The sequence below is a fragment of the Gopherus evgoodei genome, chromosome 23 (assembly GCF_007399415.2).
Source record: "Gopherus evgoodei ecotype Sinaloan lineage chromosome 23, rGopEvg1_v1.p, whole genome shotgun sequence".
In the NCBI taxonomy this organism is placed as follows: domain Eukaryota; kingdom Metazoa; phylum Chordata; order Testudines; family Testudinidae; genus Gopherus; species Gopherus evgoodei.
The window spans coordinates 2,538,283-2,609,932 of NC_044344.1; the positions used below are offsets into that span (position 1 = coordinate 2,538,283).

The window sequence follows — 71,650 nt, forward strand, 5'->3', positions numbered from 1 at the left end:
CCATTTACTTAGGAAGAATAATTAAGATGTTGATCTTCCAAACTCTAATTGAAGTTCATGGGAGCTGCAAGCATTCAGTATCTCTGAAATGCATTCAATATCTCTGTTTTCTGCTGTTTCATGTTAGCATGTCAAAATTTTATTAAGGTGTCAGCAATTGCCCTGTAACTTATGGCATGCAAAACAGATACTGGCACTGCAAATTTCATCAGTATTTAGTTAACTGCTTCTAAACTGTATTAATGTAAAAAACAATGCATTTATATTGTAGGCCATTGTTCTATATCTACTGTACTAAGCAAACTAATTAACATTAACCTTGACAGTCAAATATTGATCTAGTGTTGTTAATACTTGAGTACTTGGCATCCTGAATGTAATAGCCTGTTCTAGTAATTCCACTATGCAGCTTTTTTGAGTTTATAATATATATCTTTTACAATACTTGAATTTAAACTACGTTAAAACTGCTTTAAGACACTTTAAACAGGGATATGAATTTACCGAAGTAAATGATACCACTGCTATAAAGAATAATAAAATTGAACCTGAAACTGCATATTATGTGATTTTGACATGCACTTACATTTAAAAGGTGTGTGTGTGTCGGGGCAGGGACACACACACACACACACAAGAGAGAGAGAGAGAGAATTACCTAACTCTAAAATGAATGCAGTGGACTACAGGTGCTCCAGCATTGCAACCCATGTCTGCTATAGATCTTCTCTATAAATATTATGATCCATTTTTCCTATGGATCTTCTCATGTCACATGGGGGGCGGTGGGGTACATTGCCAGGTATATCATCATTTATTTATTATTGACTGTTACTATTTGGGTATGCCAGTGACACTGACCAGGACTGGAGCCCCACTGGGCCAGGCACTGTACAAATACAGAATAGAAAACAGAAGAGTTTACAATCTAAAAGACAACACAGACAAACAGAATACACAAACAGCAAGTAAGTAATTATTGGAAGTCTAGACTGACATATATGACAGAAAAACTATTTAGGCACGTGGATACTCACAAAAAAAGTTTGCACAGGAACACAGGAATTGCCATACCAGATCAGAGCAATCATCCAGAATCTTGTATCTGACAACGGTCTGTACCAGATGCATCATAGGAAGGTACTAGAATCCCTGCAATGGGCAATTATGGAATGACCTCGCCCATAAGGAAAATTTCATTTTAACCATCCATCATTTAGCATATGCCATGAAACATGATATTCTCTATTATCAGAGGGCTAGCCGTGTTAGTCTGGATCTGTAAAAGCAGCAAAGAGTCCTTTGGCACCTTATAGACTAACAGACGTTTTGGAGCATGAGCTTTCGTGGGTGAATACCCACTAACGTCTGTTAGTCTATAAGGCGCCACAGGACTCTTTGCTGCTTTTACAGATCCAGACTAACAAAATCATGTTATTGCTAGGATTGGAGAGAAAAGTGTGGTGTAATGGTAGGAGCCCAAGACTAAAAGCCAGGATTCATGGATGTTAGTCCTGCCTCTAACACTAACTGCTACCTGCACTTTTCTGCATGAATTTCTTTACCAACAGCAGGCAAAACCTGAGTACAATTATATTTTTCACATTTTAAAAGATATTTTCTCATCTTTTTCTCACACATTTTCTGCTGATGTAAACATGGTGGTTTAAAAAGAAACTCATACAGCTGATTATAAAATACATATTTTGGTTCCTTTTGTCATTTAGTAGCCAAATGCAAGTCACGGATTTATCCCTTGTACTTGAGCAAGTCTTGACTGTAGCCACAGACTGCGAACCAATGAGGCCAGGGACCTTGCTGTTGTATTCCTTTGCAAAAGTGACATTTCTTCAGTGACCAACATCTGATTTAGACAAACTGTGAATGCCCAGGAGAAAACTCTGGGTCTTATTTCCGCCAGCACCAAGCCCCACGCCTAGCCTCAGACACTGTATCAATTCTCACAAGTAATGACTAGTAACCATGTCCAGCACTGCCTCACCAGGGGCATCTCCTTAGAGTAATAGCTGAGAGGGTGGCCTATAAAACAACCATAGGATAGGCCCACCCGCTGTAGCCTCTCATACCAATACCCTGTGTGTGGCCCAGGGACCCCGGCATTAGAACCATACCCCCGTGTGGTGACACAGTGACAGAGGCCTGCACGGCAGAGCTGCAGTGCCTGCAGGCGCTGTGTCCTGAGAGCGAAGGGGGAGCTGACAGGACATTAAGAAAGGTGACACCGAGCAGGCGGAGAAAGGCGCCCAGCCCAATTCGCTGCCTTCCCCTCAAGCGACGGTTGCCGGCCTGCGAGGCGCGAGACTAACCGCCGCGAGAAAGAAAAAGGCGCCAAACCAGCTGCTCCTCCCCCACCCCTGCCTCGCGCTGTGCCCGAGGCACGAGACGAACGTCAAAGTCGAGAGGGACCAATTCCCATCAAACTGCCGCGCACCACGTGACTTCTGCTCCTTGACCGCCGCCTGACACGTCACTAGGCTCGCCTTACGTCACTCCGTTCGCTTTGCGAGTGCCGAACGTCACGTCACGTGGCATGCGTTCCGGCGTTCCCCTCTTGGCTTTCTTTACCCGCTGGGCTCTTCAGATTCGCCACAGAATGACCGTCTTTCCTCCGCCCTTATTGTAGACGATAAAAATCCCGGGTGATGTACGAAGGTGTCTGGCTCGGGATAAACCTGGGCAGGGAACAGAAGCGCGGGGGCGCTGGGACGCCGTGTGGAATGTGCTGAGGCGGAAGGGTAGGCGGCTTCCCGCGAGTCGCTGCTGCCCGGACACCCAGGAGCTCGGTGTTGGTTGGGACAAAGGGGCCGAGGCCGGTGCTGGAGCGGGTGAGGCTCTGAGGGGCGGCGGGAGGCAGGGCGGGCGTGTGAGTGGGTGGGGCCTGCAGCACGGCTCGGGCGTCGGCCCCGGGAATCCCGGAGCCTACGCGGCCTCGGGGGCAGCCTGAGGTTACGAAGGGGGATGGGGAAGGGCTGAGGGAGAGAGACGGAGACGATCCCCCCACACCCCTCCATGGGGGAGGGCGGAGCTGCCCCCCATTCCCCCCCCGACATACACCTCCATGGGGGAGGGGGGAGGTACCCCCCAGACATACACCTCCAGGGGGAGCTGCCCCCCATTTCCCCCCCCGACATACACCTCCATGGGGGAGGGGGGAGGTACCCCCCAGACATACACCTCCAGGGGGAGCTGCCCCCCATTTCCCCCCCAGACATACACCTCCATGGGGGAGGGGGGAGGTACCCCCCAGACATACACCTCCAGGGGGGAGCTGCCCCCCTTTTCCCCCCCAGACATACACCTCCAGGGGGGAGCTGTCCCCCTTTTCCCCCCCAGACATACACCTCCAGGGGGGAGGGGGGAGGTACCCCCCAGACATACACCTCCAGGGGGGAGGTACCCCCATCCCCCCACAGACATACACCTCCATGGGGGAGGGGGAGGTACCCCCCAGACATACACCTCCAGGGGGAGCTGCCCCCCATTTCCCCCCCAGACATACACCTCCATGGGGGAGGGGGGAGGTACCCCCCAGACATACACCTCCAGGGGGGAGCTGCCCCCCTTTCCCCCCCCAGACATACACCTCCAGGGGAGAAGGGGGAGGTACCCCCAGACATACACCTCCAGCGGGGAGCTCCCCCCATTTCCCCCCCCAGACATACACCTCCAGGGGGGAGCTCCCCCCATTTCCCCCCCTAGACATACACCTCCACGGGGGAGGGGGGAGGTACCCCCCAGACATACACCTCCAGGGGGGAGGTACCCCCATCCCCCCACAGAAATACTCCTCCATGGGGGGGTAATCTCTCACACAGACACACAACCCATGGGGGAGGGGGAAGGTTACCCCCCTGCACACACCCTTTCGTTGGGGAGGGGAGAGCTATCCCCTACACACATCTCCATGGGGGAGGGAGGAAAGGCAGTCCAAAACATTTCTTGCCCCATCACCATAATGCATCCCAAAAAGTGGTAGAAGAGACGGCAAGTACTAGCCTCCTCTAAGCAAGTTCTCTTGCTGTAGTTAGGCGTTTTTTGAAGTGGGTCTTATTTTCTAAGGTACCATGTTCCTGATTGGAGTAAAACTATCAAGGTCTGAACCCTGTGTTTAGAAGTGACATGCTTGTGTTTTTATCACTTGAGTGCTTAGCATCTGCTGCCTCTTAAAAAAAAAAAGGGGGGGGGAGGTGGAGTGAAATTTGCATATTAAATATATTTGTATATTTAGCACATTCCCTCCCAGTCTTCCCCAAATTGCATGAGTAATGAGATCTTTCTGTTGCTCTGGAGCAGGGTCTCCATTTAAAATTGATCTGTGTAAGCATTCTTTTCATTGGACTTTGTGTGGGAATGACGAGTATCAGAGGGTAGCCGTGTTAGTCTGGATCTGTAAAAGCAGCAAAGAATCCTGTGGCACCTTATAGACTAACAGACGTTTTGGAGCATGAGCTTTCGTGGGTGAATACCCACTTCCTCAGATGCATGTAATGGAAATATCCAGGGGCAGGTATATATATGTGTGCTAGCAAGCAAGCTAGAGATAACGAGGTCAGTTCAATCAGGGAGGATGAGGCCCTGTTCTAGCAGTTGAGGTGTGAAAACCAAGAGAGGAGAAACTGCTTCTGTAATTGGCAAGCCATTCACAGTCTTTGTTCAATCCTGAGCTGATGGTGTCAAATTTGCAGATGAACTGAAGCTCAGCAGTTTCTCTTTGAAGTCTGGTCCTGAAGTTTTTTTGCTGCAGGATGGCCACCTTAAGGTCTGCTATAGTGTGGCCAGGGAGGTTGAAGTGCTCTCCTACAGGTTTTTGTATATTGCCATTCCTAATGTCTGATTTGTGTCCATTTATCCTTTTCCGTAGAGACTGTCCAGTTTGGCCGATGTACATAGCAGAGGGGCATTGCTGGCATATGATGGCGTATATTACATTGGTGGATGTGCAGGTGAATGAACCAGTGATGGTGTGGCTGATCTGGTTAGGTCCTGTGATGGTGTCGCTGGTGTAGATATGTGGGCAGAGTTGGCATCGAGGTTTGTTGCATGGATTGGTTCCTGAGCTAGAGTTATTATGGTGTGGTGTGCAGTTACTGGTGAGAATATGTTTCAGGTTGGCAGGTTGTCTGTGGGCAAGGATTGGCCTGCCACCCAAGGCCTGTGAAAGTGTGGGATCATTGTCCAGGATGGGTTGTAGATCCTTGATGAAGTCGATGCCAACTCTGCCCACATATCTACACCAGCGACACCATCACAGGACCTAACCAGATCAGCCACACCATCACTGGTTCATTCACCTGCACATCCACCAATGTAATATACGCCATCATATGCCAGCAATGCCCCTCTGCTATGTACATCGGCCAAACTGGACAGTCTCTACGGAAAAGGATAAATGGACACAAATCAGACATTAGGAATGGCAATATACAAAAACCTGTAGGAGAGCACTTCAACCTCCCTGGCCACACTATAGCAGACCTTAAGGTGGCCATCCTGCAGCAAAAAAACTTCAGGACCAGACTTCAAAGAGAAACTACTGAGCTTCAGTTCATCTGCAAATTTGAACACCAAGGATCTACAAGGATCTACAACCCATCCTGGACAATGATCCCACACTTTCACAGGCCTTGGGTGGCAGGCCAATCCTTGCCCACAGACAACCTGCCAACCTGAAACATATTCTCACCAGTAACTGCACACCCACCATAATAACTCTAGCTCAGGAACCAATCCATGCAACAAACCTCGATGCCAACTCTGCCCACATATCTACACCAGCGACACCATCACAGGACCTAACCAGATCAGCCACACCATCACCGGTTCATTCACCTGCACATCCACCAATGTAATATACGCCATCATATGCCAGCAATGCCCCTCTGCTATGTACATCGGCCAAACTGGACAGTCTCTACGGAAAAGGATAAATGGACACAAATCAGACATTAGGAATGGCAATATACAAAAACCTGTAGGAGAGCACTTCAACCTCCCTGGCCACACTATAGCAGACCTTAAGGTGGCCATCCTGCAGCAAAAAAAACTTCAGGACCAGACTTCAAAGAGAAACTGCTGAGCTTCAGTTCATCTGCAAATTTGACACCATCAGCTCAGGATTGAACAAAGACTGTGAATGGCTTGCCAATTACAGAAGCAGTTTCTCCTCTCTTGGTTTTCACACCTCAACTGCTAGAACAAGGCCTCATCCTCCCTGATTGAACTGACCTCGTTATCTCTAGCTTGCTTGCTAGCACACATATATATACCTGCCCCTGGATATTTCCATTACATGCATCTGAGGAAGTGGGTATTCACCCACGAAAGCTCATGCTCCAAAACGTCTGTTAGTCTATAAGGTGCCACAGGATTCTGTGGGAATGACAACTTCTTTAGAAAGGGTTGTCTAGTGTTGTCAACAGTGCAGTCCATCTGTAGGCCTTGGGCATAAAAATACTCAAACATACATGGAAATTTGTGCATAAGTAGTCCATTATGTGTGGAATAATCACAAGTTCAAAATTGAAGCATGTGTATAGCAGTTTTAGTATTTGATGTGATAAACATTATTAATGTCAGATGCTGAGTGTTTACAGGACTAGGCCCAAATCTTGCTCTCTTAAGTCTTCAAAGGATTTAATTTATATGAGAGGCTAGCGGGATATTGCTGTTATTTTACAGAGCATTTTACATATGTGGGTTCACTCCTGCAACAGGTTGCACATGCCCAGCTTTCACTGACTATGACATTAGTAGCTGTAATAGGAACATTTGCTTTTTCTGTTACTCTGAGGGGCAGTTTAGCTGTGTGACAATGTATTACTATGAACTTGTTTATATTTTATGATGTTATTTAGGATACCATATGTGCACACTCCTGCATTCATATCCAGTCTTTGAAGCCAGCCATATAAGACAAGTGATTGAAATCCAATATATAGTACTGTAATTTTTATTAAAAGCGATGCACAAGTAAAATCTTTACAAGGAAGATCAGACGAACTTTGGATTTCAGTTTCAGAGCTGTTTATTTCATCCTAGTAGTTCATCCTTAAGGGTCAAACTAGTTCACAGAAAGTTTGTCAGTCACTGCAAGAAAATGTAGACCTAGTTTCTGGAAAGTTCTTTATTTTCTTTCACTGCAAAGCTGACAAATTTGTGACTTTACCTGCAATACATGGTTATAATTAGGGCTCCTTAAATTAGGTTTTAACCAATAAACAACAGCTTTAATACAAACAGGAGGAAATACTTTTTCACACAGTGCACAATTGACCTGTGGAAATGATTCCCAGGGTATGTTGTGATGGCCAGCATATAACTGGCTTAGAAAAAAATGACTAGGTAAATTCATGGAGGATAATTCCATCAATGGCTATTATCCAAGATTGTCAGAGCTGTAATGCCATGTTCGGGGCAGCTCTAAAGCTTTGATTTCCAGAAGGCAGGAAAGGAAGACAGGGTGGATCAGTCCAAATGCCATGTTCTATATAGGGCCTGCACAACTCGTAAAGTGGCGAGGGCCATATTACTCCAAAGAAAACAGCTGAGGGCCAAAACCCCTTGGCAACACACACACCCAGTGCAGCCCAGCCCTCCCGAAACACCCCCACAGCGCCGCTCAGCCCTCCCCTGCCCCCCCCCCGAAACACACATCCCACCCCAGCACTGCCCAGCCCTGTGGAAACACCCCCTCCCCCCCGCACACGCCATCCGCACCATGTAAACAAACCCTCCTTCCCCAGTGCCACCCTGCCGAAACCCCAAAATTGCTAAAAAATAACCACACACAGCCAAATGAAATTAATAAACGCTGAAAAGCAGATGCTCTGGTTATAATGCTCTTAGTTTTAATGAAAACAAAAATTGTTCTATTTAACAGTCTAACGTTGTGTTCTCTTTTTTGTCTTTCAGAATTTGAGATATAATGTTAGCAGGCTGAAAATTTATCTACCAAAATGTCAAGTAAGTTTTTTTGTTTTGTTTTTAATTTAACAAGTACGGGTCTGTTTCATTAACCTTTACTTATATGAATAATCCTATTGCTGTCACATGAGAAAAGGCTACTGGACCAGGCTCATTTTAAGAGGAATGTTATCTTATACAGTAATTGTAAGTGAACTACCCATCAGTTGGTACTAGATACTGCCACAGCTCAGAGCGAGGGCTGTGCACTGAGGAATTATTTGTGCCCAAAAGATAAAAGAAACACACAAGCATACTACCTGACAAGCTGCAGAATTGCTCTGTAGCCATTTCTCCAGTCTTAAGGCTGGAATAGTCTCTGCCATCTGGGTACGTCCTCCATAGTGGCAGAAGACCCATCCCATCATGCCTACCTCAGTGGAATGCATTGATCACCAATAGAGTTAGGCTTGGGGATTCATACTCCCTTACCATTTGTCCCCACAGTTTTCCCCTCCAATGGGCAGGACCTTCCACACCAAGGGACAATAAAAGCATAGAGAGGGAGCAAATCTTTTCCTACTTCATTTAGAAGTTGCACAAGAGTAACTGAGTGCAGAATTTAGCTCTAATTGCTTACAATTTTACATAAATTCTGCACTCAGTTACTCTTGTGCAACTTCTAAATGAAGTAGGAAAAGATTTGCTCCCTCTCTATGCTTTTATTTAATGCCGACTAGATGCTACTGAAAGCCATGAATGAAACCACTCGGGGAAGGGGTTAGCTGCACAATTGAATGTAAAATTTAGCCTACAATTGTTTCATCTTAAAACATACTGTTACATGTCACACTCTACATTTCAAATCCATTTTCTTGCCTCAGAAGAAAATCTAGTGTGCTTTAATTTCCCTGGTGGCTAGCACAGTTTTTTTCGAATTCTCTTCCTACAATTCTCCCCACCCCAGTACATCTAAATAAAAAGTTAGTAATCTGACACTAGCGTCACCTTTTTTTAAAACGCATCCCTTCTTCTTTCATCCTCTTTTTTTATTTCATCAATGTAGATTGTAAACTCTTTGGGACAGGGATCTGTCTTGTTATCATAAGTTTCTTACCAAATTATTGTTGTGTGCCTAGTACACTTTTGGATACTGTATGCATAATATATCTGAGTTGTCAGGAAGTTATGTATTTGCTTTTGTCTTTTAAACAGAAAGGCCATCCTATGCTCCACCTCCCACCCCTGCTCCCACAACCGTAAGTATAATGAATTTCTCATTAACACAAATCTAGTAGTCTGGCTTTTAAGGCAATAACTTGGTAGTCACAGCTATCAGTATTAAAATATTATGAATATAAAACTATTTGCACTGAACTGTTGAAATGACATTCGGTATTTAAATTAAATTGACCTCAGAATTTTAAAAAGGTGTGGGGAAACTGGGATAAGACTCACTCAATACTTAGGGCCAGATCCTTCAAACACTTAAATTTGTGTTTAACTTTACATTGAAGCCAATGGGACTACCTGCATGAGTAAAGTTAAATACAGGGGTGAATGTTTCTAGGCTTTGGGCCTGATATCCATGTACCCATTGTAAATATTCCAATTCGATATAACAGTAAACTAAGAGCTAAGTAGCATACTTAATTCGAAACACAGTTATGTAGAATTATGCAAACTTCCATTTATATTGGGTCAGAATAATGGAACTCTCATGATGAAAATCTTACTACTCAAATGTATTGAAATCCATGCATTTTGTAATGTGAGCATTGTGTGAATAAAGTTTCCTACATAGTGTAAGGTAAGTGTCTCTGTTTGCAAAGGAACCAATCTGTTGAGGACTTACCTGGAAAATTTTATTATATAATATCCAATCTTTCTTGACATCATGTGGCCGGGAAAGCATCTGAAAATATGTTTATACTTCTATAACAACTTGCATCCAATGACTGGAACACTCTACAAATTTAAACATCATAATGCTTTGTGTTGGGGGGAAGTATTATCTGCATTTTATAGAAGAGTAAACAGGCACAAGTGAAATGGCTTGCAAAAGAAAATGTCGACAGAGTTTTTAATTATATTAATGCACCTAGGATCTACTTTTTCCCCCAGTCCTGTAGACGGTGACTACGAAATAGGAAATATGTAATTTTTTTTATTATTAAACCAAAGGCCACATTTAAAGAGGTTGGGGAGCAGGAAATATATATTTGATGTCAAAGAAATTTGTAAATTTCCCATATAAATTTGCGGGGGGGATGACGATGACGACAGACTATTTTTGCATTAGTATGCCAGTTTGGGTAACAGTTTGAGTACAAAGTTTTATTTAATTTTTCTTTTGCTCTACAAATACCTTCCTTGGTTTTATATTAATATTCAGATTGATGTGACAGGCCCTGATCCTCAATCAGATCTGAGCATGCAGATCCCTGCATATGTGTGGAACACCATTGATTTCAGTGGGGCTCTCCATGAATACAGTATTTGTTTATTCATGTTCATTTTTAGTTGTGCTACTTTCTTTAGTCAAGTAAGCAGCACAAGTCTTTTAAAGAGTGAGCTCAGATGTGCAGTTAGCAATGTGTGTTGCCTATCTTATGTACATCATCTATCTGTACTACTCACTGTACTTCATGTACAGTACTTGAGAATCTAATCTACACTCTATGAACGCAGATGATAAAACAGACACAGATCTCTTGCCTTTTTCCTCCACTAACAAATCTTATTGTGCTTAGTACTGAAAATGGCAGTAATCCACCTTACTTGAGACCGTGTGCATGAAATAAACATTTCAGTGATGCTTCTCTTTTTGTAATATTGGATTTGTCTGTTTTGCAACCACAAAGATTTAGTGTCTGTACATTATACTGTCCAGTTATTTTGGAGGAGAGATCTAATATAATATTCTTAAACAAATTCTATTGTATTTCAAATACTGCTGATCTTGTAGTGAAGTGGCTGCTTATTGAAAAGTGAATTTACATACATTAGTTACATGTGACAAATTTGAATAAGTGACTGTTTTGTTTGTGTTTGAGGCTTAACAGTAAAACACATTAATGTTTAAAGATTGGCAAGTAAGGTGTAACTTTACTACTGTGTTTTCTGTGTCAAATTGACTGCTATGTGTCAATCTGTTCTTGCACTGAAGCGTTTATAAAGTGAATGTGCACTTCAGATTATAAGACTCTTCCCTTTGATATGTAGCCTCTGTCTTGGGTCTTATAAACACTAAACTCCATTTTAACTGTGTTTATTGCAGTAGTCTCTAATACGTACCACTGGCAAAGTATACTTTGAGACCCATGAAATCATTATTCCAGCATGTGTTGTAATTTAAGGCCACAACTCTGCTGAAGAATGTGGCTAGACACTGCATGAATGAGGTTTAAAACCATCAAGGAACAGAGTAGGGTAAGATACAAAGGTTTGAAAGGGAAGAATTATAGTGGTGGTAGCACCAGTATGGTTGAGGGTGAGACTAGCTCACTGTTAGACAGCTGGGGTTTTGGCTAACGAAAAAACTAAACAAAAACTAGGGAACATGGAGACGGGGCAAGACAGAAATTAATTGGAAGAGAGAAATACAGAGAATGAGACAGTAATGATTGAAGGTTTAACAAGTAGGATGACTCCCCAAGAAACCAAATTTAGTGACCTACAATATTAGAGACGTACACAAACTGACCCACTGAATTTAATTTCTGGAATAGATATGGACATGTTAATTAAAGTATGTAATTGTTTTAGAAGCAATTTTAAATAGTGATGTGATGAAATAACTACAAAAAATGTATCTAACATGTATATTCCAATGCAGTGGTTCTCCAGTTCTTTAATTCTGCAGATTACTTCATAAGGGAAAGATACCTCTATGGATCACCACCTCTTCCAGCCTTCTCATCAAATCCCCTGGCACGCCCTGGTGCATAGTTCCTAAAACCTTTAATTTGCAGGAAAGTCTTCATACGCCACTGTTGGTCCACAGATTGTACTTTGAGAACCACTGTCCTACCACGATCAGTATCTTCGGGGTTTTTTGATCAATAGCCTCTGCTTCCATTGGTGCATATAATGAATGATGGTATTGGTAATTTCCACATAATCATATGCACTGTATTGCTTTGTATGTTAAATTCTTTTGTTTCGTTGGATACTAGATTCTTCCTGAATTGTTTGGCCACTTATGCAAAGTTTGCAGACGTTAATAGCCATCAGCTGAAAATCCTGTTTCCTGAACAGGTTTCTATTGGAATACTTCACATGTTGAGAGGAAACCAACTGCTACACCTCATTTGCTTGTTTAAATTCTAGTTGTTTTTGCATGCCATATTGCAGATCATTTTCATTTCTGTGTTTTCCTCGTTTGAACTCATTTCTCATTCGTGTTTTTGTCTCATTTGTTTCCATCAGCAAATGCCCAGCACACCAGGGTTTGTGGGATACAATCCATACAGCCATCTGGCCTACAACAACTACAGGCTGGGAGGGAACCCGGGCACCAACAGCCGGGTCACGGTAGGAGAATCAACTATTACATCATCCGGCAAACAACAGGAATTGACCAGAAATGGCTTTAGAGTTAGGTTCTTCTGAATCTTGGCTGTTGCCACTTTTATAAAGAGAGAAAATTTAACTCTGATTTTTTTTTTTCCCCCATCTTCTCCCCTCTCCTACCTCCCCCCTTTCATTGTAAAGCCTTGTACTGGAAAATAATCTTCTGTGTAATAGATCGAGAGGGATCTATTATTCCCATCTGAGATGTGGAAAGTCTTTCTTTTTGGAATTCCATGGCTTGAAGCCTCAGTGATCACTGCATGTTTAAGGAAAGAACCTTAAGTATGAGTGTGGATTATATTTTCCTCTTGGAGGGAGGGAATTATAAATTTTATTGAGATTGTAGGCATGAAATGAAAGGCAAGATCCAAACTAGAAATTGTAACTGGTGAATACATCGCACTGTTGTGCCATGTAAGGAACCCATGTTTCTATTTTCCATCCCAGTCTTACTTTGTATGGTTAGTATCAGGTCTCCAGATTCAACAGTGACTTCTCCAACCAAGTGAGTGGTGTCGATAAAATATGAGGGAGCCTGCTCTCTGTCCTCCATGGCTGGATGAAATGTGGATGCTTTGTAGACCCTTTAAGGAATACTTGGCATAAAGTGGGAGGAAATGTACTGATATGGGGTACCTCTGAGCTTGAGTGAAGATGCAGAACACGATTCACATACAGGCAAGAAAGAAAATAAAACTTCTAAATGCACACTTTTTTCACCTAATATTTAATGTAAAAACTGTACACATACAGTATTCTTTTAAATTATTAATATAAAAATGATCATTTTTATTTTTATGTAATTTCTTTCTGAAGGTATAAAATTTATCTACACAACTCTAGCCTCTTCAGAGTATAATACAAATAAGAATTTGTCAGTTAATCCATAGATGTTGCTGTTTAATGCAGTATACCTTTTAAAACTCCCGTAAATTCAGCTTGTTTAATAAGGTGCCTAAAGAAAAGACCCCCTGCTCTGTAGTGAAGGTATGAGCTGGCGTTTGATTGAATGTAATGTCTGAACTTACATTTATGTTACTGAATACATGAATAGGTTAGATTTGTCAGAATTTTCATTGTTTCTGTATGTCATAAGCATATACAGCTTTCTCTGCCATGCATATATCAATGTGTATGGTATCTTTAAATTCCTGTTAATTTAAAAGCATTAAACAGTTTCAGTTAATGTTTTTCAAATCCATCTGTGTGTGTATATGTATACATTTGGTAATGCATACACCTCATGTACATTATAACTCTATGCAAGTATGTATGCATTGTTTCATAGAACTTCATAAATGTAGTAAAACGTAAAAATATCCAAATTAAAAATACTAAAAGCAAAAACACCGAACGTTAACCTTCTTGGCCATTTTCAAGTGTCGAACCGCAGTCCCCAATCTTGCTAATACTTATTTGAGTCTGATTAATTTTAGACATGAAAATAATCCCATGGACCTGCTCACGGGTGTTTGCAGGATTGGGGCCTTTAGAATCTACAGCTGTTACAAACTATATGATGTCAGTACACTATTCCAGGAGGAACAAACCTTGTCCTGTTATAAATGCACTATTTTTAACTGAGATGGTGTGTAGATGGAAGAGAACAGAAGAATAAGTGGATGCTGCAGCTTTCAATCAATAACACTTACTGTTTAGTGTCTTTTTTTTTTTTTTTTTTTAAGTGCAGGCAACGTGCTTGGCATTGTACAAACCTAAAGGAAGACAAGGTCTCTCAAGGAGCTCACAATCTAATTTGGACAAGAACAATGCAATTCGGACACAAATGATGCACAGGTTGAGAGATCAGTCTCATAGGGATTTTTTTAATATTTGGATTGACTCCCAAGTTCCCACTGTAAGATTTCATGGAAGAAGTGTATTTCTAAGACGGATTGAATGAAAGAATGTCTAGATAATTTCCTGCTCTTTCACACTTTCTCCTTATCCTTTTCCCAGTAGTAATTTCTTTAGTTGTCAGAGCAGGTACCATAACAGTGATTCTCATCAAAATTGAGGAAAACAAACTATTGGGACCGGTGAGCAGAAGCAAATATTTAGACTCTCTTTTTGTTTTAAGAAAACTGTCCCCTTTTGGACTTTTATTGAGTAACCTTTTTCAAATTAATACTTGGACAAATACATTTGGGGCTGGGGGAGGGGGAATTTTGCAAACTGTTATGAGGGCCAGTTATAGTACCTGTACATGTATTTAATATACAAGAGTATTTATATTCCCAGACTACTTTGTATTGAAATTGCCTAGTTTTCATCTTAAGAAATGGATTTATCTGTTTTGTTTTTGTTTTTTATAGGCTTCCTCTGGTATTACAATTCCCAAACCCCCAAAGCCACCAGACAAGCCTCTGATGCCCTACATGAGGTACAGCAGGAAGGTGGGTACACAGTGTTTTGGATCTAGGTTGAATAAGTAGCATTAAAGGTTAAGTTTATGCCAAATGTTGATTAGTTATTTTAGTTCCAACTTCTAAACTCTATTGAATTCTCACAACCTGCAGAGCTTACTTATTCATAAAGGGAATTTTAAAACGCAGTTGCTTTCCCCATCAGAATAATGGCAACAATGGTCTAACCATATGGTAGCCACCTTCTAGGAAAACAAAAATTATCCCTCAGACAAAAGGTCAGCACCTTCAATTTTCCTGTGTTACATATTTTATCTACAGGGTTGGGGAAGGGAAATTAAGATTTTTTTTTTTGTAATGGTTATGAACTACCATTGCCCCTGCTGTCAAGGATCCACATATTGTTAGCACTTCCTCTGTATAGAAAGTGCTCATTGTGGCAAGGTGCAATGCTGTAGCTAGACTTGAAGAGTAGCAATGGGAGGAATGTGTGTTCACCTACCTAACTTGTAGCACTACTTCATTTATTCTGTGAACTGTTTGAGAGGCAATAGGAAATTAAGTATTGTGAAGAGTCTGGAATCTGATTCTGCATGGGAAGGGTGTATGATCCAGTTTCAAGGAGTGGGTGAGCCAGAAGGAAATATACATGCCTTCCTGTTTCTGGTAAAGTGTCTTTACCAGCAGCCTGAATTAAGCCAACAGCCCTCCCATCCCTCATATCAAGTCAAATGGTATTTCTAATCACACATGGCAAGTAATAACACAGCTTTCTTTTTTATATAAAGTTTGAAACTGTTTTTTGATGGAATCGGAGCCTGTTGGAATTGAAATTGATCAATGTGACTGAAAACTTGTTGAATACACGAAGGTCCAAGTTCTGATCTTAAAAGTTCAATGCACATTGTCATGTATCTGAACATAAATGCTGCTTGACGTGTTTGCATGGTAATACGTTGAATTTTTTCCCAGAGATACAGTGATGTGCATTTTAGACTAGAATTCACAGGTTTCAGGGCAAGATTCACAACTGAAGCTGGTGTCAATAAATCAGGCTGTTGCCAGTTTCAGTAGATGACTGTACTACTGTCTTCCTGCCCAAAAAAGTAATCACTGGAAGTAGCCAGACTTTCTTAATATAGCTTTGTTTTATAGTGTTCTTTTCTGAAAGAATACTAAGATGATACCATAAAACATTTAATTTGGAAGTGTTTACATATCAGTAGTAAAGCTCCAGCTGTTTCTGTTAAGGTCTGGGATCAAGTGAAGGCATCCAACCCTGACTTGAAGTTATGGGAAATTGGCAAGATCATTGGAGGGATGTGGCGAGATCTCACTGATGAGGAGAAACAAGAGTACTTGAATGAATATGAAGCAGAAAAGGTAAAAGGATGAAATCTTTTGTTGTTAATGCTGATTCTCTCACCTTATGCCCCTGGCACCACTGTCATAGAAGAGTTAAGCTTATTCCCCAGTGCAGCAAGAGAGTTAAGCATGTGCCCAACTTTAAGCACATGAGTAGTCTCATTGAAGTTAATAGAGGGTTCTCATGCTCAAAGTTAAGCATATGCTTAAGTGCCTTGCTGAATTAGGGCCTTGTAACATTTCATAGTACATATAAATAGAAAATAACTTCTTAGGTCAGCTAGTCCTTTCTAGGATTGTTCCCCACAATATGTCCTCCATCCTGTAGTGTTGGATGTTTTTATTCTAGAAACTACTCTGAGAATCAAATTTCATCTTTCCTATATGGTGGCTTGTGTGTGTCGTTTACTAAGTCCTGTGTATACTGATAAGCCTCTTGATCATCATCGTGTGTCAACAGGGACTTCAGTTTTTAGACCCTACTCAAAATGAAATGTTTATATTTAATAGGAATTTTAACTGAGTGTACTTGATTTTTTCCGCACCAAAATCATCTTTCAAAACTGATTCTCTGTAGCTTCAGCTGGTCAGTTATGAATATGTGTGTAAGAATTAATTTCGATGGTACAGCCTTGCAAAATTTTACTCTGCTAGAATGTTTTTTTGGTTGTTTTTGAAGAGCAAGTAAAATATCACTCGTTTTTCATTATTGATCATCATGGCAAAGAGCAATAATTTTCTGTCCATGTTGATAGTTTTAAAGAGTTCTGCAAGGCTGCTTCAGTAATAGATATCCAAAGCTATGTAGGACAATTACAAGCTGGTTGTTTGACATCTCTTGTGTTGTGTTAAAATTGCAGCATCTGAGGTCATAGGTAACCTGGTCAAATAAATACTTAGAACTGTTTTCATCCAAAATACCACTTACTATTTTTAACAAAGAGAAAAATTATTTTAAATTAGGGTTTTGCCATTTGAAGCAAAATCAAGGATTCCTACTTTTTAACTCAATAAAAAGACTAATTTCGTAAAAGTTAAAGGCACCTTCGCGTCCATACAGCAGTATCATACAGTGTAACTGACCTTTAATACAGAGCATCTCAAATCAAGTGAAAGACTGTACTCAAAAAAGTAGTTATCAATGATTTGCTGTCAGACTGGGAGGGTGTATCTATAGCGGGTCAGTCCTGGGTCCGGAACTATTCAGTATTTTCATTAATGACTTGAATAATGGAGTAGAGTGGAAAGTATACTTAAGTATTTTCAGATGTCACCCAGCTGGGAAGGGTTGCAAGTTCCTGTCCTGGGAGGACAGGAAAAGAATTCAAAACAACTTTGACAAATTGGAGAACTGAATTCGACCAAGATAAGTGCAAAGTACTACACATAGGAAAGAAAAATCAAATGCACAACTACAAAATGGGAATAAATAGCTAGGCGGTAGTACTGCAGAATATTATGTAGGGATTATAGTGGTTCACAAATTGCATACGAGTCAACAATGTGATGCAATTGCAAAAAAGGATATCATTCTGGGGTGTATGGAGAGGAGTGTTGTATGTAAAACCTGGGAGGCGATTGTCCCACACTACTTGGGACTGGTGTGGCCTCAGCTGGAGTACTGTGTTGAATTCTAGACACCGCTCTTTAGGAAAGATGTGCACAAATAGGAGAGAGTCCAAAGAAGAGCAACAAAAGGAAAACCTGATCTGAGAAGTTAAATGGGCTGGACATGTTTAGTCTTGAGAACAGATGACTGGGGAGGGGAGAGGCTTATAAGTTTTCAAATATATTAAGGGTAGTTAGAGGACTGTGATCAGTTGTTCTCCCATGTCCACTGAATGTAGGACAAGTAGTAATGGGCTTAATCTGCAGCAAGAGAGTCTTAGAAAGTTTTTTTCTTGATATCTAGCCAAACTGTAAGCTCTGGAATAAGTTTGCAAGGAAAATTGTGGAATCCCCATCGTTGGAGATTAAGAACAAACACCTGTCAGGGGTAACCTAGATTTACTTGATCCTGCCTCAGTGCAGGGGGCTGGACTTAATGACTTCCCTTCCAGCCCTACATTTCTGTGGTTCTGTGAAAATGTTTATTTTGAGTTTTTAAAGCAAGGTGTAAAAGTGGGATTTAAGGAAGTGGTTGAAATGGTCAGTAGATCAATGCAGGCAGGTAGAGTGATACAATTCTGCTACCTGAAGTGAGAAAATAGACTGGCTGGGTCACCCCTAGCCACTTGTAGGGAGGGACTGAAGAACACAATAAAAGAATGGAAAGTGGAAATTTCAATACATGATGAATTCAATACATGATGATGGAATTGACAAAAATAAAAAATGGTTCTGGCCTGTCCTGGAGGAGATGATAGGCAGACTCTGAGATATGAGGTGTTGGGGTGAGGGAGGAGAGGACATCAGGATCAAGGTTAACTCTCAGGATTTCTGGATGTGTAAAGTAGTCGGAAGTGATAGAATTGGAAACCTGGAATGACTCTACAGTAGTTATAGACAAAATAAAGAATTGCTTGCAAGATTTAATCTTTAATCATTGCAGTGAGGATAGCATTAGACTTCCCAGAATTAAATTGTTCTTGACTCTTGTGTGTTGGTGTCCCACCACCACTCAAATTAGCAGTGCACCCTAAATCAAGAGCAGTATGAAAGAGGTTTGTGTAATTCTTTCCTCTACAGAGAATTCTTTCTCAGGAATTTGGCTGGTGGTTCTTGCCCACATACTGAGAGTCTAAGTGATCACTGTATTTGGGAATGAATTTTCCTCTAGGTCAGATTGTCAGAGACTCTGGGACTTTTTGCCTTCCTCTGCAGCATGGGGCATGGGTTGCTTGCTGATTTAAATTAGATTAAATGATGCATTCTCTCTAATTTGAAGTCTTTGAATCAAGATCTGGGGACTTCAGTACCTCAGCCAGAGGCTATGAGTCTATTGCAGGAGTGTACGGGGGAGGTTCCGTGTCCTGTGATGTGCAGGAGAACAACTAGATGATTACAATGGTCCCTTTTGGCCTTAGTCTCTGAGTGTGTGTACCTAAAAGAGAAGTGCGGAGAAAGGGAGGCAAATTGTCTATGCCAAATTGTCCTTTTGGATATTTGGCCGATGTCAATAAGCAGAACAGGGCTGCCAGGGTACAATAGATAGTTTTTATTTCAATAAAACAGTATCCGTCAAATTTCAGATAGAGTACAATGAATCCATGAAGGCCTACCATAACTCACCAGCTTACCTTGCCTACATCAACGCAAAGAGTCGGGCTGAGGCTGCGTTAGAAGAAGAAAGCCGACAAAGGCAATCACGCATGGAGAAAGGTGAACCCTATATGAGCATCCAGCCAGCAGAAGACCCAGATGGTAAGCAGAAAGGAGATTGGTATACACTTTTGGTGAGGTATATTTTTATCTTAGAATCTACAGTAAGTTTCAGACAGCTGTTTTATGTATTCCCTTGGTATTGAAAACAATTAATATTTCACTGACTTACTCCTGGACTATAATGGGAAACACTTGCACACCATATAACAAAGAAAACGTGAAATGTATAACTTTAGTGCTAACTTTCAGAATCATCTTACCTCAAACTACATGTTAAGGTGACACAACTGTTCTTCTTACGCTTAAGACTGAATTGACCACCAGCAGCCAGGCCACTCTTAAAAAGTTCTTGTAAACCTCTAATGGTGCTAAAAATATTTTCAGAATATCTGTTTCAGACTTGACGAGTTGATGGTGGTTGGTGGTTTAGGCTACAACTGTGCTAAAAATTTCCATTCTAAATTTCACAGCAGAGATTAACAAATGTAGTGTTCACTACAGTACCATACACAAGAATGGGAGCAAGCTAATGCTGCAGCTCCTGTCCCATTCTGATCATTGTAACCTTGTGCACGGGGTTGCAGTGCCACTCGGGCTTTGTCCCATTTACCCCTCTGTAAATGGAAATGGAGGAGCTGATGGGTCAAATTTGATTGGCTTTGCAACCTAGCATATGAGGTCACAGAACAGGTGGCAACACTTGATTTGCGGGCCTAATCATATGTATTTCTACAGCAATCTCTAAGATTTCACTGACTTTATTCAAATGCACGTTTTCTGTGATCTCAGTGACAAGATCCATAGACCTATTTGTAGTCATGCAGTACTTTGTACTTCATAGGGGTCCTTCAGTCCTGCTTGGATGGAATGTTGTACTCTAATAATAAGTGCAGCAGGTAGTTCTGGCAGACTCTACTTAATTGTTGTCTTTTGACTTCTTCCTTATGGTGATTGAACACACCTCAGCAGCTGAATTTAAAAAGGCTTCTGTCAGTTATAAGATAACTTGTCAACACAAAGTGCAACTTAATGAAGAAATTGTCAAAACATTTTCTTTAATTGAAAGGAAATACCACATTGGCATCCATATCACACCCACTGAGAAAAGTCAGGCAAAGATATTGTCAATTTCAGTTTTTAAAATATTAAAAGGCTGACTGAATTATCTGTTGAAACCTGAGGATGAAAAATGCAGACAGACAATTACACCTCCTCCTCTCCCCTCTCACCCCCCAAGCAAGCACAGCATGAAATAATTCCCATGGTAAATAGCACTTTCCGCTGTGTGCAGTATAAACTGTGTAAAGCACATGAATGTGCCTGGGATTTGTTACTACTATTTTCAACTTTATTTTTATTTTCAAGTTAATCTAATACTTTATACATTCCAAATGTGAAACTGGTTTTTTTTCTTCTTCCAGAAAAGCAATATTCAGTCTGACAAGTTTCAATCAAATCAGCCTTCTCAGTAATACTTTCTGGCACAACAGAATTTTATTTTCGTTTTTCCCCTCCAGTTTTGTAAAGAGTGGAGCAACAATCTCAACGTGTATCCCATAACTGGGAAAGTTATGTAAATAAAAACAGAACTTAGACATTTAAAGGAGATGGGGAAAGGTTTTTCAGTGATGACAATAATAGTCCTCCTATGCTTTCATTTTCTATCCTCATCCTTTAAAATTTAGGAACCTTTTCGAAATTACAGTGATGGGACTATTGAAAACATTAAGGGCATGTCATCATGTGGCAAGCTGGAGTGGGAATGTAGCTCAACTAGCTTGCTGCAGTCTAACTGTTCTTGATGATCCTGCTGTGGCAGGGTCATTTTGAAGCAGGAATAGATCAAAGTGCATTAATGAATTGATAATGCGCATCAGCTGTTTCCAAACGGAAAGCAGACTGTGGCAGGCTGGTGCAGGGTAGATTGACCCAGTTGTTTGGCCTGAACTGAACAGTCCTGTAGAGAAGTCCTAAAATAAGAGAGAACCATCTTAATAAATCTTGGAGATTATTTTTTTTTTCTGGTTGTTCTGCTTTTTAAAGTGAATAGTACATTCAGTAATATTTGGTTAATATAACAGTTTCACAAATAGTTAAATATAATCCTCAGAATAATATCTGCCTAAACTCCTATTTTGCCACAGAGCTAAAGCTCCTTTTTAATTAAGGAAAAAATTTCTTTGGTCTATCAAATATCTTTTAGGGTAGTTCATCTTCTACAAACGTATCAAAGAAAGGCAGTTGGTCATAGGCTTGAGACCAAACCTTTCTCTGGTATTTTCTGCTCCTCCCTCAAGAAGCTTGTAGGAGACTAGCACATGACATTTGTTAACCTCTAATTTTCTTCTACTGCATGTTTATCTCAATTTTTTTCCCACCAAGTGATTTTTGCTAATTAATTGCTTGTCTTCTGTGAACAAACTTAGAGTAGGTTTTGTTAGTGTGGCTTTTTTACATTAGGACGTGAGTAGCTGAGCATCTGCCATTTCTGTTTACTTCAGTTGGTGCTGCAGGTGCTCAGCACTTCTGAAAACTAGTCCCTTTAAGTTTGAGGCACAAAATTTACTTTCGTTGAACTCTCGTCTGTGTTTTAATGAGGAATTCATTGTAGTGAGCACCATAAATTGTGAAGTTTCATTATCAGAGTTTGAGTAATCAGTGTGTTTTTCTCTCTTGTTCTTGACACATGAAAAGTAATGTGTTGGCATAGGCACTGATTGCTGTTTAAAGAGAATAGATCAGTTTGTAGCTGTGTGTGAGATCTGGCTAAAATCATAGCTCCCATGCTCTGCTGTTTCACAGCACATAAAATACTGCGTTTCAAAATTGAGTTTGATTATTTTACTGCTCTGTAATTCTGGAATCTTTGTACATAAACTTATTCATGGTGTCATGGCAGCGGTTTTGTTCCTGGCTGAATTGAAGACTGCAGTGTGTTTTAAGGATACATTTTAATGAGACTTGCCACTTGACTTGTCTAACTTGTTAAATTTTTGTTTCAGATTATGATGATGGATTTTCTATGAAGCACACAGCTACAGCCCGCTTCCAGAGGAACCACCGTCTGATTAGTGAGATACTGAGTGAAAGTGTGGTACCAGATGTCCGTTCCGTTGTCACTACAGCTAGAATGCAAGTTCTCAAACGTCAAGTTCAGTCTTTAATGGTTCATCAGGTAGATATTTCAGAGTGGTAGCCGTGTTAGTCTGTATCAGCAAAAAGAAAGAGGAGTACCTTAGAGACTAACAAATGTATTTGGGCATAAGCTTTTGTGGGTTAAAATCCACTTCATCGGATGCATGCAATGGAAAATACACTGCATGCATCTGATGAAGTGATTTTAGCCCACAAAAGTTTATGCCCAGATAAATTTGTTAGTCTCTAAGGTGCCACAAGTACTTCTCATCCGGTAAATATTAATTACCTAAAACTTATTAAATATAATGGTTCTGGGCTGTACTCCAAGTTTAAAATAATTTGGATCATCTACATGAATGTACTTGTTGCAGTGTCAGAGTACTCTTCATGCCCCAGATAACTAACCTCTCCCTGGCTTTTTGGGAGGAGCAAGGGATAAGTCCAAACTTCTGTGATTGCCATGCATCATGCAATATTGTGACATTGTATCTACTAAAGGATACAATGCAGTGATTAAGAGGTGTAGATTAACCTCTTAATTATACATCATGTCACAGTCCTCTGCACTTATATAACCCTTCAACATGTAAAGAAAAGCTTTTGATTTAAAGGTATTGGTGCAGTTATGATTTTCACGTGTATGTATATACATAGCACTTGGGCAGGTTAGGCAGAGACAAGAAAGAGTGAAGATTTCTTTTTAAATTGTAAAAGAAAGTGGAAAATGGGTTGCATCCGATTTCCTTCTCCTATTTTAATCCCCATTTGTATTGTACTAGTAATGCGCTAGGCACAGTCGGTGTACAGAAAGACACAGATTGCATGTCTGAAGATTGCAAGCTCTTCAGGTCAAGCACCTATCATCTTCTGTGTTTGTAAAGGGCCTTGAACTCCTTAGGGCACAATAGAATTCATCCCGTTTCTTTATGGTTTCTTATTACTACGACTTGGGGATGGGGGGTTCCCTCATTTGAGCTATTGAGCATCGAATCAGGAAAGTCAGATTTCACCATAAGGGTGAGATGGATATAAAAAAAGTTGATCTACGTTGTCTGTATGCATCAAAGCATTTTATTCAGCATTTGGTATATTTGAGTATTAAGTTTCATGACTCAGTTACTTTCACTTTTAGCGAAAACTGGAAGCTGAGCTCCTGCAAATAGAAGAGCGCCACCAGGAAAAGAAGAGGAAGTTCTTGGAAAGCACAGAATCCTTTAACAATGAACTGAAGAGGGTACAGCTTTAAAATGTTCTCTCTCCTTCTAGGACACTATTTGTTGCACATTATTTAGCAAGAGTCCTCTGCCCAGCTTCTGTCTCGCTCTTCTGAATATAGAGGGTTCATGTTCTAGAATATTTTCTGTGCCCCAGAGCTATAGAATGCAGCGAGTCTTGGGCAGAGGGCTTCCATGTCCCTCATTAATTCCAGGCTTCTGCAATGGCCCAGTGGGGTTATTAGCAGCCAACATAATTAAAAGCAGCTTTCAGACAGCTTTCAGACTGATCTAATTGAAGCCAAGGAGACCAGCACTGTGCTCCCAAGGTCAAGAGATGACAAAGATGGTTTAAAGCCACCCTTGTGTGCACGCTTCTCAAATGCACTGTGTATTCCTTGAATAGAGCTGAGAATCAAGGCCTACATTGTTTTTCCATTTTTTGCTGCATAGTCTTATCCCAGATCTCTGTGAGAGAACTGATCTTCTATAGCTGCTGGAGCTCTCCATTTTACATTCTTAAATTTAGCAAACCAAGGTGCAAACATTGTCCCATGCAGAACTACTAAACTCGGAATGAGGATTTCCTCTGTTATGTTCCAAAATGCATTTTTAATGCACAAGATACCTGCTTTGCCTGACACCAAAATGCTAAACTAAGAGACAAAGTACTGCATTAATAAAAGGACTTTTCTCTTCTGATTGCTAGTTATGCAGTTTGAAGGTGGAGGTGGACATGGAAAAAATAGCAGCTGAAATTGCTCAGGCTGAGGAACAGGCCCGCAAGAGGCAGGAGGAAAGGGAAAAAGAAGCAGCTGAGCATGCTGAATGCAGTCAGACAAATGCAGCATCTGAGGAAGAGCAAGCAGTTAACAAGACAGAGGAGAAGAAGGAAGAAGAGAGCGCTCCCATGGAGACAGGTAACTGCATGTGGAGCCTGGCTTCAGAATTCTTACATCAATAGAACAAGCAGGAAAGGCCATAACTAACATTTAGGGTTTTTTCACCTTTAAATAACCTCAGTTTTGAAAAGGGAAAAAAGAATAGCAGCAAAAACAGTATATTGTGCAGGATGTGTGGTGCACCCAGCAGAAAAGGTTTGATTTCCAAACCTTCCCTAAATCTCACCTTATCTTTTAGTCATTCATGTAGATTGAAACAAAACAGGATGTTTTCACTGCACCAGTGAAGGAGGAGAGGGAGCTCTGCCTCTGGGTTTAGCAGACGTGGGAAAGCTGCACTTCCCTGGCTGTACCTGACTGCTTTAACCTTTGCTTACCTCCCCCACTGTCAAATTTCCTTGCCAAACCAAAAGTGGTGGCACTAGTGGAAGAATCAGATATTGTAAGCATGACTGCATCATTTTGAACCACAGCTTATTGTCGTAACAGTTGGGGTAGGTGAGTGTGGTAGAGAAGTTGGAGTTCTGGTGCTCAATTTTCTTTTTTTCTTTGTGGCTAGTGTTCTTCTTAGGATTAGAGGCTGCAGGTTACTTCTAAGTAGTAGTATGGATGGTACCTTGTACATTCATGCATGTTTTATGAGATTTTTCCAGAGCAGTAACTACTAAAATTTCTAAACAAGGTAAATTATTGATATCAAATAGTATCAAAGATATTGCTGACATTTCTTTCTCCCCTGTAGCTTTCTAGCTCCTAAAATGTATTTGCATTGCCAACTGTAGTGGTGTAAATGACACTGAGAAATGTCTTCTTCCAGAGGAGGCTCACCCAGAAGAAACTACAGAGAACCAGCAGAACGGTGAAGAAGGAACGTCCACACCAGAAGATAAGGAGAGTGGCCAGGAAGGGGTTGACAGTACTGCAGAGGAAGGGACTAGTGATAGTAACACTGGTTCAGAGAGCAATAGCGCAACAGTTGAGGAGCCTCCAGCAGACCCTGCCCCTGACGATAGTGAGAAGAAAGAATAAATATTGGTTTATTCCATGTCTCTTCTTAAAGTATTGTTTTGAGTTTAAAATGTGCTGTGTGCTTTTTTTTTCTTTATTTGAATCTTCCTTGTCCATATGATTTGTTACCAAAGGATAGGGGGCATTAACTACTTGATTAACATAATGTATCAATACCAGCATGGCCAACCTAAAGGGGCCTTTGGGGGAGTGAAGAATGTCTTAATAGTAACCTACAAAGGAAAAGACGATATTTGTGTCTTTAACCATTGCTCTGATATATATATAAAGATAGTATCCTTCCTGGGCTGGGTTTTCTCTCTCCCCCGCACCCGCCCTTCAAGTTAATGATTTTTTCCTTAAGAAATATCAGGTACCTACTCTGTCCTAACTTGGAATTCCTTCAATGACTGCTGTGGTATCCCCTCCCATTCAGCTGAAGATTGGGTCAAGTACAGCTTGGGTTTGACCTTTTGTGAGGGTCACCAAACCATTCCAGTTCTCTGCCATAGCCTCGGGTGTTTTCCTCCAAATCCATCATCTTCGTTATCATAAGGGAGTACTAAATATGTATCTCAATCCTGGATGCTAATGAAGTTGCATTGAATTGGCTGTTGGGGAAACTTGTTTGCAGAATTTGTACTCACTGCTATACAATAAACACTGGTTGGGATTAAAATTTTTAGATGCTTTAGTGCAGTTTGCATTGGTGCCAACCAAGAAACTCCACTGGTTCCAGGCCATAATAGCAAGATCAGACCTCTTATTGCATAAGCCCCTCCACGGTTTGTTTTGGTTTTGCTTTGTTTCTCTCTATCTAACTAACTTAAATTCCTCTGGCTAAAATAATGGCTTTGTCTTTCATGTAATTGTCATGTTACCCTTATGCCCGGAAAAGAGTATGAAGTGTTAGAAGGGATAAACGTACAGCGTCATGGCACGTATTGCCGCTTTGCTTTGCTTTTATAGCCGCCTCCAGTAAGTGCCAAATCCTTCAGCCTTTGCTCACTGAAAACTTGCCTTTAAATCTATGAAGAACTGTCTCAATAAGGGCTGCAGGACTTGGTCCTAATTCTTCTGTGTGGTCTCTGCTCTCTTTTGTACAGTAACTGTTTCACAAGAGAGAAGAGGCAGGTGGTTCTTGCATGCTCTGAAGTGTCGTGCACATTTCCAAATGATCAGAAGCTCGATCTGCTCCCAGTGCTATTACTGTGGTTATGGTATGCCTCAGGGCTGTTTTATGTAATGTGGGATTCGTATTTGCATCAGTCTTTGTTTATCTATGCTCTTTGATCCCTTTGTTCAGTACAAACGATTTTATCCAAAGGTGTGGCAAAATATAAAGCAAGGGAATATTTACACATCATATTTCTTGCCCTCCCATGCTGACTCTGCTGTAAACACAGAACAAACAGTAACAAATAGACACCTCCCTTGACATGAGCTTTCAAAATCTCTAGCAGTTTCAAAAACTGAAAATTCTATTGTCCCCTACCCCAAAAAACCACCCCTTCCAAATAAAATGCTCCTTAACTTTTGATAAAATTAAGGCAGACACTGGACATTTCATGACTTTTTCCAGCTAAAGAGAGCACATGATGCATTTGCTTTATGTAAACTCTAGTATGTTTTTACTGAATAGTAGTATTTCTGATAGTGTGTTCTCTTTAAAAACAAAATAAAACCCTTTTGGCCTTTTTTAAAATGTTCTAAACATAATAAAATGGAACGTGTTTTTTTAAAAAATCTGCATCGGTCTGTGTTATCTGTCTATTAAGACATTTGACTGTGTTTGATACAAAGAGCTCTCTGCCCCCCAGCACTTCTCCCTTTTAAATCAGAGATTAACTAAAATTTCAAGTCCACTATACAAAAGCCTCATTTCTGTAGTATATTAAATACAAAAAGTTATTCTACAATAATACTTGTTTTTGGGTTGGTTTGGGGTTTTTGTTTTTGTGTTTGCTCTTATCCTGAGAGCTTACATGCCAGATATCTCTGAAAATAATTCTGATCGTGTCTTTCAGTTTAAACCACTGAACACAAAAGATTTGAAATGGAAATGCCATAAGGAGCGGCTGACTTGTGATCTCTTTGCATATAAACATTTAACTCCCCTTGACTGATTTGAAATAATTTAAATGTTGTTAGAACAAAGTGAAATCTCCACAACATATTTTGGATTGGACTAAAAGCAATAATTGATTTGCAAGAGATGAACCAACTGTGTTATCTGAGTATTTTAACATCTGACCCTAAATTCTGCCATGAATCACTGCTGTGCAGCCCCACTGACAGCAGAGGATTTCACAAACATTAAGGAAGGCTGGACTTGGCCTTTGGGTTCCCACAGGCAAATTGTCACTAACTTGTATATTGCAATACTTCCTTTTAAATTGTGCATTTGTGGTGTGTACATGCAAAATGCATTATGGGCATATCATTTCCTCTTGCAATACAAACTGGTTAAGATTCATGTACACACTGTCCAAGATGGGAACTGAATATGTGAGATGCTATTTCTTAACCTCTTGACAGTTGGTGCTGAGTAGAGGCTTTTGCTGGACTGCCTTCAGTAATTTTTAGAACGTGTGGGTTCTTGTGTGAAACAAGACTTGGCATCTAGAGTATTGCTTTAAGTCCTTATTGTGAAAATTATACCAACATCCTACACACACACACACACTCTCGCTCACAAGTTCACCTAGCCTCAGCATGCATGTGTTTTGTCTTGTTTTACCCTTGGGGCAAATCTTGGAATAATAAGCAAATGTTTTGAAAATGTGGTGTTGTGGCAGAGAAGAATACACTTGTTATATAACCATGCCAGTGACAACTGAATATTGCTAGCACACCAGGAATGATTATTAACCAGTCACTACAGATAATTTAACTTTAGACGTTTATTAAAATGTACATACCTATCTTTTTAACTAGTACTGCAGATTAAATAGCATAAAATGCAATTGGAAGTAAGGAAGAATGGTAGTTAATGGATCTTTTGTAGCTTTGCAGAGATAAAATGGCTCATTTAATTCTCTAAAAGGAAAATCGATAGGTCTGATTTTGGCACGTGTCCTAGGAGAAAAGTGCTTATTGATGGTCGTGGGGGTGGGGGCAGGGAATTCCAAAACGTGAGTGAGGAAGTGTTGATGGAAATTTTGACTGCACCTTAGTCTTGTGGAAAGTTTGCTGGGTTGGTTTTTTTTTGGTTGTTTTTTTTAAGGTCTCTGTATACTTTTTAAAACAAGCCACGTGAAACAAAGACCCAAACCTAAAAGCTGTTCTAAACGCTGTCTGTAAAAGTCTGGCTCCCCGCAGGTGAGAGGAGTGTTCCAACTTTATGCTTAAACAGTTGTATCTGTGTTTGGTTAAATTACATTTCAGGAGCTTCCCACCTGTAGCTTTACAAATTTGCTCCTGGAAACACAGCTACTAAGATTCTTGAGAGGATGAATTTTTCTAGAAATTACATGTTTGATTGTAACTGCTCCAGAAAGGTAGGCATATATGTATGGTTTTAAAAGTCCCTCTAACAATTTGGCCTGTCATTTCTAAAGAAGTGTACCACCCTAGAAAAAAAATTATATGATTCAGATACAAAACAAGCTTGATAATCAGGTGCTCCTGCTAAATTCAGCTACATATTTTCTTGCTGTCTTGGGAGGAAGGGAGACCTTTAATAAGCAGTATCAGATTAATTATATAATTGTCACTACAAAAGACTTTTTAAAATTGCCTTCCAGACCAAAGGCAAAACTTGTCACAAAGAAATCTAAACTTGTCTTAACTACCCCCTCCAAAAGCATTTAGTTCCTATATTCAAATTGTTACACAAATACTTTATTTGGATCATAGAAGCCTTGATCCACAAAGGGACTTGGGTATGGCAGTGATGAGCATCATGGCATCTATAAACTCACAGGAACACCATTGCAATCCACTAAGCCTGAATCAGGCACTTAGGCTCCCTATACAATGAATGAGGGGAGAGAGGTGCCTTTCAATGCAATAAGTAGGGAGCTACTGATGGGAGGGGATTGTGCTAAATCCCATCCCTCTGTCAGAGGCAGGTGTCTATCTCTGTTTAGTGATCCCCAAATGGGTTATATGCCTGGCTCGGTCCACACAAAGGAGCTTGTAACTTTTAGCCCAGTGGTTAGAGCATTCACCTAGGATGTTTGAGCCCTAGGTTAGTTCCACCTCTGCCAGAGGGGAGAATGGATTGGAACAGGGATCGCTTACATCTCCGAAGAGTGCCCTAACCACTGAACCATCAGATAGTCTATGTAGACCAGGGATGGGCAAACTTTTGGCCCGAGGGTCACATCGGGGTTGCAAAACTGTATGGAGGGCTAGGTAGGGAAGGCTGTGCCTCCCCAAACAACCTGGCCCCCAACCCCCCCTGCCCCTTACCACCACCTCGGGACCCCACTCGCTATCTAACCCCTCCTGCTCCCTGTCCCCTGACTGCCCTGCCCCGACAGGTCCCTGGGACTCCCAGGCCTATCCAACCTCCCTGTTCCTCATCTCTGACTGCCCCCTGCCCCTTATCCAACCTCCCCACCCCCTTACCATGCCACTCAGAGCAGCAGGACTAGCAGTCGTATCACTGTGCTTCCCAGCAGGAGCCAGCCACGCCACCCAGAGTGCTGGTGGCACGGGGAGCTGAGGGGGAGGGGCAGGCCCGTGGGCTGTAGTTTGCCCACCTCTGATGTAGAGTATAGAATTGTTCTTTCCCTTACTCTGACTTTTGAGACTTTATCCGCAGTGCAACTGTCATTTGGTCAGAGAGAGAAGAGAGGTTGTGAGAAGGACTCTAGTCCAGCGGTTCTGACACCCATGTGTGGTGAGTGACCCCGGGGTCAGTCCACCTGCACCAATCGCTCATTATTTATCCACAGTGGAAGAGCTTCAACAGAAGAGACGGAGGGAGCCCGGCATCAGAGTATCCCAGAGCTCAGTGATTAGAACATTCATGAAAGGTGGGAGACCCCTATTCAAATCCTCCCCTCCCAACCCTCCGGGAGAGCAGGTGAGTTGTACCTGGGTCTCCCACAGCCCAGAGGAGTGCTCTAATTATTGGGCTAAAAATTATAAGGTGGGTGGCAGCAGCACCTCCTCCGAGTCTACCAAATCGGGTCACATTTAAAATCTGCTCAGTCAGAGGCTGTCCATGGGATCGGGTCCTCCAAACAACTTAGGTGGATTCACACTTGCCTTCCCCCTGGTCATGAATTGCTCAGGGGTTTAGGTGGGAGATACAGTGTCTGGGCAGCTAGACAGAGGCACCGGTGTATGTGCCCAGAAATTTGGCACCGAGTGAGTTTAGGCACATACAGAGTTTGGTGGATCATAGTGGAGACTAAAAGTGGGAAGGACTTCTGAACCCAAGACTTTGGTGCCTGTGTGGCGATGGGCCGGAGTTACTTATGTAATTGATTCTTGCAAATATTTAGTTTTCTTTGTTTTGTGCTATTAGTGCAGAGGCTCTTAAGTCTGAAAACTGACAACTGTCAGTATTAAACTGTAACTTGCTTTAACCTATTCTTACTCCAACAATTAAAGTAACCTCTCTGTAAATTTGCTTAATTTCTGTTACTTTTATTTGAGTCTGTTCAGTTGCTCAAGGGTAAACATTGTGCATGCATCTGCCATTATATTATTCTCATCCCATTTTGAAACATATAATTAGCAACAGAACACATACAGTGGGGAATTCCCCTTGTTAAAATCAAATTATAATAATTATTGGAAGAGGATAGAAAGGCAGGGCTGTTGCCCTTCTTAACTGATTAACGTTTTGGCGCTAATTAGCACTTTTTATATTTCTTAGTAGAATGGTTACTTTAGATATAAAACATGGAATACCTGACACACTAGCTCTTTTTATTCTCCCTGGATAGCCCTGGGATTTTTTCAAGTTATGCTGCTTAGCTGTATCCAATCAATATTGTATGCTCTTCAGAAATGAGGAAGTATTGGTGCTATTGGCTGAGCTCCCATTCAGTAAATGGTAAGTTATTCCTTTGATTAGATGCAGAGATTCTTTTCTTCTGTAATAAGACTTTGCTGACATTAAGAGACCTAGTTATTGTGAGCTCCTATGTTGTAACAGCTTTTATCTGATCACCACTGAGCTAGAGTGAGGAGAAATGTCCCCCTACATTATAACACAGTTAAGGATTGCATAGGCATTATATAATTAGGTACAGTATGAGGCACATTTGTGAGAATTCCCCTGAAGTATCAGAGGCCAAGGTTGGAAGCCTTTAACGCTGCTGTTTTGCAGTGTGCCCACTAGTGGGGCTAGGAGCAAGTAGGCCAAATCTGTTTCTTCTTTCCCTGACAGCTCTCAAAGCTAGGCCTCCAATACCCACTAGTGGGTTTTTATTAAAAGTTTTCAGAGTGGTTCAAGTAGCCCAGGTAAGTAACGCCACTGGGGGGTGGGTAAAAGGCTCACACGAAGCCCAGGTGTGAAAGCATAAGAAAAGGAAAAGTGCAGAAAGCTTTGAGTGATATGGGAATAATCTCAACATCAGGCCCTGATCGGCAGAGGTATTTAGGGACCTAAAGCTATAGATAGGCACAAAAGTGTCTAAACAAGTTAGCTGCCTCAAGTACATTGAAATCCTTGGGATTTAGGGGCCTAACCTGCTTAGGCATGTTTGAAAATCCCACCACGTGCCTGCCTACACCTTTCGGTGCCTACAGTGCCTTTTAAAAAATCTGTCCCTAATTGGCTGAAGTTGGTTTTCTATGTAACAGGGAAGTGCATTTCTTTTAGACTAATGCTACTAATTTGGAAAAATCACTTGAGTATCCTTTGGAATACTTTTGTAAAGCTCATCCATATCAAGTAGGATATGCATTTTTATGTAAATAGCTGTTTATTTAAGAAATAATCTCCAGGGAGACCAAGACAAATTAAATATCAAAGTGAATAAAGTAAATATCAGCTGTTACATGGGTGGTAACTAGGATGACTCACTTGTGTGGTCGGGGATGAAGGTTAAATACCTTCTAGTTAAATGAGGCTGCCGTTTAAAACATACATCAATGTTGTACAACAGTTCAGGGCAAGAATTGAAGAAGAAGAATGTATCTATGTGAAATTTAAGCGGGGAATTTAGATAGGCAGAATCAAATTGCCTAAGCCAGAATTTTGGGATACTGAGGTTAACACTTGTCCATCCACACAGCAATGCTGTGGTGTTTTAAATGCTCATGAAGCTCAGAGGACCTTTGTTTTGTGCTTCATCCAAAAGAAAGCAGGACACCACCTCCCAAGCCTGTGACAGGGCATTGGCTCAGAACCAGTGCTTAAAGTGGTCTGAAAGAAATGGGGAGTTGTAATGGGTAATCTGTCCCCTTAAGGGTTGTAGGGCCTAGGAGGTTAGCCAGACCACGTTCCATAGAATGCCCCTATGTTAAGGTTTGGGGAGTTTTGACATCCCCAAAAGCTTAGGAAAATGGGAGGGGCAGTTACAGGGAAAGATCCTGGGGGAATAGTTTGTGTTTGTGGGGAGGAGGGGAGACCTGGTCTACTTTCCCATTATGTCCCTGGACCAGGAGCCTTGAACAGAGAGCAGGGCAAGGCTCCTGTCTCTCCCAACTAACCAAGACCAGCTCTGGGAAAGAGGTCTCTCTATGTTCTCGGAACAGGGAGATACCAGCAGGAGAAGGGGACCACCAAGGGGAAAAAGACTAAAATAAAAAGATGCCAGGGGTGGAAGAGGTGATAGGCCTGAATCAGGGAGGACAGCCCAACCAGGAGAACTCTGGCCAAATCAAAGTTTATTAGGATTATTTTGTTTTGGTTTTAACATTTAGTTTATAGGAAGCACCAGCAAAGCAGTATTCTTTCGAAGTCAAGAAGAGACTTCCCAGAATGCTTTGAGGCAGACAGAACTGTGGCTAAACTGTTAATGCAAATTGACTCTTTCCCCAGGGTCCAGTCACCATGCTCCAATGACTCTTTAGTTAGTTACACAGAGCGGAACAGCTTCAGCAAGAGAGAGGAGGGAGCCCTACGTCAGAATCTCCTATAGCACCAATGGTTAGAGCACCTGCATGGGACATGGGAGACCCAGTTTTAAGTGCCTCCTCAAACAGGGGAGAGAGAAGATTTTATTTGGGGTCTCCTTTACCTCTTGGTGATACATATAGGGGATTGGATACTGGGTCTCCCAGGTGTGTGCCCTGACAACCAGGCTGCAGAGTCATTCTCACTCTGCTTGGCTCTATGAGTCTTCGAAGATTTATATACAGTGGAACAGCTTCAGTAGGAGAATTTGATGAAGAGCCACATCAGCGTATCTCAAGCTGTTCCACCTGGGTGGTGAGGGAGACCCCTGTTAAAATCCTTTTTCTTCCCCCTTCTCTGTCTGAGGAGGAATTGAACCTGGGTCTCCCCACATACCAGGCAAGTGGTCTAGCCTCCAGGTGAAAAGTTATAAGATGTAGGTGGCAGCAACCAGTATATGTGAGATTTTGAATGGGACCCGATTGGGAGGCAGCATCTGAGCATGCCTACCTGATTGGGCCTGTGGCCAAGATAGGCATCTGTCCACCTGTCTTTACCTGATCTGTGGTTCATTCGGGGGCTGAAGTAGGAGATAGACAGCTGGGTGCCTGGAGTGGGGCCACAGTGCACGTGCACAGAAGCAGAATCTTAAGCACCTAGGGAACTTTTTTCTGCAAAAATATAGGTGCTGATTGTGTTTAGGCGGCAGCTGAGCTGGAGTTTTGTGTGTTGCAGTAGAGCCTAAAACTCTGGGGGCTAGGCACTGAAGTACCTTTGTGGATCAGGGATTCTCTCTAGCAATGGCTAATCAGCAGTATCTCACATAGGTTTAATTACAAGGATTACCACAAAGCCCAGCCATTGATGGTAGTGGGGATTAATTTCCCTAAATAGGGTAGTGTGCTGAGGACTGTCAGAGTGAATAAAGAGACTCCTTCTGGCTTATTGAGCTGATCTGGGAAACACAGCTTCAGTGAGATGAAAAGGAGAATCTGGCTCTGGAAGCTTCTGTCCTTTATCTGCACCTTTGCTTATCCCCTCGCCAAAATAAAGATGCATTTCCTTAATAGAAGTAGCTACCAGTGCCAAACAAATAGTTAGGTCAAAACAAACCAATCCCAGGTTCATAAATCAATGAGTGAATTACTGAGACAGTTCGTCTCCATTATATGGAGCCAAGGCAAGAATCAGAGAGAGATGGATTAATGAATGAGGGTCATGAAGGACTACAGCAAATGCAGCCACTAGGTGTCCCTTGTAAGCTTTTATCTATAACTGTCAAGATACAGTAAGAATTACAGTTAAGTAGCTGTCAGGAATAAGAATGCAGATTTTACTCTATTCTGGCTTGGAAGGCTGTCAGCAATGAACTCCAGAAAGGACAGCATCAGGAATCTCTGGTTAGGCACATTACACACGGCTTATCAAATTCTGATCAGAGCCTGAAACTGTGGAGTTATCTAATTTGGAAGTATATTTCCCTGCCTGTTAAGGCTGTAGGAGACATTAATCCCATATTATAATACATTTCATACAAACTTCCTTATTTTCCTCCATCACTGACTGGAGAGTAACAGCTGTGGATTTCTTGCCTGTCCCAAGCTATGAGAGAAATAAGTGAACAAATCAAGAAAACACCATAATATGTTTTTATTGTCAAATGGAAAGCCACTTTTCACATGCAGCAAGCAGAAAGTAAAGTGATGTCTTGGAAGAATCTGTGCCGAATCCATTCTGCTTGTGCTTAAAGGAAAGGAAAGAAAAGATGGGATCCAGGAACAGCAGAGAAATGTAATGACACCACCTATGTGTCACCAACAGCAGTCCCTTTAATGTGGAATATAATTGATTGCCAAGCCTGACTTTACATGCAAAGGAAAGCAGTTGAAAATGACGCACATCAGAGTGAAGTGTCAGTCTGCCAGGTACTGTTTGCATGAAGTATCATGTCAATGGGATTTAGTGGCTCTGTGCACTTTGCCCTAAGATCTGCAGCCTACCTTGAGTTCCCCAAAACCTGAAGAGCTTCAAGAGTCTTGTGGATTTTTTTGCACAAGATTTTAACTTCAGGTTGTTTTTGCAAAATGTGAGGAAAATATGGTCGAAAGGAAGAAGAACCACATAGAATGTCAGTAAATGTCTTCAGAATCCACTGGCCAAGTCTGTTGCATGCATTACTGAAAGGAGTCACTACACGTCGTACAGCCAAGTATACCTGTTTCCTTAACTTTCCAGGCACTCAGTGTGTACGGGTTTGTTGGTTTGTTTTGCTACACGGATGCTTTCCCATGCAGTTAGTATAGGTCAAGTTATTTTCTCAGATACATCGGTGTAAATCTGGAGTAACCCCATTGCAGTCAATTCAATTATTAGTGGAAGTAATTTGGAGTTACACTTACTTAACAGAGAGCAAATTTTGGTCCCTAATGTTTGCAAAGTTCTTTATGATTCTTGGGGAAAGGTGATAAGAGAGTGCAAAAAACTTCAGTCTGTGGTGCATAACAACAATAAACTGATGATGTGTCTTCACTGCCAAAAGAGATGGGCTTTTACAATGGCACACCGAATGCATGTTCTCATTGTAAAACTGAGTGAAGACCAGGAGTCGGCTATTTAAGCACATTGTAACTAGGCAAGTTCAACACCATACCCCTGCCCCTCCTGCCAAGTTTGATCTTAACTGGCTACATTGTGGCAAAAACTACAGTGCCTAGCCTCCGCTAGGATTTCACATTGACAGCACTAACACGCGTTCACTTTCTCGCTATTAGAACACCCCTTAAGGCAGTGAAGACAAAGGTCCTGGTTTTTGAAGGTATTTAGGCACCTGCATATGCAGTTAGACACCTAGTGGGGTTTTCACAAGCACCCGTGTGCCTGGGAGTTAGACACAATCTCCTGCATTCGCCAGATCAGAGTATCCCCAGCTTCTGGCCCTCTTCGCTGTGGGGGCACTGCGTGAGTGCAGACTGCTCTGTTCAGTTTCTTTTATACACTTGGCTGGGGATGTCACTTGGACAAGATACAGGCTCTCACAAACTGCCATGAGCCAGATTCTTAAGCATTTGGATCTCATCTTGAATGGACAACATCTTAAGCTTGTCATCCTTTTGGGTGACCTTCGCTCCTTTACTGAATTGACCATAACCCTTTAACTTCAGAAGTGAGTGCTCACAGAATAGGTATAACAGTCCTCTGTTGCCAGAATCCCCAAATCCCTTCTTCTCTGGGACTGGGACTGGGACAGAGACGTTCTTTGTTAGTGATCACAAGTGGTCTTTCTAATGGTTGCAGCAGGAAAGGTGAACTCTCTGTGTGACTCTTAGGCCTTGTCTACACTACAAAATTAATTTGACCTCACTTAGGTCGATGTACAGCCACCAAGTAACTACTGCGGTTTTTGATGTTCACACTAGCTCCTGTCGGCAGTGCCTGTTTTCACCCCAAGCGCTTCCGCTGATTGAACTGGCACTGCGGAGCACCGACAGTCCCACTGCTAGGGCTGACAGTCCGGAGCCCCACTACCGCTTCCTGGTGAGGGATTGAAGGAGAAAGAGGAGGAGAGCCCAAGCCAGGCGGTGACCAGGCTGGGGCTCTCCTCTCCCTGCCTGCAGTCCCTCACCAGGAGGTGGCAGCAGGGCTCTAGCTGTCAGCTGTCATCATCGGGGCTGACACCCAACAGGCAATGTAAGTAAGTCAGTGTCTACACACACTGTGTTGCTCTACCTACATCAGCCTAAGTGCTGCGCCTCTTGCAGAGGTGGAGATACTAAGTCGATGTAGTGCAGGGGTAGGCAACCTATGGCACAGGTGCCAAAGGTGGAACGCAAGCTGATTTTCAGTGGCACTCTCACTGCCTGGGTACTGGCCACTGGTCCATGGAACTCTGCATTTTAATTTAATTTTAAATGAAGGTTCTTAAACATTCTGAAACCTTATTTACTTTACATACAATAATAGTTTGGTTATATATTATAGACTTAAAGAGACCTTCTAAAATGGTTAAAATGTATTATTGGCACGCAAAACCTTTAATTAAAGTGAATAAATGAAGACTCGGCACAGCACTTCTGAAAGGTTGCTGATCCCTGATGTAGTGGGTGATTTACATCGGCGGGAGCATCATTGTAGTGTAGATACAGAGGCAGCGTAAACGTAAGCTGCTTCTCTAGTGTAGACCAGGCCTAAGTTTCCTGCTTTGTAGAATGACTGACTCCTGTGATAATTACCTACATCTCACAGGGGCTTCTGAAGCTTAATCAGTGTTTGTAAAGTGCTGTGAGGTGACCTAATGTGGCAGATGTTCTAAAAGTACAAAGCGTTGTTGTTTATTATCTTACTGGCTTTTGATAGTGATTTGGAGCCAGATCCTGCAAACTTTCCTCATAAGAAACTCGTATTGGGCGTTCATCTGGCAAGCTGTAGGTCTGCAGGATTGGTCCTTGCTATGGTTTTTCCTGTCTCTTGCTGTTTTGTTCTCTCCCCTTTCCTTTCGTTGGCTTTTTGACCTTCAGGGCTTTCTTTGAAGTGGCTTTTTGTTATTGTCAAGGCAGCACATCATCTCACAGCAACATCACTCTTAGCCCTGCTTACACATCTGCTAGATGTGAAAGGCCACAATTTATTGTAAACAGCTAGAGTTTAGTTCTGTTCTTTGTTCTGTTGAGATGGGGCAAGAAAGCATCCTTTGAAATCCCATCACCATTTCTGGAGTTCTTAAGCATGAAAGAAATTAACAAACATAAAAATGAGAATTGGCATGGTGATGAGAGCATAAAAATTCAAACTAAAAGTCTGCATACCCTGTTATTTTCTACCAAGGATGGAGTGTGTTCAGAGAACCATAGAACTTTGAGGTGAAGAATAACAATTAAAGTGATCCAGACAATGCAGGAAGTTTTTTGTTCTATTCAGCCTAATTATTCCCTCTTTTGATTCATCCCATTAAACCTAATTACACATCCTTGTTCCACCCTAAATAATTATTCTCCCTCATTGGTGTTAACACCTTTCAGATACTTGTAGACTTAATTATTGTATCCCCTCTTAGCCATTGATTGGCCAACCTATGCACAGTTAGTTCTCTTAATGTCTCATAAGTCATTACTTCTCTTTCTCAGCTCTGACCTCCACCCTTTCAGTGTAATCTTGGAAGCATCATTAACTCTGAGATTTCATAGATTCATGGAATATAAGATTGGAAGGAACTGTTATGATCATTCAAGTCTGAGCTGTTGCATAACGCAGGCCAGAGAATTTCACCCAGTTGTTCTGCAACAGGCTCAGTGATTTGTGGTACAACTAACTGGAGCAGATCTTTTAGAAAGACGTCCTGTCTTGACTTAAAGACTTTGGGTGATAGAGAAGCCAGCACCTTCCTTGGCTCCAAGAGTTAACTGCCCTCACTTTCTTTTGCACATTGATCCAATTTGCAAGCCTAAACTATTGCATTATTCCTTCTGCAGCCCAGACCAGCCTGCCTCTCCTTGCCACTCAGCTGAATGACTCCTTCATCCATTTGCTCCTTCTCACTTTGATGTCTGAAACTCCCTCCCCTTGGGACATCCTACATCTCTAAGGGCAAGTCTCGACTACAAAAGTAAGTGGACTTAAATTACATTGACAAACGGCCGCCGCAGTAATTTAATCAGTTGTACACATCCACTATATGCTCCATGTGTTGGCGGTGGGCGTCCTCACCAAAAGCGCTTGCCCCGATTTAATTGCCGGTATGGGGCACTGTGGGACAGTTTCTGAAAGGCAGAAGCAATCAGCGTAAGCAACGCAGCTTCTGCACTGACATTGTGTCGACCTAATTACGTCAACTGAAGCGCTACGCCTCTTGCAGAGATGGAGTTATGAAGTCATAATTCACCCATTACATCACTGGTAGGAGCTACATTTCAGTGTAGACGCTTACAGCTGCCTTACGTCAACCTAACTTTGTAGTGTAAGCCAGACTTTCTATCCTAAGTTCAGGAGGCTGCAGCAGGCCTCATCCTCATACCCATGTTGTGAAGAAGACCTGTGTTGGTTCCTTCTCTACAAAACCATGCTCCTTCTCTTCCAGATCCTTCATAGGCATCACGGCCCCCGCTGTCCCTGTGATCTCATCTTTATACAAACTCTACAACCACCCTGTGCTCTGCCAGGTCTGGCCTCCTCTCAATATCTCCTCTCTCATCCTCCGGTTGGAGGTTCGTTCTTTGCTGCCAGCACGCCAGCTTTCTGGAGCGGTCTCAGTTGTTCCTCAACTTTATTTTTTTTTTAAATGAAGCTCAAAGCCCATCTTTTTTATGCCATCTGCACCCAATGAGCTGTCAACGACTTCACCGCATTGGTGCTTATTATTAACAGTTCTTCCTGCCTCTCTTTGTTTACTGCTTCCACCTGAATTATAAAGAACAACACCTGCTTGCAGGCGTCTATTTGCTCTGGTGAATCTCTCCTACCTGTACTATTGTTCATCTCATCGACTTGCATCAGACATCTGTCTGGAAAGCTGTATAAAGCCCTTACAGTGGGCAGAACTAAAACTCAGGGTTTTCTACACATTTAGCCAGCTCTGGGCTTTACATTGACTTCTAGTTAAATCCCATCGTGGTTAGTGTCCCATTCCTGGTGAAGTCTGGGCCCTTTGGCCTCCCTGCAGCTACAGGCCTGGCAGCTTTGTCTAAAGCAGCTCTGCTTAGCTCATATGACACAAATGTGACAGTCTGGGAGCCACTTCCCATAGCATATGGACATTGGGTAAATGTGCAGAGAGCTCGCCAAGTGGTTTACTTAAGTTAGTAGAAGAAACAGGAAAAGTACCCAAGAGCCCTGACGCTCATGTCCTGCTTTGAATGCTAAATTATTCCCTAAAATGCATATTAAATATAACCCCACACCAAACTATTCTACTTCTTAAAACAAAAAGAGAACTGAAGAGAAGCAAAGTAGCATAATTGAGAGGGAGGTGGGTTCCCAGTGACAGCATGTCTGTGCCCTTTACGTGTTTGGCCAACAGAGAATGCTGAGTCACATGGACTTGTGGTTAGCTGGGATTCTGCATCCTTCTGGCAAACTGCCTGGCTCTGATTATCTGCAAGATGTGCCTGCTGCACAGGCGCTTGCTTCCTCCTTCGTGTGGATGGGTGTCACTGGAACAGCCACAGCAGGAGAAAATATTCACATGATCTTTCAGGACATCCCCTAAAATCACAAAATTACCCCCCTGGCTGATGTATGCCAGCTCATCCTGGCTTTTAATGTCAAGAATTCCCTCAAGATTTCACTTCTGCTATTTTTTTTGTTTAAAGGGCACACTGACTTCTGTGAAACTGAACTTTTCCAGGGTTCTCCCCCTCCCCCTGAAACTCTGTATTACCAGCTTGAGAAGTGGCAGGGACATTTAGGAAGTTAGAAGCAAAACTTCTGGTGCGAGAATGCAGAGATGTGACACTCTGGCTCTCCTGTGTATCTTATTTTGCATAGGGAATTTTTCTGCGCTTCTCTGGCACAGAAAGGGTAACTGCACATACGGAGAAGATGGCATAGTTGTGTCCACAAAGTTTCGGGTGCTTCACTGCACTTTCATTTAGGGGGCAGATGACAAAAGCAGTTAGATACCCAACTCTTATTGAAAATCTGTGGAAGTTGGGCACTCAAGTGGTTTTGGAAATCCTCCCCCTTAGTGACCTACTGATTTCCCAGCCTAGATGAGTCCGGACTTCCTTCAGTGATTATGGGAGAAATCTTCCCAGCTGGGTCAGAAGGCAAGCAGAAGGGTGAGTAGTAGTCTGGGCTGCCATACATCAAGAGGCATTCTTCCACAGTACCGTAATGTGTGGCAGTATAGAAAGGGCTTGGAGGGAGGGCAGGGACCAGTATGTCTGAGATTTGAATTTAGCCTTCAGCATTTTACTTGGCAATGCAAAACCTTTTTTCTGATACTTGGGCCTGGTCTACGCTGGGGCGGGGGTTGTCGATGTAAGATACGCAGCTTCAGCTATGGGAAAAGCGTAGCTGAAGTTGATGTATCTTATTTCGACTTACCTCCCATCCTCAAAGCGTGGAATTGACGGCCGCAGCTCCCCGCGTTGACCCTGCTACTGCCGCTCGCCCTGGTGGAGTTCCAGAGTCGATGGGAGTGCGTTTGGGGATCGATCTAGCACATCTAGATGAGACGCAATATATCGATCCCTGATAAATTGATCGCTACCAGCCAATGGGGCAGGTAGTCTGGACGTACTCTTAGCCTTACTCTCTGCTGGGATGATTTCAATCCCTTAGTTGGAAAGGATTTGTTAATACTGCTTGTTCAGTGCATTTTATGAGATAATCCATGAAATCCAATTTGGCTGATTTTTTTGCACTTCAGTACATGGAAATAGGTGGCAGTGAGCGAAAATTGGAATTTCCAGCTGATGGGAAATTCTGATATTTCAACATTTGTTTGGGACAAAAAGTCAAAATAATAAAAAATTTTGTGGAGTGAAAATTTCAGAAAAATTTTGATTTGGAAATCTTGAATCATTTCCTTTTGGGTCAGATATGCAGATACAGTTTAATATCTGTGATGTCACAGAGCCTCTTGAGTGGTGTATTCAGATGCCTTCTGCCATCATTACGCTCTGTGGGCCAGGCTACCTGGCCAGATTATGTCTCCCATGAGGCATCACATGGTCCAGTGCATCATGGAGATATAGTCCAGCCAAGAAATACAGCCCATACCGCTGAAGCACTACAACATCCTAGGCAGATTCAATTTAACGTTAAACTGATTTAAAACAAAATGTTTCGGTTCATTGCAGAAAACAAAAATGTTTCTGATCAGGTTGAACCAAATTTTGTTTCAATTTATTTTTAATTTCCCGTAGAAGAGTCTAATTTTGTGGAAAGTGAATGTGGGGGATGGGGGAGGTTGCTACCAAAACATCATTTTAATGGACAATTCCCAAACAGTTTTAGAATTAGGTTTTCATGTAATGAATTGTAATGCTGATTTCTTCTTCGTCGTCTTCTTTTGTTGCAGTCTTGATTGGAAGTAGTAAAAGGTGGTTCTAGCATAATATCTGTCACTTCCTGAATCTTCTCTCTCATATGGTTTGTTTGGAAAAAAAATGTTAATTTAGATTTTAATGTAGTATGTTTTCTCCTCTCCTAAAGGGCCAGTTGGCAGTGACTTCACTGGGTCAGGCCCAACATGAAAAGTTTCTTAAAATTTTGTGTAATCTGAATGTCAAGTGTCAGTTTAGCCCCTGTAATAGGTAATCATCAACACTTTGAATTGCATCCAGAACTGGATGGGAGGCATAAGCGTTATATGATCCTCCACTCACAAGCAGAAGCTTCCAAGTAGCCTTCAGCCTGGAGATAAGAAAAGCAAGGGGCACTGTGGATTGGAGCACATCAGGGAGGAAGGGCCTGACCCCCTGTCCTGACCCCGCTACCTGAAAAATGGTAAGAAGCATTTTGAGCTAGTGCTGTCATATGATAACCAAGGAGCTGCAAGAAACCATACCACTGAGCATAGAAGCAGACACATCTCCTCAATAAAGGGAGCACTCCTAATCTATCCTTTCGTCCTCCTGACTCCCCTCGATCCAAGTTTGTAGCATCAAGGACAACAGAGGAATGGCAGGGGTGGGTACTGGATTGCCATACTCTTCTTTATCAGTTTTCCCTACAGAAAATCCATCTCCATACACCTGACTACTGAAATCAGTCATCTGCCATTGGGATTTAACCTCTTCTGTTCTGTTCTGTTTTTGTTTGTAAAGTATGGTAACCTGGACAGGACAATCATGGAGGACAGGCACCGAGGGACCAGTGTACCCATGCTTGCAGAGAAGGCAGTTATAACAGTCTGCTAGGATTCTGAGCTAATGGTCACCAACACAATCTCCTTTTTGGGAAAAAACACAAACATGGCTGCTAAGCAACGGGGGTGATGATATTGTACAGTGAAAACACATTGTGCATTGTTATTTTTAACATTTCTAGCTGCACCTTGCAGAAAGTTATTTACATAGATTCACTCGTCTCTGACAACCTATAATTTAACCTGTAGCAGGAACGACAGCTTTGAAGATAACCCATCTGAAGAGCATACAGGAAGCTGCAGAAGACACTGCAACATCTGCTTGGTTGCCCCACTCTCATTGTCTCTGACCGCAGCCAGAATTACTCTGTATTGACACTGCATTAGGCTCAGGTTGGCTCCTATATATCTGGTAACTGCTGGCCAAGAGAGGGTTCAGAAGAATGTGACCATCCTATCAACTCCACTAACTCCTATATACAGTAAGTGTGTAAGTCAAATCCTTTCCACCTACCATTTCTAAATGTTTTATTTGCCCTACAATGTGGTTTTTCTCTTCAGACCTCATTCCAGGAAGAGGTATTGAAGAAAAAAAAAAACGAAGGGGGGGGGAAATCTCTCTCAAAGGTAGCACATCTGCTTCTGCAAGTTGTGTAGTCAAAGTAAAAAGTGTCAGAGATTCAGTTGTTAAATGGACTTACATCTACCTAGAGAAATAGGGGGAGCGAGCGAGCGAGTGTGACTTACATCATCGTGGTATATGCTTAGGAAGCCACAAGTGAATTTTTGTAGATCATCCCAAGTGAGGACTGATTAAAACTTCAGAGCTACACCACATTGTGTGTTCTGCAATTTTACAGAGTTGGCACAGAAATCATTGGGAATATTTTTTCTTCTCCCTCCCTCCCTTACCATCAGTGTCATGCTTGCAGGATAACAATTTGCTAGTGTAATGGTTCTCGTTACTGGGCTAAATTCATCTTTGGCGTAAATGCATTGAAGTCACTGGGGTTGCATCATAGATTTATTTGGTCCGTTGTGTGAGAGAGACAACTAGGATTACGCAAAGCACGATTAGGGGAGAGCAGCATGGGACAAAGTCCCTCCAAAGAGCAGGTGATACAGTCCAGCATGGGGGATCACTCTCTCCACCTTTGCAGCGTGCCTCATTGTTAACCTGGAGGAACCATCTCCTCATGCTCGCTCATAGGTGCTAGGAGCTCTGCACAGGCAGTATGCTCAGGAAGCTCCTGGGGCCTTCCTGTGTACTGAAGGGCCTTGGAGGGAGCGGCCAGGAAGGAAGAATCAGGCCAAAGGAGGGATACCATATCCTTCAGAGTCCAAAGCTCCTGCCGTGACACCGTCCCACAAGGAGGGGAGGACACTGTTGTGGAAACTGGACGTTTAGGCAGGACCCTTTGATATCTCTGAAATTCCTGGAGTGATGTGATGGTGGGGAAGGAGCAGGGGAATCACATACCCGTGGAGACTTTCAAGGCAGATAGTGTGTGATGAGATAGTTAGCAGGTGATAATGCAAACCACAGAGAAATAATAAGAGGAGGAGGAAATTCGTTTGCTGGCTTGGAAGCTGTTGCGCATTTAGAGATGGGGGAGATCAACCTGGTGATGGGAGCCAATGTAATAACCTAGATGGATTTACCTTGGCATCCTCGCTGTAAACAAACCACTGGAGGAAACTTGTTCCCTTCCCACATAGCTGTTGAGGGGAAAAGAGGGGGAGGAGGAGTGGTTTTTTTCTGTTTCTCATCAAGACATGGGTTCTGGTAGAGGTGCTAAATGTACTGCAGTCTATTCTCACCTCAGTGTGGAGGCGAAATAACGAAAGAATGACAAGCCCTCCCCTCTTGGATATAGCCACTATCCTCGTGCGCCAGACTCACTGTTTGGGGAGAGCTCCGCTCTTGGCAATAGAGCAGTGCACCAGGAAGCACTCTGTGAGGCATAGTGTGGATACCTCACTGGGGTGGTAGGAGGAGCATAATAAATCTCAGCAGCCTCCAAGCATGTGATGTGCTTCTTAGTGATAAGGGTATAAAAGCTAGAGTTCCCTAAAAGGGGCCCTTCACACGAAATGCTGCACTCTGACACCACACTGGAGTATATGGTGCTTTCACCCACCCTGAGGTTGTAACGCCAGCAGAAGGCAGACCATGGACAGTGGTAAGTGCATCTTCCTCATCCTTTGGCTATACCCCTATACTCCTGTTCTCATCTGCACCATTAGAGATGCTCCCTGCCTCATTCCAAATGGCACTGAGAGGAAAGGAGCAGCCGTGCATTACAATGAAATATTTTTTCTTTAATTTCTATTTAAAATATTCTTTTTAAATTGTTTTAATTTTCCTCAGTTGTCACATCTTAAAACAAACAGGGGAAACCATCTTGCTAACCAGATTTTTAAAACTACTTAATTTTCCTATTTTTAAATGGCAAAGAGGACCCTTTCTCCCGAGTATCATTGATACAGTCTAGTGATCTGAGTAGGAGTGAGGATGTTTGGATTCTGTTCCTAGCTCTGCCACAGACTCCCTGTGCAGTCTTGAGTGAGTCACATCTCTCTCTGCCTTGATTTCCCTATGTGTGAAGTGGAAATAATTTTACAGTGCTTCTCTCTCTCAAAGGGGCGTCGTAATGCTCCATGGATGAAGGTCTGCAAAGCATTTTTAGGTCCATGGATCCATGCAGAGTTGTTTTGGATTCTCTCAGTGAGGGATTGAATCAAGTTGGAGTTGTATTTCCATGGATTATTTCATTGTTAAGCATCAAAATGAGCAGCAGCAGGCACCGGTGCTGTCTGCCGTTGGGAATACGGCATCAGCGTTGTTCCTGGAGAGAGAGAACTTGCAGCTTTGTTACTGTCAACATTTAAGACTCTCCTTGAGCGCTTGATTATAGCTCAGGTCTGCTTTGCAAGTACCTGATTTAGATTTGCCTTCAGTGGTTTTGTTGCATCCACAGAGTTAATCATAGGAAACTAGTGTAGTGGGTCAGATGTGGCTGATATTTTTATCCTTCAGACTCCAGGCCATACTCAAGTAATTTCCTTCCTCCTGATGCTTGCTTCTAAACATAATTCTTTTCACTTTCTTTAGTGCTCAGAACACTTGCAAAAAATCATTCCAAGATGACTGAAGGGGGCAAAGAGAGGTGGGGGGTCGGGGAGAGAACAGAACAGAGAATGCAGAATGGTAACAGCTTTGCCATCAGAAGAAAGCAGAAGGTTTGAACCACTTTGCAAATGAATTAAGCAAAGTAGGATTGAAAGACACCTGATAATTTTCTGGGAATGAATGGCTAGTCAGTGCTATAGTTAGGTGAGTGTATGGTACAGATTTAGGACAAGCTCTGCTCTGAGGTACTGGCTGCAGAAACCACAGAGTACAGAACAGTGAAGCCTCATGGCATCAGTAGATGGTTGGGCTTTGCTTTGAGAGGGAAGGTGGGTCCTGCTGCCCTATCTTCATGCCGTATTTTCAAGTCAAAGTCTGGAACAAGTAGGGAGTTAAAAGGCTTCTCCGTGTATTTAGGTCTCTACCAGCACAGCAGCCTGGGGGCCTTTATTAGGATGTGCCTCACAGTAGCATCTAAATGCCCCAGCTGAGATGAGTCCCATTGTGTAGGTGCTGTACATGCACATAGAGACAGTCCCTTAACTATTTCAGTGGGATCTTCGAGTTACCATGCGCACTTTGAAATCCCACCCATAATAGGCAAGACAGAGAGAAGGTGGTGCAAGGAAGTATTTTCCCCTTTCAGAGATGCTGAAACTGAGATACAGAAAAATTAAGTGAGTTTCCCAAGGTCACGCAGGGAGATGGGGGTGGAGCTGGGGAACAAACCCAGGTTTCCTATATCTCAGTCCAGTCTGAATCCCAAGACCATGCTTCCTCTCGAAGGAGTTTTTGAAACTCCAGCGGCACGTGCCCACCGTGAACGTTGTCCGTTTATTATTTGCAGTCTAACACAGGGCAAGGTCTAGAACAGCAGTCACAGAACATGCTCTGTTCAGGGGTAGAGAATACTGAGCCGTGACGTGGCAGGGAAAGGAGGGAGGTGCAGAAGGCCATTCCACTTAAATAAATATGGGGAGACGACAGGGAGGTCACCTCATTGTCCATGCCCTGTGAAAGCCTACAAGACACTATATTATGGATTAGGAACCCTAGATTGCAAAATGTACTCACGTTACAAATCCCTGCTCAGTTGTGTAAAGATAGCTAGCTCCAGCTCAAGGGACTTAGGACCTGATCTAGCAAGGCACTTCAGCACGTGCTTAACTTTATTACCAGCACAACTGGAGCCAATGGGACTACTCCTATGCTAAAGTGCTTTTTCAGACGGGCTGAGTGATTATTACTGACACCGTGTTTACGGCAGAAAACACGAGTTACTCTTTTTTAGAATGAGTTGTCTGCTAATCTGTTTATCTCTGCAGCCCTCTCATTCGGTTCACAATTTCCATGAGGGGGTGGGGAAAGAGAGTTTATTTCTTGCTGCTTTCACAACGTGTTGCGAGTGCCTGAGATGAAAGGCCCAGTTTTGCCTCACTGGTCTTTTTCGCTACTGAAATGAGGGACTAGGCCTTGCTGGCAAGAGCTGAGTGACAGATTGAAAGCGCGAGAGGGGCGCTAGGGGCACTTACACCTCCACGAGAGAGACTGAATATGCTAATGAATGATGATGAACCATTCGTTCTCAGAAACTGGTTGTTTCCATGAAGGTCACAGAGTCTGAAGAGAGTGAGGGGGGCATCAGAAGCAGTTTCTGCCTAAGCAGACATCCTGTCTGAAACACAGGCCAGGTCTACACTACAGACTTACATTGGCATAACTGCATGGTTCAAAGATGTGAAAAATCCACACCCCTGAATAACATGGTTATACCAACCTGGTGGCCTAGGGCTGCCCATTTTGATTGGACATATTCCTGGAGGTTTCATCACATGACAATCTTTAATGCAAGATTCATCTTTAATTCCTGAAGACTCCAGGACAACCCTGAAGGGCTGGCAATCCTAACCTGGCCCTGGTGTAGAAAGCACTGTCGACAGAAGCTCTCCTGTTGTTGGTGTAGTCGTGTCTTCACTACAGCACTACAGCGGCACTGCACATGAAGATAAGCCCACAAACACCCATTGTATTAGCCCGTAGGTATGTCTACACCGCACAGGAAGGTACGATTGGTTGCACAGTTATGCCTACCCGTGCCAGTTTTAATCTAGCTAATGAGGACAATAGTAGTGCAGATGTGGCGGCGTGGATTTCAGCTCATGACAGTTCCTGGGTATGAACCCAGGGTCCCCAATGGGCTTGTATTGGGGTGGTTAGCCCACACCAAATCCTGTATGGCTACATCTTCACTCATCTTGTTACCCACACTGTCTAGATTAAATCTACCATGCGTCTGCCTAACCGCACTGCGTTAACTTGCTGTGTAAATGTGCCCTTAGTCTAAATGTGGGTTTAGGTCCCTGACTTTGAAACTCAGGTTCTGTATTTCTGGCTAGTGCGCGGCAATCATTCACCTGTGGCCATAGCCCCAAAGCAGACTCTCTTCTATAAGAGCCGGGTAGGTTTTCTGCTGAGTTTATTGGGTCTGTTGCTGCTACTGTTCAAAGTCTTCTCCAGCCATCTTCTGAAAATCCAGTGGCACCGCAAACTCCCTGTAACCCTGCACCTGGTACAGCCATTTTCAGTGCAAAATGGGTGTAAAACCACCATCTCTGGATGAGAGTTTAGCCTACCCCAGTCAGAGTCATAGATTCATAGTAGGTGAGGGTGGAGCAGACCTGTTAGGTCACTTGTGGTTCACTGCGCAAGAGTCCGTGTAGGATGGTTTTCTGGTCCATTCTGTAGGACTGTGTCCGGTCTAGTTTTAAATGCCCCAGTTGATGGGGCTTCTGCTACTTCGCTTGGGAGGCTGTTCCATAGCCAAATACATCCCCAGGTCTGGAAGCATTTTCTTTGACGCTCAGCCTAAAGTTTCTTGTTCCTAATTCCATCTCTTTACATCTGCATAGGCTGTGCAGCTGAACACAAATGCCTCTTCTTTCCTCCTGCTGCGGAATCTTCCCTGATCTGGCTTGAGATCTGTCCACTTGTGCAATGAGACGATCCAGAGCATAATGAATACACTGCTGGGAGACAGCCAAAAGCACTCTGTGCTGGCCTGCCTCCATGCCCCCTGAAGTTAACGGGCATTTTGCCAGTGGCTTAATGGGAGCAGAGATGGGCCAATTCTGAGCCTTTTTTTTAAAATCCTACCTTGTCTCCAGAAGGAGTGAGGAGCACTCAGCTGGGCCCCACCTCCCCACTGCTAGGCTGGTCTCAGCTGGGAATTGCTGCTCCCATGTTGATCCAGGAGAGGAACCAGGCTGAGCTGGAAGTCTCTCTGTGCAGGTCTTCTGGAATGATGTGGTGCGTTTGGAAAACAGTGGTTGAAGAGCATGTACGGAAAACAGCCAAAGGACCTGGAGTGGGGAGGCACTGGACCTCATGTCTGAACGAGTTCCCTGCCCTGGATATTTGATTTGATTTAGTATGGTTGTGAGATTTGTTGTTACAGGGACTTTCAAGGGGAGGATTTTCTATTAGTATTTTGAGAGATGAAACTTTAGGAAAATACCCAGGACCAAGAACAGCCACAGGCAAAAAAAAAAAAAGTCTTAAACATGCCCATGAAACTCCAGACTTCAAGGGGCTGTTTGGCCCATTTCCACTCTGCTCCTGCCAGCCACTTCCTCTCTTCCCAGTGTGTTGGGAAGCCTGGCTCCCAGCAGTGATGTTCGTGAGATAGGGCAGTGTGCTCTGGGCCCATTGCACTTTGAATGGGACTCGCTCAACAAGCTGGTGAGGGAAAGCCAGGTAGAAAGAAGTTGTCTCCTTAGTCAGTCCTTTCTGGCGTGTCAACTGCCCTGGGGGGAGAGGGGAGCAGTTTTTCTTGGGACTGGAAATCAAGGAACACTGAAAACTCCTGAAGAAAGCGAAACAGGGGCTCTTTAAAGGTAAGTTCTGTAGCTGAGCTATCCAAAACCGGTTAGCTGAGTCACTTTTGTTTTCAGTTCAGTATCACTCTCCAAAGCAAAAACCAGACCACTGTGGGGTTGTGATGTTGTCACTCAGAGGTTAAGTGGGAGCAGATCTGGTCAGCGGTTGGATGAGAGATGCAGTGCCCTTTAAATTACTGAACTCCTGCCACAGCCTGGTGCTAGGAGGCTGCATGCTGCTGGAGGTGCAGTCTTGGAGGAGATTAACAAAAGACACAGGCCTTGCTAATCACTAAAGATCCCATTGGGCTTCTGGGAAGAGTTGGGGTGTTTACCCCTGTGTCCTCTCCAAACTGGATGCTGCCTCAGTAAATTCCACCAGCTGTTTCAGCTGATGGTGGGCCCCCTCCAGGTTTCCTGCCCCATATGCGGTGGTATAGCTCTCAGTGGGGGGTAGCAACTCTCAACCGTCCTTCCTGCTGCCAGTTCTGAGGTGGGAGGAGGTATTTTATTTCATCTTTGGAAGCATCTGGTGCTGGCCACTGTCAGCGATAGGATACTGGCCTGAATGGGCTACTGGTCTAATCCATTCTGGCAGCTCTTCTGGTCCTACTTGTCTTCACTGGTCATGTGCAGCTTTCCCTGATACTCCACGTAGTGTGGTCAAAGAAATATGGAGACCAAAGTGCGCTTCTGTATTATGTCTAATGCTGTAGCACCTAGGACCCCCCAGACAGGGGATTGTCCTGGATCCTGTGGGAGGGAAGGGTGTGTGCACAAGACACAGTTATATCAGACATTTGATGACAGAAGCTGGTAAGTGACCCACAGCGACATGCTGCAGAGGAAGGTCAAAAACTCCCTAGGTCACTGCCCATCTGACCGGGGGGGAAATTCCTTCCCAACCCCACATATGGTGATCTGCTAGACCCTGAGCGTGGGAGCACCTGCCAGCCAAGCCCCTGAGAGAGAGTGCCCTGGCCCTCCCTGCCAATGTCCCATCTCCAGCCAAGGCCTTGACTTTTGAGAAATTTTGAGTAAGTTCCCAGAAGGCTCTGGGAGGAAGAGAACCATGACTCTCTCATCGCTCTATAAGAAGACTAGGCCTCCTTTGTTCTCACATCGGCATGAAACAGTCTGATTGTCACCCAGTAGAGCTAACCGTTTATCTGAATAATGCCATTACCTGTACTACAGACGGCAATGTGACAACAGACTCCTGAAATAATGGCTATCAATCCACCCAGTGCATGGGAGCAATTGCACAAGAGCTTCCTAGAGCTGAGCCCCGGGCATAACATGGCTTTGCAAAGGCACTACAGAGAAACAGCAGCCAGCAATCCGAGAGAGCCTAGAGCTGAACACAGAGGAGGATGGTAACCACAATGGGAGTGAATGAATAATTCACACTCAGTAATAAATGGGTTTAAAGGTACAAAGGCAGCACAGCCTATGGGAAGAAACAAAGGGCTGTGAACCAATGGGTCATCACTGGCTCTGCCAGTGACTTGCTAAGTGACCTTGGGCAAATCACCTGACTTTATCGTGTCTCAATTTCCCCATTAGTGAGATGGGGATCTGTCTCTCAGGGTTATTACTTGGTTGATCCCTGTGTGAAGCAAGTGCTAAATATTACTAGGGGGTTGCAGATGTCCTAGCAAACAAATCCGCCTACTCCTAAGAGATGTGGGAAGGGCCCAGCCATACCAAGGTATGTCTACCCAGGATAGCTCAGTGGTTTGAGCATTGGCCTGCTAAACCCAGGGTTGTGAGCTCAGTCCCTGAGGGGGCCACTTAGGGATCTGGGGCAAAATCAGTACTTGGTCCTGCTAGTGAAAGCAGGGGGCTAGACCTGATGACCTTTTGGGGTCCCTTCCAGCTCTGTGAGATAGGTAGGTATATCTCTGAAGCCTAGGGAGGGAGTTGGGCCAGAGGGAACTGAGGGCTTTCATGGCTTGCAGGATCAACTTCTAACCTAGGTAGCTGAGGCTGAGGTAAGAAACCAGAGTCTGTTTTAAACAGCGGAAAGCAAAATGCTTTCACTGGCCTCTGCACCTTTGTTAACCACAGGAGGAAGAGATGCTTGTCTGCGATTGCTCTAGCACATCACTCCTGGTTCTGAATTTACTCTTTCCTTCCCTGTCTTCAGCAGGCAATATCTGAGTTCAAAGCAGAAGTCAGCTCTGACACTTAGAAATGTACAATAAATTTCAGTCAAATGTATCCTGTAGGTGAGCTCAGTTCCTTGCCCTGTAGTCTTCTGTCAGGGAACAACGAGGCCAAATTTATCACAGACACAGCCGTACTTTTTTTAAATTCACATTAAGGAAGCTTTAGTCCACAATTAAGAGGCATGTATGAGCTATGCATGGCTTGTTGCTGACTGTGTCCTCATCCCCTGCAACCGTACTAGGCTTTTTATAAAGAAATAATTAAAAATAAACCAGACATTGTGATAAACCAAGCACAAATTCACTAAGTCTTTAACTTCATTCACCTGGTTTCTATTTCTTGCTTTTATACTAACTTGCTATGTGACTTGGGGTTTGTCACATAAGCCAAGAAACTCAAAGGTCTTTAGGCGCCTCTCACTGATTTCAGTGGCAATTAGGGACATAAAGACCTTGGAGGATCTGAACCTTAATTTCTTTTTTATGCCTCAGTTTATCCATCAGTGCAAGGCTTAATAAGGTTTGTCAAACGCTTTGGGATTCATGGATGAGAGATGCTATAGCAGTGCAATGTATTATGTTAAAACTTGGAGACCATTTTCAAACTTTATTTCCCGGACAAATGTACGTTACCTGGGAACCCCTCTTAATGGCAACCACTAATATTGTGCTTCCTCCTTCTCTAGGTAAACAGGTGAAGGTGATGGTTGTTTTGAGTCTTCCCTTCATTTTCCAGGTAAGAAGTTAAAAACCAAAAAGGAATTTGGTTGAAATTTAGCTGCATTCATGCACTGAATGTAGAGGTGATGGTCCGGATAACTTTGATAGATAAAGCAGCAGCAAAAGTGATTCTGATAGAAACTACTTTTCATATTAGAATCCTAAAGGGTTTTCAGGTAGCCGCCTAGAGCAAAGTGGGGAGAATTCACAGAACAACTATCTGAGCCAGTGAGATCTGAGGAAAGAAAGAAAAAACTACAGATATGGAATGTAATACAAAGTGACCATTAAGGCTGGGATGTCCAGAAGGGCTTCCATACCGACAGCCTTGCTCCCATTTCAGCACCTAAACAAATGGCCAGGTTTCCCACTTGTTGGGTGCTGAGCTCTTTGGAAAAATCTGGTCATAGTGACTTAATACTGCAGCCTTTGCTCATGTGAGAAAGGGCTGCAGGACTGGGGCCTGATGGGTGGCACATTGCAGGAGGAGGAAGACTTCCTCGTCTGCCATGAACGCCTCTTTCATTCTCTTCCTCCAATTCAGAGTAAAACTAGAGCTGGAAAAGGGAAACGTGAAAGAATCTAGCATTGCTGAACTGTCCATTCTGACCTGCTAGTGAACTCTTGTGCCAGGACCAGCTGTACTCTAGGACTGCTGCATCTTTAGGAACATGCCTCATCTGCCCCACAGTATGAGGCTCTGCAAGGGGTTCTGTGAAACAAGGAAGGTTTTGTGGGGGGCTTCTTTCCCCTTTCACTTCTGGTAGCAGGGCTTTAGATGCGTGGAGGATGTGGTGAAAGCCAAGCCTGGCAGAGACGAAGAGCATGCTAAGATTCACGGCGATAACAGGCAGATGCCACCCAGAGGGGAAGCCTTTCATCTCTGCAGAGAGGAAGGGAGGGTAGTAGAGACTAATGGCACAGAGAAAAGCCGGGTGCAGATATCACAAGCTCATGCTGCTCTTTATGCTACTCTAATCTGGCAAGTTGAGAGAGAAGCAGCAGCAATGGAACTTGAGTCAAACAGCAGGATACTCTGAGTGAGAAAGTGTCACTCATTTCCTGGCAGCTTCACTCCCTGGATTTTGTCTGGGCTGTAGTGACCCTCTCATTGTTTTATACAGAAAGTCATTGAGGTGGGGGGCCCCAGTCACGTCATCCCCCAGGGGCCCTGTCCACAACCACACCAAAGTTCTTCGGTTCTGCTACTTCACAGGTTTACTCATAACAGGGAGAGCAAGGGTAGCAATTGTTTTTATACAAGTTCTCTGGCCTGGGTTACACAGGTGGTCTGATTAGATAATGACAGTGCACCCATCCCGCCTTGGGATCTAGGAGAGCCAGAAAGCATCTAAGGAGAGCTGTCTCCGTGCTGCCTACTCTCACCATTCTATCATGAATCTCAAACTATGTGGTGTTTTTTCTTAGAGCCCCGGCTCCGGCATCATGCAACTGTGTGAGCGTTTCAGCTTTCGTTTTTAAAAAGCCAGTGTTTGTAATCCTTCTGGTTGGTGAGGAAAGCTTGAAAATGTGACCCTTAAAGGCTCCAAAAACCAGAAATCAAATAGGAACCTTAATTCCCCTCCTCCAAATTGAAGCCAATCTCATGACTTTGGGGGCGGGGGGGGCTGACTCAATTTTTGAAACTTGTGATTGGCAATACTGCCATGTCTACATTCCATACCAGTGAAGTGACTGTGGTGCATTCAAGTGGTGTTTTGTAATTCAGTCGGTGTGCATGTTGGCATTTCTACAATACACTCAATTCTAGTGAGATGACTAGAGGGCCACTGAAATTTGGTCCCAGCAGAGTGAGGAGTCTAGTAGTTCAAAGTGCACCTGCACACAGATTAAATTAAAAAACACACCAACATTTTAATACACCACAGGCTGAAACTTTAAAAAAAATCTTCCAGGCAGCACCACTGAGCACAGCACTTGAAACAAGGAACCTCTTTAAGGAATGAGCTGTGGGCAGTGCCAGTCTGACTGTCTCACCTGAATATCTCTAAGGAATCCAACTCCCTCTTCAGCATCCAGCTGCTTTCTTGCTTAAGGGAAGCTTTGGCCAGCTTGTCTGGACTAATGCCACCCCTCAGGTCTTTCTGCAAATTCACCCCGTGCCAGCAGGTCTTTTGCTCACGAGGGCACCATTCCCACTGGTGCAGAGGCCACCCTGATATTAGCAACTGACTGCCTTCGAAGGATGAGGATGAAAGCAGGCATCTGAAACTGACTCAGGGCTCTCAGCCCTTGCACCTGGGGCTGCAAGCCTCACAGGATCAATTTCGCTCATGCAGTAATTAGCTGCTTCCCCCTTGCAGAGTTGCCTGTCGATGACGTGTTAGGCCAACCAAAGTTTGAACTGCTCAGATTAAGGTTCAGTTTTGTTTGGCCTTTAGGGACCTGTCACGGTCAGTTCTAATTTCATCCAAAATTCTGTCCCCTGGGGGAGTCTCTGAAGAACCTACAGGACACTTTGAGAACAGGGATGTTGGATGTTTCCTGGCTAGGCTTACTTGGGTCATTACAATCCATTTACAGCAGGGGTTCTCAGCTAGGGGTGGGGACCCCTCAGGGGTTGTGAGGTTATTACCTGGGGGGTCGTGAGCTATCAGCCCCCACCCCAGACCCCACTTTGCATCAAGCATTTATAATGGTGCTAAATATATTAAAAAATGTTTTTAATTTATAAGGGGGGTCACACTCAGAGGCTTGCTATGTGAAAGGGGTCACCAGTACACAGGTTTGAGAATCACTGATTTACAGGGTCTATTGCATACATTTTCTACCCTGACGTGTTGCTGTGTGTTTCATGATACTGCTTCTGTTTCTCCCCTGAAGCATAGTGGCCTTTGAACCTTTTGAGGTTTCTTAGTGATGAAACTGCTAAACAGGAGTGATTTCTTGCTTTACCTCTTGCAATCACTCTAGTTTAGCAGTTTCATCACTAAGAATCCCCCAAGAGCTCAAAAGCCACTATATAATTTTAATTTATTTATGGTTGTGCCTAGGGTCCCCATCCTGGATCATGGCCCCATGTATAAAAGCCAGCTATTATTAAATGGCATCGCTCTGTCTGTTCCATGCCATTTGTTATTCCCAGCGTTTATATGTACTTCTCATTATCTTAAGGGAAGTGTGTGGGTGAACATTCAAGGAGGAAAGGCAGAAAATTCCTTGTGACCAGGGCTGGTCAGGAAACGTTTTTGTTCCAATAAGTATGACTTTTTTTTCCTGAGGTTTCTGGTTTTTCTACGAAAAATTTTAGTTAAACTCCAACATTTCCTATAGCATTTCCATTTTTCATCCAACAAAAAACCTGACTGAAAAGCTCTGACCAGCTCTGCTCATGATGCTTGCCAGGGAAAGGCTTGGAAGTGATCTGGGATTTATCTGCTTTTGGAGGCTTGGTGGTTTTACTCACTTTACACTCCCAGTTCAGGCCTCGCTCCTGCAATGAGTTATTTCCCAGGGATCTGCCTCCTTGCAGGGGAAGGCCTTGAGCATGCTTGTTTCCTTCCCCTTCTAGCTGTGCACAGGCAACAATGTCACTGACTACTATGACTCCAACGTCACTGTCGATTACAACATGTTCGAGACTCTCTGTGAGAAGGCCGAGGTCCGGAGCTTCCGTGCCGCATTCCTCCCAGCTATGTACTCACTCATCTGCTTCGTTGGGCTGGTGGGGAACGGGCTGGTGATGCTGACCTACATCTACTTCAAGAGGCTTAAGACGATGACCGATGTCTACCTGCTGAACCTGGCCTTGGCAGACATCCTCTTCCTGCTGACGCTCCCCTTCTGGGCCACGAGCGCGGCCAAGCACTGGCTCTTTGGAGAGTTTGCCTGCAAAGTCGTCTACTGCATCTGCAAGATGAGCTTCTTCAGTGGGATGCTGCTGCTCCTGGCCATCAGCATTGACAGGTACTTCTCCATCGTCCAGGCTGCCTCTGCCCACCGTCTCCGCTCCCGCATGATCTTCATCAGCAAGGTCACATGCTTCTCCATCTGGATCCTGGCCTTTGTCCTCTCCATCCCAGAACTGGTCCACAGTGGAGTGAACTCATCCGAGACCCCCCGCTGCTCCATCATCACCACCACCGACTTGCACAAATTCGACACTGGCATCAAAGTGTCCCAGATGGTCTTTGGCTTCCTAGTGCCCCTGTTGGTCATGTCCTTCTGCTACTTTGTCATCATCAAGACCTTGCTCCAGGCCCGTAACTTTGAGAAGAACAAGGCCATCAAGGTCATCATCGTTGTGGTGATAGTCTTCATCGTCTTCCAGCTGCCTTACAATGGCGTCATGTTGGCCAAGACAATCTCGGCTTTCAACAATACTGACAGCCTGTGCGAGAAGAGTAAGCAGCTTGACGTGGCAGACGATGTGACCTACACTCTGGCCTGCTTCCGCTGCTGCCTCAACCCCTTCCTCTATGCCTTCATTGGCGTCAAGTTCCGCAACGACCTCTTCAAGCTTCTCAAGGAGCTGGGTTGCCTGAGCCAGGAGCGGCTCTGGCATCTGTCGACTTGCAGGGAGAACAGGCGGTTCTCCTTTGCTATGGAGACCGAGACAACCACCACTTTCTCACCGTGAAGGGTGTTCTGTGTCTGCTTTGACTGGGCCACGGCTGGGGTATTCCTGCATCTTGCAGCCTTCTTAAATTACTCATTTGAGCAGGGCCAGCCTCACCTTGGCCAGAGAGCTGTACCAGTGCAGAACAAAACCTATTAACTTCCCCACATTTCAGGAAATCCAGGTAGGTGGGAGAGACTCGGCTAAGGCTACAACAAAGTACTAAGCTGGGGAGCAATTAGACCTTGTGTTAATTGTTCCATTTCCCCTCAGTTCCATTTGGGCATCATTCCTCATTGTTCCAATATAAAAACTTTGTGTTACAGCTGAGCTCTCCGGAGCACCTCCTTGCTTTGAATGCCGCATTTAACAAGACTGCATTTTGCTCTTTCTTACACAAACAAACTTTGTAGCACGGATCCTGCTAGTAAGACAGAACGGGACTAAGCTGTGCCTCAAACTCCAAGCGCAGCACAATACATGGTATAAGCTAGCATTCACTTCTGATTCTTGATTAGGCTTCAGATGCTTGAATGCTGGAATGAATCAGTATCCCTAGCATGCCACTCCCAGTTCCCCCCCCACTCCAAAAGTCAGATTTGCATAATTAACCCTAAAACGACAGATTTTTAAAATGAGTAAGTTTGGTAACAGTCCCTGTTAATGCAAAATCTCAAAAGTTTGTTGGGGGAAACAATGGCTTTCAATTCACGTTGCTTGCGCTGGGATTTTGGCTTTCACCTATAAAGTTCCATCTGGTTTAGGGCAGGGGTTCTCAAACTGGGGGCAGGCCCCCTCGGGGTCACAAGGTTATTACATGGGGGGTTGCGAGCTGTCAGCCTCCACCCCAAACCCCGCTTTGCCTCCAGCATTTATAATGGTGTTAAATATATTTAAAAGTGTTTTTAATGTATAAGGGGGGGTCGCACTCAGAGGTTCGCTGTGTGAAAAGGGGTCACAAGTACAAAAGTCTGAGAACCCCTGATTTAGGGCTTGTGCGTCATGGGAGGCAGCCTCTTCATTACGGCAGTGGATTAAGCTAAACTGCACCAAGGCCACTTCAGTACTGAATGGGAGGGTTTGTCTACAAGGGGCCACTCCAGATAAATAATCCAAATTAACTAACGGTGTGAATTTAAAGTGGATTAGTTAAACCACATTAAATCCCTGTGTGGACACTTCAAATTAAGGCCACTTTAATTCTGATTTAATTCATTAATGAAGTAGGACTAATGTGCTTTAAATTCACACCTTTAGTTAATTTGGATTTACTTTCCTGAGTGTCCCTGTGTAGACACGCCCTCGATGCTTGTAAACTGCCAGTTGAGAATATCTGGGGCATTACTGCATGATCCTGAAAATGGCAGAGTACTCTGCCCCCAATCTAGCATAATACTTAAGCATATACTTAATTTTAAGCACTCGGATAGTCCCCAGCCCCCTGCCAGCCCAGTGAAGTCAAACAGGATTACTCACATGCTTGACTTTAAGCACACGTGGAATAGGCATTTTGCTGGACTGGGCCAAAGTTCTGAGCAGGAATGAGTCCAGGGCCCTGTAGCTCTATAATATATTTCTCAGCGGAAGGCTCTCATCTGCCCTTGGTTTGACAGCTCTCATATGCCAATCTTTGGCGCCTGTCAGAAAGGCTGCTCAGGCTTTTCATGAGCTGAGAGGCAGGTTTTCCTCAAGGAGGCGCGTTCTTTATTCTCACTTGCTGACCTCAGTTTAATAGAGGACCATGTGGATAGCAGTTCCCCACCCAACCTCACTTTTCCCTCGGAGAAGCTGTAACGGGTGCCTTTTGATAAAGCAAGGGAAAATTTAAAAATTAAACCTCCATAAACTCCTGAAAGCGCATCCTACATTCATACAGTCGGGCGTATTAATGGTGCTCTTTGTTACAGTTTGATTTGAGAGTGACAGCCAGCCATGTGGCTGTGGCAGCTGAGCAACAGATTACTGTCATGTAAACTAAGACATGGAAAAGAAGCCCAGCGTGTAATGCCAGTTGGTGCATTTAGTGGAAACCTGAAGGACTCTTGTGGAGGAACATCCTGGGAATTACTGTCATGGGATGGCTGAATATCAATTGAGTAGGAGTCTCCGTAATTCAATCTGCCATTGCAGCTGTTCTGACTACAGAGCTGTAATCACTAAAGCACACAGACACAGGTCTCCCTTGAACCAGCTACCAAGGGCAAAAGGTCCTGGCGTTATCCCAGTGTCTGTGGCAGGGGCCATCCGAGTGACATCGAAGGAAGCTCTTAACTCCCATCTTCTTGCCACACTAAACACAAATTCTGTCCTCCCTGGCAAGATGCCGCACAGCCTCTAGCGGATCCTTCTTCACCTGCTACACAATAGTCCACTATAAAAATAACCCTTTTGAAAGCTTTGGTCGTGAGCAAGAGATTCCAGTAAATGATACACGGCACTAAAGGAGAAAACAAATTCTACTATCTGATCGTTGATAGTGTTCTGTGGTGCCCATGTCTCTTGCCTAATGAGCGCTGCTTTCTTAGTAGCCCTAAGTAATGGGGGCTGTGAATTGACACACTGGATATTAGGTTTCTTTGGTTTGATCCGGCACTCCTTATTCAGGAAAGCTACCAATCATTTCTCAATGTGTTTGTCAGCACAAGGAATCATCTAATACAGGGTCTTATTGTGGTGCATCAATATGATAGATTTGTATTGTATATTCAGACGTATAAAGTTGCTATATGTAGAACAAGAGAGGTGAATTTGTATATGAATATATTCTATAAGGCTGTACTGCCTAGAAACAAGGTTTGTCTATACCAGGGGTCGGCAACCTTTCAGAAGTGCTGTGCCGGGTCTTCATTTATTCACTCTGATTTAAGGTTTCTCATGCCAGTAATACATTTAACGTTTTTAGAAGGTCTCTTTCTATAAGTCTGTAATATAGAACTAAACTAAACTATTGTTGTATGTAAAGTAAATAAGGTTTTTAAAATGTTTAAGAAGCTTTTTTAAAAATTAAATTAAAATGCAGAGCCCCCTGGACCGGTGGCCAGGACCCAGGCAGTGTGAGTGCCACTGAAAATCAGCTCGCATGCCGCTTTCGGCACGTGCCATAGGTTGCCTACCCTTGTTCTACACAAACAGTTCACTTATGGGAACCTGGGGTGTGAATCTTCCCTGCACTAATCTGTTGGGGACTAATTTGTTCAAGTACACTCTGCTGATTTGCATTAACAGTTTGTTAATAGGCTTTGATCTAATCCTCTTTGAAATGGGACTAGATCAAAGCACATTAACAAATGGTTAACAGGCGCTAACAAGGTGCACGCCAACAGTCAGTCTGTGGCAGACAAGTTCTGGGTAGAGTCAGGCTGCAACTTGCGGCAACAAACCTTAAGCTTTTTCTGGCCTAAACATGTTCAAGTGAATTAATTTTTCATTTAAAAAAACCCCACCTATTTCACCAAGAAAATGCAATTGTAATTTTATCAAGTCTTAGAAGAACAACCTATGAATGACCATATAGGGTCAAACCAATGGTCCATCTAGCCCAGTGGCCAGTGCCAGAGGGAGTGAACAGAACAGCAATTGAGCGAGCCATCCTCTGTCATCCAGTCCCAGTTTCTTGCAGTTGGAGGTCTATGGAAACCCAGGGCATGGGGTTGCGTCCCTGACCATCTTGGCTAATAGCCACTGATGGACCTAGCCTCCATGAACTTGTCTAATTCTTTTTTGAGCCCAGTTATATTTTGGCTGTCACAACAGTCCCTGATATGAGTGCCACAGGTTGACTGCATTGTGTGAAGAAATACTACTTCTTATTTGTTTGAAACCTACATCCTATTAATTAATTTGTGTTAAGTGAAGGGGTAAATAACACTTTCCTATTCACTTTCTCCACACCATTCATGATTTTATAGACCTCTATCATATCCACTCTTAGTCATCTCTTTTCCATGCTGACTGGGCCCAGTCTTTTTCATCTCCCCTCCTATGAAAGCCATTCCATACCCATTCTCATCTTATTGCCCTTCTTTGTACTTTTTCCAGTTCTAATATATGTTTTTTGAGACGTGGCAATCAGAACAGCACCTAGTATTCAAGTTGTGCGCATACCAGGGTTTATAGAGTGGCAATATGGTATTTTCTGACTTATCTATCCTTTTCCTAATGGCTCCAGACATTGTTCGCTTTTTTGACTGCCACTGCATGTTGAGCAGATGTTTTCGGAGAACTATTCATGATGCCAAGATCTCGCTCTTGAATGGTAACAGCTAATTTAGACCCCATTATTTTGCATCTATGGTTGGGATTATGTTTTCCAGTGTGCATTACCTTGTATTTATCAACTCTGAATTTCCATCTGCTAGTTTCCTGATCAGTTTTGTGAAATCCCTTTGTAGCTCTTCACATCAGCTTTAGACTTAACTCTGAGTAATTTTGTATCACCTGCAGACTTTGCCATCTCATTGTTTACTCGTTGAATGTATGTTGAACAGCACTGGTCCCAGTACAGACCCTTGTGGGACCCCACTATCTACCTCTTTCCATTGTGAAAACTGACCAGGTATTCCTACTGTTTGCTTCCTATCTTTTATCCAGTTATCCCATGACTCTGTACTTTGCTTAAGACCCTTTATTGAGGGACCTTGTCAAAAGGCTTTCTGAAAGGTCAACTACCCTGTATCCACTCGATTGCCCTTGTCCGCATGTTTGTGAACACCCTCAAAGAATTCTAGTAGATTTGTAGAGAAAAATCCTGCCTCAAAGCCATGTTGATTCTCAATCCTCATTCCAGCCTCTCAAGTAAGGACACACTTCCAGCCTTTATGGCATCAGTGCCTACATTACAGACTGTTAAAGGAATACTAACAGAATGCTGGGTAAAGTTACACATAAATTATGTAGATACAGAAGAGCCAGATACTTCAACATTTGGCCCAAGATTTTTTGAAAGTATGAGGCCTTAAATTAGGCTCTAAGTCCACATTAGGCATTTGGTAAGTTAGGCCACGAGTCTAGCCCTCATAACGCTGAGTAATACAGGGCTCTTCAGTCTACCAGACAAAGGTCTAACAAGATTCAAGGGCTGGATGTTGAAGCTAGACAAATTTAGACTGGAACTAAGCTGTACATTTTTGAGAGAGAGAGAAATTAACCACTGGATCAACTCACCAAGGACTATGGTGGATTCTCCATCATTGGACATTTTTACATCAAGACTGGATTTTGCTTCTAAAAGATCTGCTCTGTTTCAAAGAGGAATTACGCAGGCGAGTCCTGTGGCCTCTGTCACACTAGGTCAGGGGTTCTCAAGCTTCACTGTGCTGCGAACCCCTTCTGACAACAAATCACTCCATGACCCCAGAAGGGGGGATCAAAGCCAAGGTCACCTAAGCCCTGTCACCCCAGGTGGCAAGACCAATGGCCAAGGGTTTCAGCCCAGGCAAGGAGCCTGTAACCTGAGCCCCAGTGCCCAGGACTTCAGCTTTGGCTCCGGGTGGGGGGCTTGGGCTTTGGCCCCAAGCCCCATCAAGTCTAAGACAGCCATGGCGACCACATTAAAACGGGGTCGCGACTCACTTTGGGATCCTGACCCATAGTTTGAGAGCTGCTGCACTAGGTGATCAAAGTGGCGCTTTCTGACTCGAGATTCTTAAGAATCAAATGCACCTTCCATAGAAGATACTGTTGATGTCAGTGTACCTAGTCCCACAAAAACAGGCCACTTACTTAGGTGTCTAATATTGACTCAGAAGCCTAACTTTAGGGCCCCGATAGAATCACAGCAATGTCAGGCTGAAAAGGACCTCAGAAGATTCTCTAGTCCATTCCCCACACTGGGGCAGGCTTAAATCTACCTGTCCTGCCCTGCCCAGCCCAGCCCTAACAGATGTTTTTACTAACCTGTTCTTAACCATATTTTAAACTGAAAACTGAGACTGTCAAGATGAGTTTTTGCTGGTGGTGCAAAAAGTAACATTTACCGTTAACTGAAAAAACACACCTTTTTTCCCACCACTAGTATATTTTCCATTACATGAAGCTTGTATGGATCATAAAGGTTAATGTTTGATCCATCTAGTCCTCTAGAGAGATGGTTGTTGGTTCATTTCCTTTGCCCAGCATAGCTTCACATCAATATTACCCTATAGAAAAGGGTGTGTAAAATATCCTTAATTGGGAATTGATCTGGAGATCTTATTTTCCTTCACCTATAGGTGATAAATACAGTAAAACAAATTACCAGTGTATTTTAAACAGTGGTGTTTATCCTTATTCTAATGCATAACCCATTTGCCTCAATGCTGCTCAGTTACTGTGTAAATCTGATGTCTTTTTTATTACTGCTTACGTAAGAAGGTATTTTGTACTGTTACTGAATTTTCTTATTAAAAAAACAGATTTGTTAATGAGAAGGTCTTATTTTTTGGTAACTTTGTGGAAGTCGTTCACATAATGAGATGTCGACAACATTGCTCCTGGCTGGAATTCACCCTTATTTTTATTATTTAAATGCAGGATTCCTAGAAACTATCCGACCAGTTGTCTAGCTATTTTAGTCTCCTGTCTCTGATTCTGGCCAGTGCCAGATATCACAGAGGAAGGTACAAAACAAAAACACCCCATGATGGACCTTATCCCACAATCTTTACACAGAGGGAAATTATTCCTAATCTCCATGGTTGGCTTACCTGAAGCATGAGGGCTGATATCCATATAAAAAATGTCTCATAATTTAACTATGGCAGTTTTATCCTGGGATATTTTTAACCCTTAACGACATAACAGTTAAATCAGGAGGAGTTACTGCTGTTGGAAAATGAAATTGGCCTGTGACGTGGATGGGATCCAATGATAAACAAGCAGAAAGATGTTCTCAGGCCATCAACCTTTATTATTTTACAAGTGGAAATAACCAAAGACATTTAAAACAACCAACCACATTGTGTAAAAAATGATCTAACCAACACAGCCTAAAAAACTCAAAGGGCCGTGAACAAAACTAGGCTTAAATATTTTTTTTCTTTAAAATCGCCTTTTTGTCATTTGTATCCCATCAACTAACTAACATTTTAACCATGAATTAAGGTGCTTAACTAACTACGGGCATGTAGTGATATCTGGAACTGAACATGGGAAGCATTTGAAAGCATCCTGTGCACATGCAAAGTCTGGGCTGGATACTGATCTCTGATGCACAAGGACCTCATCACTAAAGAATCCCTAGGATCTGTTGGCAGGGACAGCAGCAGTATTTGTAATTTTTTGGGACACTGAGTGATGCTTGACAGGCATGAGACACCAGGCTCTGGCTCAGTTTTGGGCTCTCAAAGGGCACACACTTGTCCCCTCTGCAAAGAGCCATTTCACTAACGGTGAACTTCTCATGTTGGACTAATATGATGCAAGGTCTTTTCACATACCAGGGACAACCCCTTCCAATTCATCTTATAAAATACAGACTACTCCTGAAATACAGCGTGGTCTCCCTCCCTTGTTAGCAAGCCAATCTCAAGTCATTGAAATAACTGGGTGACACGGTCAGAGCAGAACTGTATATTGGGAGCAGTACCAATGGAGAGAGAAGTGAATGAAAGATCTGTAAACAAGCCACAAGAATGCAGTGATAGAAATGGCTGGATTCCCGATTGCAGAGCACATGTGGATTCCCTCGGAGAGCTCAGAGGCATGAGTTTGCCATCTGCTCCTGGACAGGTATCAATCAGGATAAACACAAAGCAAAACAAAAATATCCTTTATGTCATCAATAATAAACAGAGCAGGTCAGGTAAGAGTCACAGTCAGCATCCTGAGGTGTGTGGAATCGGGAACAAAACCTCAGGCAACACCAGAGACCCCTCTCCCGCTCTCTCACACACACCTAGGTTTCAGTGCCTAGAGAATAAGGCTCATTTTGGCTTCCACCAAGCAATGCAAGTTACTAATGGTTCCTCTCTAGAGCTAAAGTTTTCAACCAGTTTGAAAGTCGGCCCACACTTCAGGTAGCAATAAGGGATACCGAAAGGGTGCAACACTGCCACACTGAGGTCACAAGTCTAGGGATAATGGGTTCTTAATACATCTCAGGCCAAATTTACCAACTAGTTAAGCAGGTGCAACTCTACTGCGTAGAAAGCAATAATATACTAATTTCTTAACTTGCAATTACCGCATTCTGGATCAGACCTCCAAGTCTGCCTAACCATTGAGCTCCTGCGACAATCTGTGTCTCCTGTGGCATAGGTACGGAAAACCAACCTGTCCTGCTAGAGGTGGATCTGACCCAGGCATCTCAATCTGAAAACCCTGGATCTTTGGGCAAGTTCAGATCTTCATTTAGAATGTTGCAGCCAAGGTCCATTAACAACCTTCTCAGATTACAAACTTAGAAGAAAAGTTACTTAACAGCTCAGGGGATTCATGTGAATTTCAATTTTAAACCTTTTTTATTAAGATTAAGGGGCCCTCATGCCTGAATTTAGAAGAGGAGATTCCAGGTTTAACTACTAACGCATCACAGGAGCATTTTACAGATGGTGTCTGGAGCCATCTACATGACACTCAAGTTCAGGCATTTTCAGAGCCCAGCTCCTGACCACACGTCTGTCAAAATACACATGGCAAAACAGCAACGTGGAGGCACAATTCAGTCTCCGGAAGCTACATTATTAAATACATTAACCATAGGGCAGGGCAAAGCCAAACCAAACCAATCAGTAATGAATCTGGACTAATACCAAACTCTTCTGCTAATGGACTTCATGTTTTGAAATGTAGGGAAAAATCCCAAACATACAGGCACAGAAAGAGAAATAAAACACAGCCCCTGCCATAAAGAGCAGCTCGCCAGCTCTGTAGTGGGGTGAAGATAAATTCCCAGGACATTAGAAGGGACCAGGAGAAACCATGTAATTAGTCTCAGGGTTCAGCTGGCCCCCTCCAAAAGGCAAAACCAATCTGAACTCAGACAGGTACGTTCCCTTTCAAAGCACCGAGTCATCTCGCTACTCAGCGAAGACTGAAAAGGAGCCTTGCTGTCACTGAGGCTGCTCCATAGCCAAGCAGTTCGTTGGCCCTTCCCCCCACTTCCGGTCCCCTTCAGTCTATGGTCACTACACCAGAGCCACATCAAATAGTGCAAGTCACAGGAAACCCTCTTTTCCTCCCTCTCTGGTGGGTGCTTGGTGCAAAGCACGTCAACCCATCCTCCTACAGCCAAGCACTGCATGTCTTGTCCCCATTAACGAGACCCCACTGACCCACATACAAAGCAGGACAAGCCAGCTACGTAGCCTTTCAGCCACCCAGAATCCGCATGACAACCGCTACTGCTCCTCCAAGTCACTTCGAGAGCTTAAGAGAAAGTTGTCACCATTTCAAGGGCTGGGATCCAAATTCAATCCAGACGACGCCAGTTTACTAAGGGCAGCTCCCTGATCACCCACAAACATACATTCTAAAACACAGATCTCTATTTTAAAGGGAGTTTTAAAAGTCCTAGACATTGACTGACCCTTGAGGGAGGAGGGAGAAATGAAGGGTGAATTGGTTTCAAGCCTCACTAAATACAAAGGATGCTGTTGTTGTGTGTGGCTCAGCACGAGGTTTGGTTTGCTCCCCAGTCTGATTTTAGCCTTCTCTCACGTGCTCATTCTCATCTTTTCAGGCCCAGGTGCTGCTTCCTGCCAGCTCACTTGCGGGGCTGGGGGATGTGCTGATTGATGCGATGTTGTGAGGCAAACTTCTCCAGGCAGGGCTGTGGTTTCTGGTGAGCCACCTGGGCAGCGGCTGGAGGGAAGTCCCTGTCACCCTAGAAGGAATGAGTAGGGGGCTAAATCAGACAGGCCTTGCAAACTAAACAAGGAAAAGCAGTGACACACGCAGCCACTGGCGGGCTAAGAACTCCCCTTCCATCCCCACCTCTCAATACAGGCCTGGTTCAGTTTGTCAAATGGCTGGTGGGGAGTGTCAGATTTTGGGAATTGGGGAGGACATTATGAAATGAATAGGCAGCAGGTTTAAAACAGACAAAAGGAAGTATTTTTCACACAACTCTTTGGATGTTGTGAAGGCCAAGACTATAACAGGGTTCAAAAAAGAACCAGATAAGTTCATGGAGGATTGGTCCATCAATGGCTATTAGCCAGACTGGGCAGGGATGGTGTCCCTAGCCTCCATTTGCCAGAAGCTGGGAATGGGCGAGAGAGGATGGATCACTGACGATTATCTGTTCTGTTCATTCCCTCTGAGGCACCTGACATTGGCCACTATTGGAAGACAGGACCCTGGGCTAGGTGGACCTTTGGTCTGAGCCAGTCTGGCTGTTCTTATGTTTGTCAGCCACTAGCAGATGGATGGTCCAGTGGTTTGGGCAGTAGCTTAAGATGTGGGAGGACCAGGTTTAATTACCTGCACAGACTTTCTATGGGACCTTGGGAAAGTCACTGAGCCTCTCTGTGCCTTGGTTCCCCCAGCTGTACAATGGGGAATAACAGTCCTGCCTTGCCTCCCAGGGGGTTGTGAGGATAGATACAAGAGTGACTGCGAAGTGCTTAGAGATCTATTGGCTACAAACACTCTATAAGAGGAATGTTTATCATTACTACTAGTTTTTATTATTAGCCAATTTACAGAGGTGTTTGTCTCCCATCAAATGTAGCTTTAAGAGATTTAATACAGCTATTCTGAGCCCTTTGTGTACCAGGGACTGCCCCCTCCCTGTCCAATCTAGCCAGGACCATCATTCCAGTTAGCAATATGGGAAGGACAGCATGGTAGGAATCCTGCTTGCAACTGGCCCTTGCCTCTCCCCTGGGAAGTTAACCCAGGTCAGGAACTCCTGAGCCAACATGTGCAGGGGACCAGAAGAAAGGCTCTGAAATACACAAAATTGTCTGTCTGGTTGTTCCTACAAGAGGTACAGGTCCGTGGAGGGAAACGGATCCCCACAACACACACTGAAAAAGCTAAGGGCATGAACAGCAATACAATGCTACATTTAACGCTAGGCAACAAGATACTTTGTCAGACAGCCTTACCCTCATTATCGCTCCTGATATAATGAGAGTTTGCTTGGGAGAGCTGAAAGAGAATAAGCTATTAGAGAATAGGCATTTAATACAGGGCACTCAGTGCTGAGAATATGGGTGACCATAAAACGAAATATGTAAAAGGGGGTGTGACAGGTGGATCACAGAAACCCCCTGGGAGCTGCCACCTGATGTGCCAAGACTACTTCGACCCCTGCCTTCCCTGCCAGCTCAGGGCCCCAGCACCCTGTCTTGCTGAGCCAGACACTCCCGTCTGCTCCAACAAAGACCCAGGGGCTGAATTACTTGCCCCAAAGCTGCAGGTTTACCTGAAAGCAGCTAACAGAAGTAGTCTTGGCACATCGGGTGGCAGCTCCCAAGGGGGGTTCTGTGATCCAACCTGTCACATGGGGAAACATGACAATTTTTTGAAGATGTCTTTCAAAGCTGGTAGCTTATGGCTGGAGTCATTCTCTGTTAGTTACGAGACTTGAGCTAAAAGGGTAAGAACAGCACAGACATACGAAGATGCACAGGAAAGGTTTGCTGTTCAGAGGCAGTAGACAATTCAGCAATCACGGCCCACCACGTGAGCTGTTTCTGCTTTGAAAGCCTCTTACAGTGCATGTATGTTGCAGGTCTTTGGTGCAGCCAGATCGCTGACCCCAAATGAAGACAGCTGAAGAGGACACTGCTAAGCCTCTTGAAGAATTCAGTTTTTATAGCCTCCTGAAGAATTTTAGATGGGCTTCAATGTTTCCACCCAAAGACAGGGTACGTAGCGGAGTACTGTGGCCTATGGGACAGAGCACTGGACTGGGACATAGGAGATGTGGCTTCTAGTTCCAGCTCTGCCACTGGCTTCCCATGTGACCTTGGGCAAATCATGTCACACTATACACCCCAGTTTCCCCATCTGTAAAAAAAATGATACTTTACAAAGGAGGTAAGGAAGAGCTACATATTATTAAATGTGCGAGCTTTCCCCTTGCTCATTAAGACAGAAAAGCTTGTTAAAACTTACCTGATTTTGGCAACAGACATACACAGAATTTTAAGTTACAGATAAAGCATTGCTGGAAGATATTTTTTACTTTAATCATCCAGCAAGATATTGTGTCAAGGGTCTATTTCTCCTGCAAACAGCTGAGAGGTCATCAGCCTCTAAGACACAGAAGGGCAGCTAGCTGTCTCTCCCAACACTGATTTAGGCAGCTGCCATGCCAACAACTGCTGCAAAATCTTAAAATCTTGCCTTGGTGAGTAGAAGCCTTCAGTTCTCAACAGAGCGCGACTTTTGGAAGGATTTGGTGTTGCTGCCATTGCAGTACAAATGCAAATCTGCAGATTGTGGGAACTGAAACTACCACTTCCCTTCTCGCTGCTTTGTTTTTTATTTAATTGTCTAAAACAAGACACTGAACCGCTATTTATTTTCTTGCTACTTGTGTTTTGTTCGTTAACAAAGTCCCAGTTCTGCAGGGCACAAAAGTGCCAAGTGCTATACGCAGGTTGGGCCTACCATGTCTGACTACGTGTGAGTTAGGGATAGATCTAAATTTTTAAGAAGGGAGGAAAAAAAACCCAAGCCACCTCACGTGCAAAGCAGTCAGAGGGGCATCAGTTAAGTAACCGAGGTCTTGGGTATTTCACTGTTAAAGGAACATGCTGCTGAGTTTTCTCTCCTAGTTGATTCTAGTTCCCTCCTGTTTCACCATTTGCCTGATCCAACGCTCACCGAAGTTAATGGGAGCCTTTCTGTTGACTTCAATGAGCCTTGGACGAAGATCTGTATGAATCTCTGTGTAAGCCCGTGACTCACCCCTGCGGTGCCTCCTGCTGGTCATCCATGGGAATTAGCCCTTCCAGTGTCCTGGAGCGCCCCCTGCAGGCTGGTGATCCGCCTTACCGCTGGCCCCCACATCCCACCGGGACCCAGTGCCCTGTTATATGGGGTGCTGCCCCCTGGCAGTAACCCCTCAGTCTTAGGGTCTCCCCTCCCCGGGGAACCCTCACCCACTATCCCCACCTTGCCTCAGTACACAGCTACTGCCAGTCGTTGTCTAGCCCCCGCGCCCTGGGGCAGGCTGCAGTATCAGCCAACTCATCACTGGCCAGGAGAGTTTGGACCTGCTGCCTTGGCCTACCCCTGGGCTGCCCTCTGCAACCCCAGTACCTATCAGCCCAATGCTAGGCCACAGCCTGGGGCTTTCCAGGCTGGAGCTCCCCAGCTCCTCTGCCTTTCCCCAGCCCTGCTTCACTCAGGTACCTTGTGTCTAGCTCCCTGCAGCCAGGCCCTTCTCCCTCTGCAAGCAGAGAGAGAGTCCTGAGCTCCTGGCTGCCCTGTCATTCTTACAAGGCCCAGTTAGTCAGTTTGGGGCATGGCCCCAGCTGCAGCCACTTCCCCCAATCAGTCGGGGCTTTGCTCCCTTCCCCAGCCCCCGCCCTCTCCTGGGCTGTTCCAAGCCCTGAGGGGCAGGAGCGGGTAACCACCCCGCTACACTC

General features: G+C 43.6%; 2 protein-coding genes across 6 annotated transcripts; both read left to right on the forward strand.

The window, feature by feature from the left end:
• The first annotated feature begins 2,542 nt into the window (after positions 1–2,542).
• SMARCE1 (SWI/SNF related, matrix associated, actin dependent regulator of chromatin, subfamily e, member 1) lies at positions 2,543–30,144 on the forward strand. Of its 4 annotated transcripts, none has more exons than XM_030541205.1 (12): positions 2,543–2,846; positions 7,933–7,983; positions 9,139–9,182; positions 12,355–12,522; positions 14,814–14,894; positions 16,116–16,247; positions 19,421–19,592; positions 22,556–22,728; positions 23,824–23,925; positions 24,615–24,825; positions 25,625–25,819; positions 26,922–30,144. In XM_030541205.1, the coding sequence occupies exons 2-12, from the start codon at positions 7,977–7,979 to the stop codon at positions 27,059–27,061; spliced, it is 1,425 nt and encodes a 474-aa protein (XP_030397065.1). In that variant the 5' UTR covers positions 2,543–2,846; positions 7,933–7,976; the 3' UTR covers positions 27,062–30,144. The 4 variants fall into 4 exon arrangements, with proteins under 4 accessions (XP_030397065.1, XP_030397066.1, XP_030397067.1 ...); XM_030541206.1 differs by having other exon boundaries at positions 2,544–2,846; positions 12,355–12,459; XM_030541207.1 differs by lacking the exon at positions 26,922–30,144 and having other exon boundaries at positions 2,544–2,846; positions 25,625–26,470.
• A 13,807-nt stretch (positions 30,145–43,951) lies between these two features.
• CCR7 (C-C motif chemokine receptor 7) lies at positions 43,952–58,947 on the forward strand. Of its 2 annotated transcripts, none has more exons than XM_030541412.1 (3): positions 43,952–44,128; positions 53,512–53,561; positions 57,078–58,947. In XM_030541412.1, exons 2-3 carry the CDS (start codon positions 53,529–53,531, stop codon positions 58,143–58,145), a joined length of 1,101 nt encoding a protein of 366 aa, XP_030397272.1. In that variant the 5' UTR covers positions 43,952–44,128; positions 53,512–53,528; the 3' UTR covers positions 58,146–58,947. The 2 variants fall into 2 exon arrangements, with proteins under 2 accessions (XP_030397272.1, XP_030397270.1); XM_030541410.1 differs by lacking the exon at positions 43,952–44,128 and adding an exon at positions 45,615–45,829.
• The last annotated feature ends 12,703 nt before the right edge of the window (positions 58,948–71,650 follow it).

What these genes read in the sequence shown, in the direction of transcription:
- SMARCE1 (XM_030541205.1), top strand. An exon ending in GCCAGCAGAAGACCCAGATG is followed by an intron (nt 19,593 to 22,555) that starts GTAAGCAGAAAG and finishes TTTTTGTTTCAG; the next exon opens with ATTATGATGATGGATTTTCT. An exon ending in AGACCCTGCCCCTGACGATA is followed by an intron (nt 25,820 to 26,921) that starts GTGAGAAGAAAG and finishes TCTTTTGTACAG; the next exon opens with TAACTGTTTCACAAGAGAGA.
- CCR7 (XM_030541410.1), top strand. An exon ending in GTCTTCCCTTCATTTTCCAG is followed by an intron (nt 53,562 to 57,077) that starts GTAAGAAGTTAA and finishes TTCCCCTTCTAG; the next exon opens with CTGTGCACAGGCAACAATGT.